The sequence below is a fragment of the Microcaecilia unicolor genome, chromosome 4 (genome assembly GCF_901765095.1).
Source record: "Microcaecilia unicolor chromosome 4, aMicUni1.1, whole genome shotgun sequence".
Lineage (NCBI taxonomy): Eukaryota > Metazoa > Chordata > Amphibia > Gymnophiona > Siphonopidae > Microcaecilia > Microcaecilia unicolor.
The window spans coordinates 323862473-323930314 of record NC_044034.1 but is presented as its reverse complement, the minus strand read 5'-3'; the positions used below and the strand labels follow the sequence as shown (position 1 = coordinate 323930314).

Genomic DNA, 67842 nt, shown 5'->3' with positions numbered 1-67842 from the left:
TGGTTATGTGCAGTCAAACTGAGACAAGAAGGGAAGACAGCAAGGAATGTAAAGGAAATTGCCCCCTCACACCTTTTTTTCTCTGCTTTCCCACTGGTCCTCACCTCTCAGCTCTTCTAATGCTCTCCCCAGAACTGCCCAGTTGCAGTAGCATCAATAATAAATCACATCTTTTCTCTCTGCCCTCTGTTACTTCAATCCTCAGTAACCCCAAACTGGAAAACTAGGTTCCGTTAGCATGTCCCCTCCTGTTTTTTTTAAATATCAGAGTGAGGTTCTAGTAGCCCCTTGTAATTATGGTTCCTGGCCAAGCTAGGCTTTGGCTAGGGTGTAAGCAGAGCACCGTGTGATGCCAGGCTCTCAGATTGCAGGAACCATGTGCTGACTGGCTGGCACAATCTCTGCCTTGGACAGTGATGACCTTTGGATGACAGAAGGGACAGATGGAAAGATTTTACAGGGGGTCTCACACTGAGAGGCAGGCACACAGTGGCCTCTTGGTTTTCCTGTCCTGCTATAATTCAGTGAGGAGACAATAAAGAACTTTCAGATTGAACTCAAGCTTGTTTTCGGGATAATGCGGGATATAAATGCCATAAATAAATAATGAGAGTCTGCATGAAATACGAGAGGCTGTGGTGCATTGAGATTCTGAATTTTACATCTGCAAAAAGTTTCACTAGAATATTGGGCCTGTGTGACATCCTCTTGGCTCCCATAGGAAAGAGGAAGACATTCCAACTTTATGACTCAGTTTTTTTTTTTTTTTAACCTAAGGTGCCAGCACCAGCTTTCTGGTTCAGCTGCATCATCTCTGAGGTTTCTGAAAGAGCAGGACATGCAGATCTTCTTTATTCACATGAGGCAACCCTATAACCTAGGCACTCACATTTATTCACATGTGTGAGGGAGTCTGTAGGACTCTGGCCTAACGAGCCCACAACTTGCGTTTTAAACTGGTTCCAGCCAGTTTAAAACGCAAGTAGTTCACCCCGGGCATGCACTAAGGGCATTTTCCCTGCCACGGTAGCAGGCAACGAAAACGGAATGCAAATGATTGAAAAGCTATTATAATGAGCTGCAGTACCATTGCAGCCCATTATAATCAGATGCACTACCGTTTTTCCGATTCCCTTACCGTAGGAACCCTAACGAGATGTCTGACCTCTTGTTAGGGCTCCTGTGAGGGAATCGGAAAGGAAAAGGGCCCCCAAAAAAGGTAAAAAAGAAAAAAAAAAAGCAGGGAGCGCATGTCAGGGGCGTCCTTTAAGGACGTACTCTCCCTGCGCTTGTGAGAGACTTTTTTTTTCGCAGTTTTTTGCTCTGCCGGCGCTCGTGTTTTTTTTCCTCCCTTCTATTTAGTCTTCGCTGCGCCACTTACCCCTCCACAGCGAAATTTTTCTATTTTCCTGGTTGCCGGAGAATCGGGACGTCCCTTTAGATTAGGCTCCTCTTCCTGGTCTCTTCAGCCAATCAGAGCGTGTTTCGATGACAACAGCCAGCTAAGCCCGCTTTGATTGGCTGAAGAGACCAGGAAGAGGCGCCTACTCTAAAGGGACGTCCCGATTCTCCGACTCAGGTACCGAAGGACTAGAGAATGCAAGTGAGCTACAACGAGTAGTTCATTTGCATTCCCTATCGTTGATGCATTCCCGTTCCCTACCGATTCGCTATGGAATCGGTAGGGAACGGGAATTACCAATGTCTTTAATGCATCTGGGCCTCTGTCCGTCTTCCTTGATAGCACTCCCTCACAGTGTCAAAGCTATCTTAAAACTTACAGTTCCACTGAGGGGTGAAGTGACACAGGAGGGGGAAAGCCAGGAGGGCATGGTCCAGGATGTATAAAAGCTAAGGCTAAAGCTACATTAAAGAGCCCAGAGGGAAGCAGGGATGTCCCAAGGCATGTGCCGCCACCACTTATTTTTATTTATTTATTGCATTTGTATCCCACATTATCCCACCTATTTGCAGGCTCAATGTGGCTTACATAGTTTTGATAACATTGTCATTGCAAGGTGACATATACATTTATTATTGTGCAGAGGTTAGATGAGGATAGAAAGAAGAAGGAGAGGGGTGCTTAAGGTAGCTATAGTCGATGAGTTATCTTAATTGATTGGATTGTCGGGTGAATTATGTGAACTGCAACTACTGCAGTAAGGTAGGCCAAGCGCCACTTGGAACCTTGCAGATTTTGTATTTTTGACCTGAGTTAACTTTGAAGAACCAGGTCAGGTACAAGTAAAGTGTGCTGCTGGATGAGAGGTAGTAAGGTACACAGTGGCCCTGCAGGAGCAGACCACATAAGGACATTGTTCCATTTATGAACTAGTTTTAAGTTGGCTTTTTTCCTCCTGTCGATGAATGGAACAGGATCCTTGACCTAACAGTTTTAATAAATGTTATTTTCCTTTAACTGCAACTGCTGTGTGGCTCTGTCTTACCTGGGCTCGAGGCCCGTCCTCGTTCACGTTACCACAACATGTGTCTGTGTTGAGAATACTAGCATTTATGCTTATGTGTCTGTGCACTTTTGCAAGTAGATGCTATTCTGCAAATACCCACTTATCTTATATAATGTGTATTTGCAAGGAGGGTGTTCACAGGGATGGAGCATGGGCAAGACCTAGAGGGGCTCCCATTTACATGCATTTCTTACAGAATATATATATATATATATATTATGTGTCCCTTCTGCATTTCGACATGTGTGCTTACACCAGCTCTATAGCTGGTATATGTGCCAGTGCCTAAATGTTAGGCACATTAATACTAGGATATGCTAGTATTCTATAAAGAAAAAGTAGGTGTCTGCTTTCCTATATAGAATAGGCTCTGTGCATGTCTTATAATATCTGCTTGTTATACTACTATCATGTTTCTATCATTATAATATTACTCAAGATCCTTCTGTAATACTAAATATCTTTTCTCTTATGTATTTCTACCATTCATCATGTATTGTAAGCCACATTGAGCCTGCAAAGAGGTGGGGAAATGTGGGATACAAATGCAATAAATAAATAAATAGGAGGCACCCAGTTTCAAAATTGCACCCCTAGAGGGTAATTTTATCACAGTGCACCTATATTTAGGCACCTTTTCTATAAAGGAAAGTACAGGCCTATTTTCCCTTATAGAATGCTAGTGTAACTGGGTATATATGGGCCTGTAGGTTAGGCACACGCATTAATGTTAGTCATACAGGTGGTGTAATTGTTCCATGCCCAAATGCAGCAGATACATGTCTGACTCCACCTGAAAAGTGCCTCTGCTGAAGGCAGAAGGTGGGATGATATTCTGGAGATCACTATGGCAACCGGGGGTTGGTAAAGTTGGCCCGGTAGATGGAAATGAGGAGAGCCCAGTCTCTGAAGGTGGGGTAGAGAAATTATAAAAGGGATTGTGAAAAATGGATCTAGGTCATTGGTTGCTGTACTCCCACTGAGACCCTTAGTACCAAGGAGGAGTCCTGGAGCTGAGCAGAGGTCTTTGGAGTGGCTGGTTGCTGGAACCTCTGCTGGGAAGGCAGAGGGAGTTCTGAGTAGGGTCCCTGTGAAGGGGGAACTGAGGAGAGAAGGAAGGAGTGCCTGGTGGAAAAAGACACACCAGGTGGGAGGGACGTGGGTGCGGAGGAGCTCCACTCCTGATAGGATATTGCCAGTCAGCCAGAGAATCCCTAAGATGGGATGGGATAGACTTTTAATGGACATTGATTAGATGTGACTTTGGCCTCTTGTGCACTGAAGAAATGAGGATTGAGCTATGAACTGTTGTAGATTTGATGCTGATCAAGTAAAAGAAAGTTTGAAGTTTTACTTACTGAGATTGCTGGTTGTTATTTGTGAAAAGTGGACATTTGCATCCTCCAGGGTCAGAATACCCTTCAGCCTACTGGAATTTAGCCTGGCTCCAGCCTGCACCAGCTCATTGTGAATTCTGCTCTCAGGCACCTGACCGGGGAGCTTAGCCAGCAGCCCTGACTGAGGGGTAAATAAGGGTTACACATGTATAACTCATAGTATTGTGTAAGATGTATGCATGTGAATCCTATCCATGCTCTGTCCAGATTCCGCTGATGTGTGCACCCGCCTGTAAAATATATGCTATGTAAGATATGTACATATTTACAGAACAGTACTTAGACAAATTTTTAGAATTTACATGAGTATATTCCCATATACACGCACATATATGCCATTATTCTAGTCATGTATGTAGGTATTTGGTATGCAAATTTGCACCAGTTTTACAGAATTGCACCCAGGAAGCCCAACTGCATTAAGAGCAGGGTTCCTTTATGCACACACCCCCACACTGAATTCTATATATAGCGCCCAAGTTTGGGCAAGCTGCTTAGATGTACATGCAAATTAACTGGTTAACTAGCCCTTAACCATCACTAAATGGGTGCTAACAGCACTCATTAAAATTTTGTGCATCATTTTATAAGACAGAGTGCCTAACTCTTGTAGTATGTATTCCAAAAGGGGGTGTGGCCATGAGACGGGCATGAGCGTGTCAGGGGCATTCCGGAAAGTTATACATGTAGTTATAGAATACTGGGTAATTTGGGCACCAACATTTACACCAGGTTTCAGCAGGCTTAAGTATGGCTCTCTCCTATTGATTATGGTGTTCCTTTCTGTATTGATTTTAGACTGTACGGAGCTTTGACCTTATTTTGGAAAGGCGGTATAGCAAGTTTTTAAATAAATGATAAATATTCACTTTATCTGAAATCTTTCTTTTCCACCTGGCCAGTGGGAGCAAATGGGGCAGTCATTCAAGTCCAAAGCCTAGAGATTCACCCAAGATTGGATTAAAGGGAAGGATAAAGCTAAGGGCAGGTCACTGTCAGCTTAGTACATGGTGTATACACCCATCCAGGAGACCAGGAGGGTTTAAATTCTGCTCTGTAGCCTTAGTTTTAGTGCTGTGCGGGATTCAAGGTCATTGTTGTATCTTCCATCCAGTTGAGTCACTACTAAGGGGAACTCTCATTTCCGAGAGAGAAAGGGGAGGCATTCCCTCTCTACAAGGTTCTCTTTCTGCTATTAACCCTAGAACGCATATTGGGGGCCTTTTAGGCCCCCATGCTTACATTTTTGCTATTATCTGCAAAATTACTTTAGTTAGAATTTTGAAACTCAAGGTATTACTCAAGTATGTCATTGTTGATAATATCCAGTTGTTCATATAATTTTTTTTCATAGGCATTATGGTGTAACAATGCTTGTTTGGTGAAAACTACATCTGTACGAATTGGGGGCCTTTTAGGCCCCCGCTGTTTTTATCATGTTCTCAGAAGTGTTTGTGTCTCAAGTTACTTTATTTGTACTCAGTAATGCTGGTGGAGGGGCCAGGGTGTGGATAATAACATGTGAGGATGTCATGTGATTTTTGGAGGGAGTGATAAGGCCATGACATCACCTCAGGTCCTCTGAACACTGAGGACAGTATACACTGTGAGCTAATTGCTGAAGGACCTGTGATAAGATAAGCTGTTGAGAGGAAATCTGTTTCATTTTCTAACATCTAGTCAGCAATGGCACAGTCTTCCTCCAAGTGTCTGACTGACCAAGAGATTGAAGCGATTATGTTTCAAAGCGATGATGAAAGTGAACTATCTTTGTCCGATGAAGAATATCTGCCACCAGCTAATCAAATATCCTCATCCAGTGATTCTTCTGATGATGAAGAAGTGAATCTAGTGGATCCTCAAGAAGTGATAAGTAGAACATCCAAAACGAATGTTTTTTGGGACAGTAATCCTACATTAGTCGGACGTACTCCAATACACAATATTGTGAGACAGGCTCAAGGAGCTGTGGGAAGTCCCAGTTACTTTACCCCTAAAGATATATTCTGTACTTATTTTTCTGACAATATTGCAGAAGAGGTCCTATTATGTTCAAACCTAGAAGGAAGACGTATCGCTTCAGCAAAAAATAAGTCCTGGAAAAATATCTCAAAAGAGGAACTTTATGCATATATTGGACTTTTCCTGCTGGCAGGGAGTCAAAAATCGTATGATGTCCCAATACGAGAATTATTTCTGGACCCACTTTCTGATCCACACTATAAGGCGACAATGTCAGTGGGCAGATATGAGGAAATTAGAAGGATCATTCGCTTTGATGATAAGCGAACTCGTGCAGCGAGGTTTGAAACAGACAAATTAGCCCCTATCAGTTATATCTGGAACATATTTATCAAAAATTGCACAAAACTTTACAATCCTAGTACTAATGTTACTGTAGATGAGCAACTTGTACCGTTCAGAGGATGCTGCAAATTCATACAATACATGCCCAGCAAGCCAGCCAAGTACGGTATAAAAATCTTCTGGATGTGTGATTCTGCAAATTATTATGGCATAAATGGCGTAATCTACTGTGGCAAAGAGGTTGGTGCACCAGTACAGAAGGATCTGGGGTCTGAAATAGTCAAAACTCTTGCTGTTCCAATATTCAATTCAGGTAGAAACATCACCATGGACAATTATTTCACCAATGTTGAACTAGGCAATTTTCTGCTTGCAAAAGCTATTACACTTGTTGGTACTATAAAGCAAAACAGACGAGAAATTCCAGCAGCACTCAAACACAATCGTCAGCGAGCACTTTATGAGAGTGTCTTTGGATTCAATAACAAAGCGACTTTGGTATCTTACAAGGCAAAGAAGGAGAAATCTGTAATTTTACTCAGTACCATGCATCACGATTGCAGTGTTGACAGCAATAACCAAAAATTGAAACCAGAAATCATCCTGCATTACAATGCAACAAAAGGAGGTGTAGATAAAATGGATGAGATGGTGGGAGAATATTCGTGTAAGAGGCAAACAAAACGATGGCCTGTAGTACTATTTTCAAATATGCTTGATGTAGCAGCCCTAAATTCATTCATTATTTATACAGAAACTCATCCTGAATTTCATGCACAGAGGAAGGACATGAGACGCTTATTCTTGAAGGACCTTTGTCATGAACTTGTAATACCTCACATGATAGAGCGAAGCGACTTGAAATGCTTGCCAAAGAAAACTAAAGAAGCAATGAAACAGTGTGGCGTACAGTTTCAGATTACTCCAGAGCCAGGAGAAAGAAAACGAAAGCGTTGTTTCATGTGTCCAAGAAACATAGAGAGGAAAACTGAGCGATATTGTTCCACTTGTAAGGAAACTGTTTGCAAAGAACACTCTTCTGAAAAAATAACATGTCAGAATTGTTTGGAAGACTAATATAATAGAAAAGAAAGTTAGAATAAAAATGTAGCTGCAGCTAGTTTGCTATAGATTTCTATGCATTTTTGTGTGTTTTCATGTCTTTGCGTGAAATTTGGGAAAAAAAAAGATTTTTTGGTGTTTTCTGTGAAAAATTATAATTAAAATGTTGTCCACTATTCATATTTTATTGAGCAATTTTGAAATAAACTTGTGAAAGTTATTTAAGTGTGTTTTTCTACATTATGTGCATGGGGGCCTAAAAGGCCCCCATGACGTTAATATGTATATTTTTAACGTCATGCGTTCTAGGGTTAAAGAGAACGGAGCCACTGAAGGAAAGGTAAGGAGACGAGAAAAGGATGATTCTACATTGTAAGCAGGCAGGTAGAAGAAAAGGACATTGGGACAAAAATGTGACCATCTCTGGGAAAAGGTGACTAAAGCCACCGGAAAGAAAACTGAAGTTTTAATGAATTCTGTTAGGAGCAAACAATTTGTAATACAACTGTCCAAACCTCATGTGAAAAAAATAAAAGTAACAGAAGTTCAAACATGAACTGCCTATGGACCCATGACACACAAAAAATCAGCCTTTATCAATATTTTGGATTCATTATTGTAGTCACCTTTTTCCGGAGATGGTCAAATATATATTCCATAAAAGTATAGCTCAAAATTGGCACAGACAAACAGAGTATTTAATTATTGCTTTAATTGCAGTTGCAGTAAAAACAGAAACCTGAAGGCAATTTCACATTAATAAAAATATCATAGTTATTACAATATATTTACAACCTAACACATTCCATAGAAACTTTCTCATTGATGATATATATATGTGCACCATCATAAATACAAAGAAATACATGGTTCTTTACATACTCAATATTATTTACATTGTGTATACTTCAAATAATGCAGTATACCACACATGCCCTGGTTATCTTCAGTGTCCATTGAGGGCAAAGCTTCCCTTGACTTGTCCTGTCTCTTTAAACCCAGCTATCTCAGCGACTGACTCCTCTCCCTGCCGTTCCCTTTCCACCACCTTTTAGATACAGGACCTTTGCTTATCTTTTTCTACAGTTCTCTAAAGCCCCAATGCTCAAAACTCCAGCGCTGTTCTGAATAGCTCTGCAAAAATACAGATGTAACAATGCCCTAATGCTCAATGCTAATGAAATTTAAATATAGGCGCCCGCATAGCATTGAGCATTAGGGAGTTCGGCGGGGGGATTGTGATTTGGTGCGGGAGGATTGTGCTTGACACATGCGCAAAAGAGTTCTGCAGTAAGCTCAGCTCCTGTGCGCATGTGTCTGGTAAAACCCGAATGCGAAGCACACATTGGTGTCTTAAATGTAAACATTTTTTTAAAAAATTTCAGCTTGGATGCTTATCTTTAGATGCAGGAAACAGATGCCAGTGTGTGCTATGGGCGTTCTTGTTAGCATGGACATTTTAAATTTAGACACAGGAAACAAGACGCCAATGTGTGTTTTCACTTAGGTCTGCTGTTTCTCACAACCAGCGCTTAAGAGCTTGCACTTGCTTCCTTTTGCTTCCAAAAGCAATCAAAACCTGAAGATTTTGCAGAAAGAATCATGAGAGCAGCATGAGAATCATGGGAAATCCTCTCTTCCAGCACCCCAACGCCTGCTCCGACCTGGTGTTATTTTTTACAGCGGTAAGGCACTTTTGTTTCGGGTACTCTTTTCTGAGCATTGGGGAAGAATACAAAATGGCCTCATTAACATGAGCTTCACTACATTTGCATGCTATCTGCACTAAGGCCTGGTGGGCTCGTTGTTTGCCGCGCTAGACCCCTCTGAACATTTGGTGCTGGTAAATGCGGGCACTAGTATAGCGCTGATAGCCTCAAGCGCCCACGTTTACTTTCGAGCATCAGGGCCTGAGAGGTTGAGAATTTAGTTTACTGGAACAAGGGCCCCATTTCCAACCCCCCTCCCCAGCCTCTATGCCCCATCTTCTCTTATCCTTTCACAGGTTTGAAAACAAACCATACACTTAACACCTTGCATGAGTATTTACTTGTTTTGAGACATTCGATTGAAGGAAGGAAACAAGCAATAAGTGTAATAGTTGAGTGTTAATCCAAAATGAAAAGTATTGTCTAATTCAGTGATTCTCAATCCAGTCTTCAAGATACATTCAGCCAGTGAGGTTTTCAGAATATCCACAATGAATAACCATTAGGCTACTCCTCCACAGTGCAAGTGGAGGAGTAGCCTAATGATCAAAACAGTGGGATGAGAGACAGGGAAGCCCAGTTCATATCCCACTGTGATCTTAGGCAAGTCACTCAACCCTGCATCACCTCATGTAACAGATTGTGAGCCCTCCAGGGGCAAAAGAAATACCGCTTCATTAGCTTTTGGGGTTTGGCAGCATATAACAAATTAAATAAATACACATAAATAAATAAATATGCATAAGATACATTAGCATACACTGGAAGTTAGTGCGTGCAAATTTATCTCATGCATATTCATTGTGGATATTCTGAAAATCTGCCTGACTGGAGGTGCCCCCAGGACTGGATTGAGAACCCCTGGTCTAATTAAAGCTTGTTTTCTGACCTCTGTGACCGGAGATTTCTAAGGTAGATCTAGTATTGCTGATGACATCCCAAGGACTTGAGTTATAATGTACCAATTTGGCAACAACTAGCAAATGGTGTAGGATCTTAGGTGCTTTTGGCCATGCCAAATGGTTTCATGTTCAAACTGCTGGCCAGTCTTTTTTCTATGCTGAGCCTGAAGGTGTTCTTAATTTTATGTAACAGATAAAATATGCCGGGAAAAGGGAGCTCCTTTACAATAAACCAAATACTTTCAAAGCAGTGCCAGGGATCTTTTTAGAGTATCCTGGGATTCGAATGATGGTGGAAGCTCACATACAGAAAACAGACTCTCAGAGCTAGAGACTGTCACCAGTGCATTGGGGGGGGGGGGGGGGGGGGGGGGGAGGGTTGGAGGATATATGCTCTGAACTTCCAATTTGTTAAAAGTCACTAAAATGATTGCACAGGAGGAAAGAGTGTTGTCCTTCCACAAAGATTTCTCTCAGAAATGCCCCATGATTAAACACTTCCATTCTGAAAGTGAATTTTCCCTTTAGATGGCTGTCAGGCTTATTTTCGAAAGAGAAGGGCGCCCATCTTCCGACACAAATTGGGAGATGGGTGTCCTTCTCTCAGGGTCGCCAAAATCGGCATAATCGAAAGCCAATTTTGGATATCCTCAACTGCTTCCCGTCGCGGGGACAACCAAAGTTCATGGGGGCGTGTCAGCACCGTAGCGAAGGCAGGACTTGTGCGTGATTAAGAGATGGGCATCCTCGGCCAATAATGGAAAAAAGAAGGGCGTCCCTGACGAGCACTTGGCCGACTTTACTTGGTCCATTTTTTCTTGCGACCAAGCCGTGAAAAGGTGCCAGAACTGACCAGATGACCACCAGAGGGAATCAGGGATGACCTCCCCTTACTCCCCCAGTGGTCACCAACCCCCTCCCATCCTAAAAAAAAAAAAAAACTTTAAAAAACTTTTTTGCCAGCCTCAAATGTCATACCCAGCTCCATGACAGCAATATGCATGTCCCTGGAGCAGTTTTAGTGGGTGCAGTGCACTTCAGGCAGGAGGACCCAGGCCCATCCTCCCCTACCTGTTACACTTGTGGTGGTAAATGTGAGCCCTTCAAAACCCACCCAAAACCCACTGTACCCACATGTAGGTGCCCCCCCCTTCACCCCTTAGGGCTATGGTAGTGGTGTACAGTTGTGGGGAGTGGGTTTGGGGGGCTCAGCACCCAAGGTAAGGGAGCAATGCACCTGGGAGCAATTTGTGAAGTCCACTGCAGTGCCCCCTAGGGTGCCCGGTTGGTGTCCTGGCATGTCAGGGGGACCAGTGCAGTGCACTACGAATTCTGGCTCCTCCCATTACCAAAGGGCTTGGAGTTGGTCATTTTTGAGATGGGCGTCCTTGGTTTCCATTATGGCCGAAAACCGGGGACGACCATCTCTAAGGTCGACCTAAATGTTGAGATTTGGGCGTCCCTGACCATATTATCGAAACGAAAGATGGGCGCCCATCTTGTTTCAATAATACGGGTTTCGCCGCCCCTTCGCGGGGCCGTCTTTCGAGGACGCCCTCATGAAAACTTGGGCATCCCGTTCGATTATGCCCCTCTGTGCCTTCCCTGCTTTACAGAAGGATGATTATACAAAGTGGTTTACAAAACAGCAAGAAGGGGAACTTTGCTGTGTTTCTGCTGGGATCTGTGAGGAAATGACCCAATGAGGAGGCACTCCTCAGGCTGCAAGATTTCCAAAGTACTGAAACTAGTTTTCTGAAATATTCTAAAGATTGAGGTAGAAAGTTCTCTTGTATAGTCCACTGACAGAGGACTAGATGGGACAAACCTAGGGAATTTTCTCACTTAACCACAGCTGAGAAAAGGGAGACAGCACACTATTACAATTTCACATCTTAAAATGTGTCACCGGGCACTTTGATATTCGTTCAGTGCTGAATCCATTCATAGCTAAAATGTTTCCTAACGTGTTCTGTGCAGATCTCCTGCTCTCTGGCCTTATCAAGGGGGTGCATTCAGAGGGTCTGTGATTCAAGAAGTTGGACCCCTTTGAAACAACAAAATGTTCTTCTACCTTGTTAATAAAGACCCAAAGATCAACAAATAAGCTGTGAGATCTACAACATATTAGTTGATCCTTATTTCTACATATATAAGTAGAGTTACGCGGTAAGTAAAGCTGACTAAGAAATGTAGGACCAGCTAAAAGATGCAGGATAATGCTGGGGTAGGAAGAAGTAATGAAAAGCAAAGAGACAGAGTGCTTGCCTGAGTCCATGACAGAGCCATCTGCTGCCCAACGGTTTGGGGACCTTTTCATTAGAGTGCGTTAAGCACTAATGCATAATTAGGGGGTCCTTTTACTAAGCCACACTAAAAGGTGACCTGTGTTATGGCTAGCACAGCTGTAAAATGGATGGTTTTTCATTTCCTCAATTAATGGCTATGTACTAGTTTCCTAATTAGCGCGTGCAATTCATTGCTGAGGAATATATTCCACTCTGCTCAGTTCAGTATTAACTCAAATGAAACAATGTGGGATTTATAAATTTGTCCCTTATAGGATTGGTTTACCCTGCATATAACTCTTAAAAGTTTGTTCGTATTGAGGTGTATTTTCAAAGCATTTAGACTTGCAAAGTTACGTAGAGCGGCATTTTCGATATGTCTCAGTCTGACTTTGGACATTTTGCAAAAAACATCTAAAATCTGAATAGTAAAGAAGGTCATTTTCAAAAAAGAAAAACCATCTATCTTTTGTTTTCAAAAATACAAAGTTTTGTAATTTGGATGTTTTGTTTTTTTTGTCCATTTTCAAACAAAAAAACCGTCCAAGTGCAAAACACACAAAATCAAGCCATTGAGATGTAGGAGGAGCCAGCATTTTTTTGTAGACTGGTCCCCCTGCTATCCAAGGAAAGCAATAGGGCATCCTAGGGGACACTGCAGAGGACTTCATAAAATGCACCCAGGTACACCTCTCACCATTACTTCCTTATCTTGTCTGCTGAACCCCCCCCAAACCCCCCCCAAATCCACTACCCCCAACTGTACACCACTACCATAGCCCTTACGGGTGAAGGAAGCACCTATATGTGGGTACAGTGGGTTTCTGGTGAGTTTTGGAGGGCTCACAGATTCCACCAGAAGTGTAACAGGTAGGGAGAGGTATGGGCCTGGATCCACCTGTTTGCAGTGCACTGCACCACCACTAGACTATTCCAGGGACCTGCATGCTGTTCTAATGGATCTGAGTATAACATCTGAGGCTGGCATAGAGGCTGGCAAGTAATGTTTTTAATCACATTTTTTGGGGGTGGGAGGGAGTTAGTGACCACTGGGGGACCAGCGGTCATCTGGTCATTTAGGGCACTTTTTTGTACCTTGTTTTAAAAACAGATCTAGATCAAAACGCCTTAGTGCTAGTCTTGGATGGTTTTGTTAGACATTTTTCTATGAAGTCCGTCAGAAGTGCGTTCAAATCACAAGGGAGCGTGTCAGGGACGTGTTAGGAATGCCCAAATCCCACCCTTAACACGCTCCTGACACACTCCCTTGTGATTTGAACGCACTTCTGACGGACCTCATAGAAAAATGCCTAACAATTGGTTTTGAAAATACCAATTTGGACGTTTTTGTGAGAAAAACATCCAAATGCAGATTTATGCCACTTTTTGGACATTTTTCTCTTTTGAAAATGAGCCCTATAGTCATATATAAGTTCATTCATAGAACTTTTATTGTATATATAAATTTTGTTGTATATGTTTGGAGGATGGCCATGAAAAGATAAGTGCCTTGTTACCCACAAAGATTTATGATTGAGCTGAAGGAGGGTATATACTCTGCATATTCTACATATGTAATGTAAAATGAAAATAGTCATGGACAGTGAATAGAAGATTGGAAAACAATATTATTGTAGATTTCTATTGGAGGTTGTTTTAAGCCAATGAAAGAGACTGGCTGGACTAGAGAAAACAGAAAAAAAAAAAGGACAGTTTTCTCTTAAGATGCCATTGAGCATTTCCAGCCTTGACTGAGGCTTTTTTTCTCCAAACATATACAACAAAAGTTCTATGAATTAAAAATGATATGACTATATGAACAAACTTTTAAGAGTTATATGCAAGGTAAACCAATCCTATATGAGACAAACTTATTAATTCCACATTGTTTCATCTGAGCTAATTAGCACATGGCCATTAGAACATGAGACCTTACTGACACCTATTTAGTAGGTGGGAAGGGCTCATACGCTAATTGGTAGCCCTAAAAAATAAAAAGCATCTTTTAGCACATGAGAAGCATGCACAGATGCCAACACTACTGCGGGAAGCCTGAGCGCTCCCTGTGGAAGCGCCTTTTCCCACACAATAAGCACACATTAGTGCTTATTCCCACTTAGTAAAAAGAACCCTTACTGTAGGAGAAAAGGCTTACCGCAAAATGCGTTATAGTGTTTTGCGGTAATTTGCCTATCAGCATGTGCTAATCATGTGCTCTTACTATTTAAAAAAAACAATTCAGGAGAGGGTGTGTCATGGGCGAGGAATGGGGGTGGAAGCGTTATCCAGCCAGCACGTTTGCATATGTGCATGCTAACTGGATAACATAGATTTAATGTGAGAGCAATAGGAGGCAGTAACCCCCAAATTCTATGAATGGTGCTTTAAATTGTGTGCATGCCAATCAAAGGGATGGTTCTGAGCACACCAAACGATCAAAGCAGAAAAAAGCACAAGTGAACCTCTGAGAACAGGACAATGGCAGATCTTTATCGAGAAGACCCGACAGGAGCCGTGTTTTGGCGATGAAACGCCTGCATCAGGGGTTGCAATAAACTACAGTTGGTATGGATAACAGAATATGCAAATCCGCTGCAGGATTGTACTCTCTCTTGCCACGGAATAGAATGCGACCCCTGATGCAGATGTTTCATCGCCGAAACGCGGTCCTTGTTTTGTCTTCTCAATAAAGATCTGCCATTGTCCTGTTGCCAGAGGTCCACTTGTGCTTTTTCTGATTTAATTGTGTGCATCCACAACTTAATTGAATAACAAGCCAATTAACACCAATAATTGGGCCCTATCACTTATCAGTGCTAATTGGCATTAATTTACATTAAAAAGCCAGCAGAAGCAGAACTCAAAGGTCCTGCAGGAAGTACACAAACAGGAGAGAGAGGTGGGAGAGAGACCACACACTCCAGAGATGAAAAGGACAATCTTGTACACAGTGTGTTTTTTCTAGCAAAAAAGGTGCCGGTACTCAAATGCTAAGCCACTCTTCAGGGGTGGGGTGATCACAGAGGGACCCACCCCACAATAGCCAGGCCCCCTGCAACCAGTCACAGAATCTATGACAAGGCAGAATTGGTGTGTAGAGCCTGAGCTCTTTCATTAAAACTTGGGGACCATGGGTCAATTTTAGCAGACAATGGAAAAGGTGCCGGTACTCAGTATCCCCAAGTACCCCCTCAAAAAAAGCCCTGCTTGTACTAAAGAAAATGTATTGATCAAGGACTCCACACAACACTCTGTTTCGGTCCAAAAGAGTCTTTTAGATGAAAGGATTTCTAAATTTTCTGAATTGATATATTTCAATCTGATAGTCTTGAGAAAGACCTTTAAAACGGACAATGTAAACCTACGTATCTGCTTAGCAAAACATTTGGATCTGTTGTTTAGCTAACCAGATACGTAGGTTCGCATTATTCTTGATCAATAAACTTTCTTAAGTACAGATTGTCCTTTTCGTCTCTGGAGTTTGTGGTCTTTCTCCCACCTCTCTCTCCTGTTTGGCATTAATTTGAGTTTACTTGCACATACAGTGGGGGAAATAAGTATTTGATCCCTTGCTGATTTTGTAAGTTTGCCCACTGACAAAGACATGAGCAGCCCATAATTGAAGGGTAGGTTATTGGTAACAGTGAGAGATAGCACATCACAAATTAAATCCGGAAAATCACATTGTGGAAAGTATATGAATTTATTTGCATTCTGCAGAGGGAAATAAGTATTTGATCCCTCTGGCAAACAAGACCTAATACTTGGTGGCAAAACCCTTGTTGGCAAGCACAGCGGTCAGACGTCTTCTGTAGTTGATGATGAGGTTTGCACACATGTCAGGAGGAATTTTGGTCCACTCCTCTTTGCAGATCATCTCTAAATCATTAAGAGTTCTGGGCTGTCGCTTGGCAACTCGCAGCTTCAGCTCCCTCCATAAGTTTTCAATGGGATTAAGGTCTGGTGACTGGCTAGGCCACTCCATGACCCTAATGTGCTTCTTCCTGAGCCACTCCTTTGTTGCCTTGGCTGTATGTTTTGGGTCATTGTCGTGCTGGAAGACCCAGCCACGACCCATTTTTAAGGCCCTGGCGGAGGGAAGGAGGTTGTCACTCAGAATTGTACGGTACATGGCCCCATCCATTCTCCCATTGATGCGGTGAAGTAGTCCTGTGCCCTTAGCAGAGAAACACCCCCAAAACATAACATTTCCACCTCCATGCTTGACAGTGGGGACGGTGTTCTTTGGGTCATAGGCAGCATTTCTCTTCCTCCAAACACGGCGAGTTGAGTTCATGCCAAAGAGCTCAATTTTTGTCTCATCTGACCACAGCACCTTCTCCCAATCACTCTCGGCATCATCCAGGTGTTCACTGGCAAACTTCAGACGGGCCGTCACATGTGCCTTCCGGAGCAGGGGGACCTTGCGGGCACTGCAGGATTGCAATCCGTTATGTCGTAATGTGTTACCAATGGTTTTCGTGGTGACAGTGGTCCCAGCTGCCTTGAGATCATTGACAAGTTCCCCCCTTGTAGTTGTAGGCTGATTTCTAACCTTCCTCATGATCAAGGATACCCCACGAGGTGAGATTTTGCGTGGAGCCCCAGATCTTTGTCGATTGACAGTCATTTTGTACTTCTTCCATTTTCTTACTATGGCACCAACAGTTGTCTCCTTCTCGCCCAGCGTCTTACTGATGGTTTTGTAGCCCATTCCAGCCTTGTGCAGGTGTATGATCTTGTCCCTGACATCCTTAGACAGCTCCTTGCTCTTGGCCATTTTGTAGAGGTTAGAGTCTGACTGATTCACTGAGTCTGTGGACAGGTGTCTTTCATACAGGTGACCATTGCCGACAGCTGTCTGTCATGCAGGTAACGAGTTGATTTGGAGCATCTACCTGGTCTGTAGGGGCCAGATCTCTTACTGGTTGGTGGGGGATCAAATACTTATTTCCCTCTGCAGAATGCAAATAAATTCATATACTTTCCACAATGTGATTTTCCGGATTTAATTTGTGATGTGCTATCTCTCACTGTTACCAATAACCTACCCTTCAATTATGGGCTGCTCATGTCTTTGTCAGTGGGCAAACTTACAAAATCAGCAAGGGATCAAATACTTATTTCCCCCACTGTATTTACACACCCAGATCCGTGCGTAAAACGTGGTTTCAAAAAGGGGGCATGACTATGGGAGGGGCACGGGCAGATCAGGGGTGTTCCTGCAATTTATGTATGCTGTTATGGAATAAGAGGAATCCATGCCTAATTTAGGCACAATGATTTACACCAGGGTTCATTTGGTGTAAATTCTCATGCCTAAAAGTAGTCATGGATCCTGGCACTAAGCACTATTATATAAATGTAGTCTAACTTTGAGTGCCATTTATAGACTAGGCCTAAGTGCTATTTTTTTTCAGCGCTGATCTTTCGGTGCCATTTATAGAATTTGGTTCTAAGTGCTCCCATGATAACATTTTTGTAGGTCTCGCACCCTACTGTAAAAATTAGCATGGGACCCGCAAAAAGAAAAAGAAATCCCTATTTTTAGATCACGTTATAAATGGGTTTAGCAAGTGGGACAGTCCCACATTAAAACGTGCAGCCCATTTCTTAATGCTTTTTAGTAAAATGGCCCCTTAATTTCTTGTAACACTGGGAAAGAGAAAAAAAAGTCACAGGGAAAAATATATATATATAAAAAAAGGAGGTGAACATTTGCCTAAAAGTGCTAAATTTTAAGAACTGCACAAAAGTGCCACTGTGCTACACACAGATGTTTCTGCTGGACTAAACTTTTCCTCTCATGTTCCCTCCCTTCCAGAAGTTGCAGGAGGAATTAAATCCGTGCACAATAGATGTGCTATTTTGGCTCAGTATCTATGTTGCTATTATCATTTCTAGATAGACTAGACCAGACCAGACCAGATATGTGAAAAGGAAGGAGATACAAGAATGAAAACACAGAAAGGGTTTCATCTTGACTCAGCCTTGTGTGAATTCTCTCTGTGACTGGGCCAATCACATTACCTCCCTGTACCTCAGTGTACCAGAGTACTACTAACAACATCCTTCTGACCTCTCTGCTGTGCAAGAGTCCATGAGGTGAGCTAGTCTCCACAGGGAACTGTTTCCCTGCATCTCTCTGAAATTTATAATACCTGTGGACAGCTGAAAGGCACCAACCAAATTCTATCCATTGTCCCAAGCCCTTCAATCAGGCGAGCTTCAGAGGTGAAGCTATACAGTGCATCAAGCTGATAAAGTGATTGAGCCCTTTGAAAAAAAAAGGGATTGCTTTTCAAACAGTCTTCACAGGCGTCCCTCATGTGTCCTGTTAAAAATAACACTTGGGATTCCTTCCCAATCTATTTTTGGCTCAGATCCAAGCACAAGTTCTGAGTCATGAGCTGAGGGTGGACCCTTCTTATACCCTGACACCCAACCCTAGTAGGGACACAAAACCATTTGGTCCCTGATCAAAATAGAAAGATTAAACCTCACATTATAAAGACCCAAGCAATTGGGTTTCTGGGTTTTTTTGTTGGGTTTTTTTTTGTTACATATATACTCTAAAAAAAATACAATTTCAAAGAATACTTTTATAATACCCAAGCAAAGGTTAACCCTGTTGAAAAAGCAGATCATCTTCTGGAGATGGTGGTAAGGAGGGTGAACCTCTAGTATCTCCCCAAACAGACTTCTAGAGACTAAAGGCATGATGCAGGCATCTGTTATCTTATGTGGGAGCCAATATCAGATATGACTCTGAGGTCATCTGTAGATGTCTTCTGGAACAGACTAAGGAGGAAGAGAAATACAGTTAAAAAAAAAAAAACAATCTACACTTTAAAATGTTATAAAAATAAGCAAAGAAAATAACTTGGTGACCTTCCATTACCTAAGAGTCCCTACAGAAAAATTATGCATGTCAACACTTCTCCTTTTGCCAGTTAAATTCCAGGGTTTGTTTCTGCTAACTTTCAGTTCCTGCCTGCTGAAACCAGCCTGCCAAGCTCAGAATGTGTTCTGTGTGTGGACATGCAAGGGACTGACATCAGCCAGCAACAAGACCTCTCTTATCTGATCAAGACAGCTCAGGAGACAATACAGCATTAGCTTCTGATTCCATTGCCTCCCTGCAGTAACTGGGTCAAAAGGGGATTTTAACAGTAAAACAGAGCTGAAAAATCACAGATCAGTGTTACACAAAATTGAGATTATGGATGTCTATGTTTTAAAACAACTTTTATTACAGTTTAAACAAGCTTCCCCCTCCCCTTGTTCTGCCTCCATCTCTCCAAGTTATTGCAAATTTTCTAATAATCTTTGTATAGGAAGTAATCATTTTTTTTCTGCAAGCCTTTATTTAAAACAATGCCGTCTGTACCCACCCCCAGCACCCCCCCCCCTCCCCACTATGCTTCGGATGCCTCAGATAGTTCATGGCATTCACAAGTTCTGGCTTGCAGGTAGCCTGAGTAGAAAGAACTATAGGGGTATGTCTGAAAGTTGCACATTCCAGACTTATTCTCTGCAACCTGCAGGTAACATGAATTATTTGACATAGGCTCTGCTGGTACCTATTTATCCCATGGCCACCTCAGGCACAAAAGTGACAGATGCTTCGACATGCTACAATTAGTAGCCTGGTAACTAAGTGGGGCTTTACAGAAACGTCCGGGATGCTTTCTGACTGAGGGGTCGATATAGCAATCTTCCATTACAGCCTTGCACTGGTGGCTTAGTACATGGCTTCCTAACATAAGTAGAATACCAAACTGTTGAGTGCTGATGCAGTAAACAAATTGTTTGCAAATAGGACCTACGCACAACTTGTCTGCTGACTTGGAAGGGCACACTGGACGCATGCATACACGGTTCTACGCTAAAAGCAGTTACAGCTTGTGCACACATCTGTGCATGGGCTGGAATGCTATTTTGTGCATGAATTTTGTGCAACCTCAATATTTTTTTGTGCAAAATAGTACATACATGCACAGATGTGTGTGGAACTTTGGGTGCCAGTACCATTGTTTTTATGTTCAGACATCTGTGCTGTTAGATATTGCAGAAGAATAGACACACATCCCCCTTCACTTTGTTTTTGTTTTTACTGTGCTCTTTGTGGAATCAGAACAACAAACAAAAAAAACCTACACACAGTAGCGGCCCTACCATTAGGCCAACTGATGCGGGGGGCCTCAGGAGTCACTCTTCACAGAGTGGCATCTCGCTCCTTTCCACCCCCACCGGCCGCAGTCTGGCATCTTACCCTGCCCTTCCTTCCTCAACCCCCTTCACCGAATCTACCTTCTTTTCTTGTTTTCCAAAAGCCAGCAGTGGCAGTGATTCCCATAGGCTGCCCTGCCTCCAGCACTGGCCTCTTCTCTCTACTGCAGCCTGCCTCTCTGATGTAACTTCCTGTTTCCTCAGAGTCAGGCCGCAGTAGAGAGAAAAGGCTGGTGCTGGCGACAGGGCAGCCTATGGGAATCGCTGCTGCTACTGACTTTTGGAAAACAAGAAAAGAAGGTAGATTTGGAGAAGGGGGTTAAGAAACGAAGGTTGGAGATGCCAGACCGTGGCTGGAAGGGGAGGGAGGGAGTTGGGAAAGGCAGAGAGTGTGTGAACAGAGAGATGTTGGACTTGGGGGGGGGGGGGGGGGCAGGGATAGCATCTCATCCCTCACCTCAGGCTGCTCCTGCCCACACATATTGCTGGTCTTACATTTTCGCAGTAAAGAAAACAAACAGGCCTGAAAGCCCCACTAACATAATTGCAGAAGAACGAACTAATCCTTTTAAGCCGCTCTACACTTGGGTGGCAATTTTATGAATTGGCACTAAGATTTTGGTGCCCCAATGCTGTGTGCTTAGTGTCAATTCAATAACGGCATCTGGGTGCCAAGATTCTGTTATAGAATATGATTGTATAGGAGTGGCCTAGTGGTTACAGCACCAGTCTTGAAATCCAGAGGTGGCCAGTTCAAATCCCACTGCTGCTCCTTGTGATCTTGGGCAAGTCACTTAACCCTCCATTGCCTCAGGTACAAACTTAGATTGTGAGCTCTCCTGGGACAAAGAAATATCTAATGTACCTGAATGTGATTCACCTTGAGCTACTACTGAAAAAGGTATGAGCAAAATCTAAATAAATTGTAACTTGGCATGGGTGCACACAAAATTACATGCCAACAGTTACACCAAGTCAATGTTGTCTTAACTCTTGACGCCGAAGTGTGTGTGTTATTTATGGGGTATCCTTTCAATAAAGTGCGCCAAAATGTAGACACTGGGATGATGCGTGCTTAGCACAAATTCTATAATGGCAATTCCGTGTGGAACTAGCATTATGGAATACTAGTGTAAATCCATAGTTTGAAACCTGACTGTAGGCACAAGCACTTAGGCATTCAAAGTCGGATGTAAGTGACAGATCAGTGCACCCAACTTCTAGAATAATGACTAAGGGCACTTCAGCCAATTAACAGCCAATTATTAAACTAAGTTGCATGTGCAACCAGCCTTATTTTATAAATTGCACGTGCATTTGCATACAAAGCGTAAAGTTGAACACCCAGCTTCACAGAATCCGGGGTATGTGCATATTTTAGAGACATGCCCTTATCAAACCTACGCACTAAGCCACAGATTCTATAAATGGCGACTATAGTTGTGCTTGCAAATCAGTGCATGCAGATGATTTGAGCATGCAACTTAAATGCTTAACAAGCCAATCAATGCTAATTGGCTCCTAATTAATGGTGTTAATTGGCTTTAATTAAAATTTACTTGCAGATCGAATTCCATAATGATCTGCGTGCAGTGGCGATCCTAGGTCGGCTGCCACTCGGGATGGATCGCCGCTGCACACCCCCTCTCCGGGTGCAGCGGTGTCCATCCCCCCAGGGTGCAGCATGACCCCCCCCCCCCCCAGCGCAATGACACCCCCTCCCTGGTGCATCAAGCCTCCCCTCGGGTGCATTCTTGGCTGCTAGAGGGTGCAGAGAGCAGCCGCGTGCCTGTCGGCTCTACTGGCTCCCTGCTCCCTCTGCCCCGGAACAGGAAGTAACCTGTTCCGGGGCAGAGGGAGCAGGGAACCAGTGGAGCCGACAGGCGCATGGCTGCTCTCTGCACCCTCCAGCAGCGTGCACCCGGGGTGGACCGCCCCCACCGCCCCGCCCTTCCTACGCCACTGTCTGCATGTAAATCCTAATGCGCATAAATTTGGGGGGGCATGGCTAGGGGGCGTTCCAAAATTTTACATACGTAAATATAGAACTCAGCTGCCTGCTTCAGCAGGCATAATTGCCAGTGCCTAATGTTAGGCACAGTTTATGCCCTAACCCCTGGATTCTATATAACATGACTAAAATGTAACAAATCTGGTTGTATTCTGGATTTGTGCATGCAATTTAAATTACTTAACAAGCCAATCAGCACCAATAATTGCCACTTAACAAGCAATTATTAACTCTACTTGGCATTAATTAGAATTTACACACACAATTTGCTAGGCATATTCTGTAAAGTGGTGTGCATGAATTCTAATGCGCACTGCCAAAAAGGGGGCATGGCCATGGGCTTTCTGAAAATCTGCTCCATGTCTAACTTAGCTGCTGGTATTTACACCAAGCTTTACTTGGTGTAAATGGACACCCTTAGAGTTAGGTGCAGGCATGGCCACTAGGTATATTCTATAAACTCGTTAGGCATGGTTTACAGAGTTTTCCCTTATGTGGTGGTGAAGCCCCACCCAGCGAATCCCAGGATGCCCTGGGCAAGGCTGGGCACTGACATTTTCAAGGCGGTGCAGGAAGAGGAAGGAGTGTACTACTCCTTCCTCCGTCACTCACCAGATACGAGGGGAGGCGGAGAAGGGGCTGCTAGGACACCAGGTTGGGTGACTTGCGTTTGCGGCCCACTAGGCCACCAGGGCTTTTTTGGGGGGGTGCGAGGGGGAGTTGGGGGGGGATAGAGATCCACTGATCTCCAGCCTCCTTTGGACTTGTGTCGGGGGGTTGGGGGGGACCTCCAGCCCTCGTGTCGCTGGCTTGGGGGTGGGGGGTATGGGAGTCCTGCCAGCATGCAAATGCATGCTGGACAGGGCTCACCATTCCTCCCCAATGTTCTGCAATCCTTAATGCCAGCTCTGAGCTGGCGTAAGGTTTGCCATGGGCAGCACACCAATGTTTGGACTGCTGCTCGCTGATCATTGGGAGGAATAATAAAATATCTGTTTAGCATGCATTTGCATGCTGCTTGTGTTCAAACCCTGTGAGCATGTTGTTTCACATGCTCGGGGGCTCTGATCATGGGGCGGTAGCAAACGCAGGCGCTAGTATGACACTAGTAGCCTCTAGCGCCTGCGTTTGCTACTGATCATCTGCCCATAAAAGAGACAAAATGTATGCTTTCTACCTATTCTGCTGACTTTGCATCTAATGTACAGTTTTAAAAAGCAACCCATACTTCTATGTCATATATCTATATATCTCCTGTATCTATCTGTTTTTCTATATGGTCGATAGATACATATAGATGCATATATGTATAAATACACAAACAAATGTCACAGTATCTGAGGAATGTGTCAGCCATGATATCTGCAAGAAAAAATATCTAGAAATATCTAACATGTATAAACTATAAGAAATCCATACTACACTGGCTGAAGGTAGCCTCTGAAATGATTAGCTGTCTGGTCTGGCTCACTGAGCTGCAGTAGGGCACAGTGACATTTACAGTATGCTAAACTTTACCTGCTGTACTGCCTTGGGTGAATCTCTTCATAAAGACATATTCTGCATTCACAGAAACCCTCCCACAACAACTAGGACACTTCCCCTTATAACTCAACATACAATCAATGTACCCCCCCCCCCCCCCCAAAAAAAAAAAAAAAGAAATCAGATTCTGATGTCATCCCAGTAACAGCAACATAGCAACATAAACCCTCTCCAGTACCAGGCATATTATAAACTAATACAAAACCCTACAAAAGACATTTAGCTTCTTTAGAGAAAATCTACCATTCCATAACAACACAGTTTTCTAAAACTCACACAAAAAAGCAGCACCATAAATATTTCACTAGCCCTAGAACATCCATACACCTACTTAGAAAACTGAACAAATTGGATTCATACAATACAGATCCCTACATACTGTAGAAACTCCGTGCTAATAGAATACCCAGTCTCAGCTATCCATACAGAACGTAGATAGACCCTTAAGAAATTCAGAATAAGTAAACCTAAACTAAAAATAGAAATATGTAGGAAAACATTAATCTGAAACCTAAAGAAGCCAGATCCAGTATGCAGTAGAACACCAAATAAAGAGAAAGAGAAGCATTTTCCCCTATACAGTGTAAAATATAAAGATAACACATATACCCCCTAATTCTATAAACTTGTGCACCTAAATTTATACTTGGTGCATAACTTTGCACATATAATATATAGAATAAGGTTACTTGTACAGAAAAAACTTAATTTAATATTGGCTGTTGATTGTAGTTATCAGTATTAATTGGCACACTACTTGCTAAGCATATTCTATAAAGTAGCCCATGTAAATTATACTGCACAGATCTCAAAAGGGGGTATGGCCATGGGAGGAGCATGGATGAGTTGTGAGTGTTCCTAAAATGTATGTGCAGTGTTATAGAATAAAGTTAGACATGGGCATTTACACCAGGTTTTCATTGTGTAAATGAATATGCCTAAATTTTAGTCACAAGGACAGCACTACGTGTATTTTGTAAACCACGCCTAACTTTAGGCATGGTTTATAGAATACACATAGAGGGGCATTTTCAAAAGAAACATCTAAATTGGGATTTGGACATCTTTGTAAAATGTCCAAATCCGGAGGCAAGGAAAAGCTCATTTTCAAAAAAAGATGGACGTTTCGAAAATACCAAGGACGTCCTTAGATTTGAACATCTTTGACTTTTGGCGATTTTAGAAACCAAAGACGCTCAATATAGAATCTGCCCCTATATCCCTAGCCCTCCCTTATGTCTATCATCTTTCCTCTACGTGCCTATATCCCTCAATTTAGTATCTCCCCTCTATCTTTCTATATCTCCCCTTCCCCAAAATCTACCATTTCCATCGCCCTAACCCATATCCATGGATCTAGCATCTTCTTTCCTTCTTTTAAGGTTCCCCCTCCCCCTGTCCAGCAGCTCCCCTTTGTCCTTCTATCCCTTCCCATCCTCCATATCTAGCCTCTCCCCTTCATCTCCCCAGTCCTCCCCAATGCTGCATGTCCTGCATTTCCTGTCTCTCTTCCTTCCAGTGCCATGAGGTCTCTGCATGGTTCCTTTACTCTCCTGTCCCCCATTCCCACATTTTCCTTACCAACCTATCCATATACCTCCATACTGCCACCACCACCACTGCTGCAACAGCATCTCCACAAACCTGCAGCCATTGTGGCAATAAAAAATACAACAAACTCAGGGCCTCCGTGACTAGGGCACAACTCAAAGGTCCTGCCCCCTCTAACATGAAAGCAGTGGCATTCCTAGGTCGGCTGCCACCCAGGGCGGATCGCTGCTGCGCACCCCCAGGGTGCAACATGACATCCCCCCCTGGGCTCCACTGGCTCCCTCTGCCCCATAACAGGAAGTAACCTGTTCCGGGGCAGAGGGAACAGGGAACCAGCGGAGCCGACAGGCGCGCGGCTGCTCTCTCCACCCTCCAGCAGCGTGCACCAGGGGCGGACCGCCCCTACCGCCCCACCCTTGCTATGCCACTGCATGAAAGTGTGTGTTAGAAGGGGCAAGACCGGCAGAACCTTCGGCTTTGAGAAGCCACTGAATCACAGAGGTGGCTCATTGTATTTTTCAATACCACTGTGGGCGTGTGCTTGTGGAGTTCTGTGACTTGGGGGGGGGGGGGGTGGAGGAGGGAGGGGACGAGAGGGAAGGCTGTAGGGCAAATGCTGCCATCTGCTGTTTGAGACCAGCTGCTGCCTGAGGCATCAAGCTGCCACTGCAAACTTTGCACAAACAAAACAGACAGTGTCTTGTCAGGGCTGAGGATTCACTGAGAATCCTTTAAAGGCTAACTTCACATCACTACTCAGCTGAACTACAATGTTTCACTTACTGCTCATCAATCTGATATTTTTTTGATGCCTCAGTAATACTGATACAAACTCCCCCCACATTACCAGGCACTTTGTGAAGTAACACAAAACCCTGAGAAAAATTACTTAGAACTTATAGAGCAAACTCCTCACCTGCCATACCATAACAGCACAAACTCCCAGAATTCAAAGAGCAGCAACCTCTACCCATGGAAAAAAAACCACAATGTAAATATTCCACCATGCCCTAGAACAGTATTATTTTACCATCAGGGAAAGGTGTGGCTTAGCGGTTAGAAGAATTAGGCTGAGAAACAGGGAAACCAGAGTTCAAATCCCACTTCTTCCACTGACGCGCCTTGTAACTTTGGCAAGCTGCTCTGTCCACTTTAGCCTCACTTCCCTCCCCTCCTGCTCCCATTACACTGCCTGGCAGTGTTGCCACTCCTATGTTTTTCCACCTAGATCTATTTTTTTGTTCCTTTGTTTCTAGGCAATATTTATATTCATTTGAGTCATATCTCTATGTAATGTGATCAATTTAAATAATAAAGCACTAAGTGAAATGCTTGCTATTTCCACTCATTGATCAAATTTTGTCAGCTACATTATTCTGCCTGTGTTGGTGAAAACAAAGCATACCAATTGGCTATGTTGGGAGTCTGTGGCCAACAGAGAAAAAAACAGAAGAAGCTATCAGATATAAAGATGCTTGTTGCTAGACATGGAAACCTCAGCACCCATTGTAGAAGATGTTAATGAAGGATGGTGCCATAAATGTTATTGTGAGAAACTGGATAAGTACAAGCAAGGAAATAAGGTTGCAGTTGTTGACTTAAATGATGATGAATCCTGGTAATGGTCCCCCCAATATTCAGCCGGTGTGGGGTTGCACGGTGACTACTCGGTGATCAGACCAATATTCAATGCCAGGCTGTATCTAGCGACTGGCATTGAATATCCGATTTTATTTTGCCAGCATCACAAGTCCCAGTGCACTAATGCATGGTGAAAAGAACACAGACTTTGACACACAACAATGATGTTCATAAATACAAGAGCAACACAGGGGTTCACATGTTGCATTGAGGAGAGCGACCATGTTTTTGTCTCTCTCTGGGGCTCCCATGCCTTCCCTGCACCCTGTTTGCTCTTGGAACCCTCCTCTCCAGTTGGAAATTTCCCCGTCCATGGATTCTATATAGCATTCCTAGAGATATGCACCGAAATTGAAGCATATTCAATAACAACACACGTAACTTAATTGGTTTAACAAGCTAATCAGCGTTGATAACAGCTCTTAACAAGCAATAATGAGCACTAATTGGCAATAATTAGAATTTACACGCACAACTCGTTAAGCGTATTCTGCACCAAAACTAGGCACTGCTTAAAGAATACGCTTAGTTGGGCACTGATTTCCATGCTGATTTTTTAGGCGCCATATATAGAATCTCCTCCTTGATGCACAAATTTCTTCTAAAACCCGCAGTATCGATGTCTGTTAAGGGCATGGAGAAACCATGATGAGGGGATGATAGGATGATGGCTGAGGCTCCCGCAGTGTCCCTGTTCTCCAAACACCAATTGCTGCTGATTGCCGAGGTGGTGAGGAAAGCCCTCAAACCACGCTTGAGCCAACTTTCCAGTCAACTTACCCGCCTTGAAACTCTTTTGGCTGAGACTACTCACCGTATAGGCAAACTAGAGAATTAGGTGTCTGCCGTGGAAGATGCGGAACATGCAACTGAGGCTGCGCTGTTGCAGCTGGAGAAGCAGGTGTGTGCTCAAGCTGATAAACTTGATGAGCTTGAAAATTGCTTGCGGCGAGGGAACCTTCGTCTCTTGGGACTGTCAGAGCGGTTGCTGGAGCATACGCTACCTACCCTGTTAGAGTAGTGGCTAAAACGTCACCATGTAGATGTCTCCAAGAGATGCATTTAACAGATGGGCAGCATCAGAAATTGCAGCATCAATGGGTGAGAGATGTCTTCTATTCCTATTTGAGAGGGCATTGGGGTGGTGTGCCTGTTCTGTTTTTAAAAATTCTGACCTACACAGCTTCTTTGGTGTTTCGTGACTTAGGAGGTCGCTGTTTGCTTTTAAAGGTCTGGGTGCAGGGGAAAGAATTTTACTTGCTGGTGATCTATGGCCCTACCCCTTATGATGACCAGTTCTATCCATACCTTTCAACTCAATTAGTGCCCTATCGGGGGGTCCAACCTGGTGGTGGTGGGTGATTTAAATCTGGTTATGGACCCAGATCTAGATCGCTCAGGAGGCCTGAAGGGGGTGGATTGTAGGTCTCCTGGACATCAGGTTCTATGTAATTTCATGTTAGCGTTGGATCACTCTGCAGCTCCTCAGTACCTCTGCACTCTCATCTCTCCCTACATTCCTCCCTGGGAACTCCGTTCACTGGGTAAATCTCTCTTATCTGCACCCTTCTCCTCCACCGCTAACTCCAGACTCCATTCCTTTTATGTTGCTGCATCCTATGCCTGGAATAGACTTCCTGAGCCGGTACGTCAAGCTCCATCTCTGGCCGTCTTCAAATCTAAGTTAAAAGCCCACCTTTTTGATGCTGCTTTTAACTCCTAACCCTTATTCACTTGTTCAGAACCCTTATTTTATCATCCTCACCTTAATATTCCCTTATCTCTTGTTTGTCCTGTTTGTCTGGCCTAATTAGATTGTAAGCTCTGTTAAGCAGGGACTGTCTCTTCATGTTCAAGTGTACAGTGCTGCGTACGTCTAGTAGCGCTAATCTTGTAGACCCCTGGCATCTTTTCCACCTTTCAGATAGGGTTTTTACAAATATGTCTTGGGCCCATGGCAAATTTACTAGATTGAACTATATTCTTGCTCACCAATCCTTATTTTCTCAGGTTCGGTCGGCTGAAGTGGGCACAGAAAGGATCTCTGATCACTCTCTTGTGTGGGTGGATCTTGAAGTTCTGCCTCTGTCTCAGCCTAGAGGTGGGTGGTGGTTCCCTAGCTATCTTGCTCACAATCCTGACTTCCTAGCTTATTTAATGGACTACTTGAAGTATTTTGTGTCCAACAAAGAGCAGCATGAATCTCAACCTAAGTTATTCTGGAGCACGGCCAAAGCAATGCTTCGGGGAGACATCATTGTCTTTGTTAGTCATCAGAACCGGGTGATTCTGTGGAGTTCTATAAGATGCTTCATTTACCTCTCCTGAAACTGCTGTTGGCATATTATGCTGAGGTGGTGATTGCTGGAGCTTTTCCTTGTCATGAAAATACGGCTTTATTTATTTATTTATTACATTTGTACCCCACGCTTTCCCACAACACTCATTCCTAAACCGGGCAAACCGAAGGAACTATCGGGTTCTTATCATCCTATTTCTTTAATCAATATGGATATCAAAATTCTCTCAAAGACCCTTGTAAATCGTCTTGTTGCACATTTACCTCAGTTGGTAGGTGATGAGCAGGTGGGTTTTACCCGGGCTCATCAGTCTGTGGTCAATGTTAGGAAACTCTTGTTAGCCATGTGCCATTGGCAGGCCAGTGATATTCCCGCTTTGGCTCTCAGCTTAGATGCTGAGACAGCATTTGATAAGGTGGTCTGATCACATTTACTTGGAGTGCTTGAGAGGGTGGAGATCCAAGGGTGGTTGCTTCAGGCAGTCCACACCCTAAATCATGGTCCTATGACTCAGCTGTTGGTTAATGGTGAGTGCACCTCTGACTTTCCCATTTCTTGAGGCATGCGACAGAGATGTCCCCGTCACCTTTGTTATTTGTTTTATCTTTGGAACCGTTGCTTTGGGTTCTTGAGAGTGATGGGGCCATCCCTGGCGTTACTGAGTTGGGCCAACAGATTAAAACCCTAGCATTTGCTGATATTGTTGACACAGACTGAGAACACTTTGCCTTCTTTATAATGTGTGATTACTGAATTTGGAGTGATTTCTGGCTGTTCCCCCAATTTACAAAAATCAGTAGCTCTTCCTCTTCTTTCTTCTGTCCATACACAGTGGAGGGGCTCCTTTCTTTTTACCTGGGCAATTGAGGCTGTTAAATATTTGGAGGTCCATTTGCTTTCTAACTTGTCTCCTTTGCATGTTCTGGATGATACTATTGGGAAATTGTGCGTTTGGGCAGCTTTTCCTCTCTTTCTTTGGGGCCGCATATATTTATTTAATATCTTAATAGCACTTAAATGGTTATACATGTTTCAAATGTTGCCAATCTTCCTTTCTCAAAGAGATGAGGTGGTACTGTGGCGGGCTCTGCAGACATATTTTTTTTGGTGAGGTAAGAGACCCCGTTTGCCTTTGAGTATTCTGCAGACCTCACAGGTCCTTGGTGGAATGGGTTTTTTAAATTTGAGGTATCTAAATGTGGCCAGTGTCATGCGCCATATGAACGACTGGTTCTAGAACACCACCAGCTTTTCTATTCCATCTCTGGAAACTAGAGTTTTGCCTCAGCGTGCTACACACCACTAGTGGTTTTCTTCCTGGGGTACTGCGGACCTTTCCTTTTTTGAAAACCTGTCATCGTTTGGCAGTGGCTATGTCAGCACCACCACTTTTCTGCTGCCGCTGCCACTACCCCTTGTCAGTTTGTGATAATCCAACTTTTCCTCCAGGACATGGACATAGTGTTTACACTGATTGGGCAAGGTATGGTGTAGTGTATCTTTGCAAGGTGTCACAGAAGAAGAAAAAAATGAAGTCCTTTGCAGACGTCCAGCAAGAGTTTTCCATTCTGCCTCGAGATCAGTTTGTGTATCTGCAGCTTACACTTGGACAGATCTGACGGAGAATGTACAAGAGACATTGTCAGAGGTTTTCATGTTGGGCTTGCAACAACATGTCCCTTTAACCTTTCACCACTGGTTTTTGCAGATTACAACTGAGGAGATGGATTTTTCTCAGGTGGCTATGCAGTGAACTGCAGACTTGCGTGTGATGATTACACCTCAGCTGATCAGAGATTTTCTGCTTGGCATCTGTAAATATCTACAAATTTGCAATGCGTTTAAACATTTCACATCAGGCTCGCCATATGGGTTTGTTTCCCGCTGGATCTTGTCCCTAAGTGTCAGGCACTGGGGGCCACTCCTGGCCACATGTTTTGGCACTGTTCTGTGGTAGCAGGCTTTTGGTCCAGCTTGCTGTTTATCATCCACAAACTCTGGTCTTGTGTGCTCCCTATGAACCCTTTGATGTTATTTGGAGAACATTTTCAAGCCTCAGCTCTTCCAAAGAGATTCCAAGCTTTCTTGCATAAGGTGGCGTTGCAGGCTGGCTGGATACAACGGGCCCCTCTCTCAGCACTGGAGACTCTTAATGATTACCCAGCTTCATATGGATCATCTGCAGATCATGGACTTTGCGCATGCCACTGGTCAACAGTTTCAAGCTACCTGGGAACCCTTTTGGGAGACCCTTGATCAATATATGAATTCATGTCATGTTCTGTTGTCCCACAAGCCACCAAGGATGGGGGTCGGGGTTGGGGGTGCATTGGGTTGGGGAGAAAAGTTTAAACTGTTGATATCCCTATGTATGCTGAGTTTTTATGATTGGTTGTTTTTGTCTTCTGTACTGATGTCAATAAACATGATTTTAAAAATACAAAAGCAGTGCTCAGCTTGTGTCCAGAAAACACAGCCTGCATCTTTAAATTTCAACCCCGTGGTAGCAGGATGTATTTTCCGGACACAAGCTGAGCATTGCTGATGTATTTATGAACACCATTGTTGTGTGCTGAAGTCTATGTTCTTTTCACCGTCGCACTAGAGCACTGGGACTTATTGCCAAAACATGGCCTGTGTCGAGCCATGTATGCATATTGAGGAAGTGATGATTATTGATTGGATGTCCTTTTGCAATAATATAGGCTTTAATGAATTTCTTAGACTCCACTTCTTTGGACCTCACTTTTTTGTTTGCTGTTTGATACCCATGAACATCTTTTCTTGGACTCACAATCCAATTAGGCACAAAATTTTTGTGTCTAATTACTGACTTATCCCTATCAGAAGAATTATACATAACAGTAGATTTTAACACCATAATGGTCATTTAGATACACCACTTGTTATATGCTGCAGAGCAGTTAGTGCTTACTAACCATTAGTACTGGGCTTCTCAACCCAGTCCTCAGGGAACACTGACTTTCAAGTCTCATCGGGTTATTAGGATAGCCACAATGAATAAGTATGAGATAGATAGATTTGCATACAAAGGAGGAAGTGCATGCCAATCCCATGCATATTCACTGTGGATATCTGGAAAACCTGATGGAATATGATGTGCCTTAATGAAGCCAGCATTATTAAATGATCCCCAATAATGAATCAGACCAAATCCCAGTTGAAGGTGTAACCAATAAACAGAGTTTGGCTATTGCCCCATTTATTAAGGCACAGTGTACTTACACTTTCTGATGCTCTTTCAGCTTCACTCATGATGTTTCAGAGGGACTTCTGTTTCTTTCCAGCTGAGAAAACTTCTCATCGCATGTAAGAAGGGGAGAAAATGAACAATAACCACATTTTTCATGGCCATTTATACTGTATACATCCACATCTACACCATATATAGAAATAAACTCACGTCAACCATTGACACTCCTTGTGATCTTGGGCAAGTCACATCTACCTCCATTGACTGAGGTACAACTTAGATGTACTCCCATTTGGACAGGGAAATAATTTATGCACATGATTGTAATTCATAGCTTGTGATCTTGGGCAAGTCACCTAACCCTCCATTGCCTCTGGTACAAACTTAGATTGTGAGTCCTCCTGGGACAGAAAATATCCAGAGTACCTGAACGTAACTCACCTTGAGCTACTACTGAAAAAGGTGTGAGCAAAATCTAAATAAATAAATAAATAGCGAGCTTAGATCTGGATAAGGCAAATAATCCATTGACAGTACAGTGTCTCTTTTTCATGCTTTTCTTACTTTAAGAAAGGCATTAGTTTTCTGGATGTCTCACTTCAATGGAAGCAGAAGTGTTAGCTCAGTTCTTCAGATAGGTCAAATTCCTTGTGTCTTCATTCTAGTGTACACGCTTTTGATCTTATTCCTAGGTTCCCCAGATTTTATGCCCTAATCCATTTTGCTGTGTATATTTACACTTCTTTTATTGTGCCCAGTGCCCACACATTCCCCATACCACTCTGCAGCTGTTATGACTGTATTCATGCATTATGGATCAGCACTATTTGGGCATGGGATATCTGATGAACAGCAGCCCAGTAGCACCCCTTTATTCTTTAGATCCATAATAGCATCAATGGCTTTGTTAGAAGGCAGCATTCAAAACTCTGAGTCAGAGGAGAGAGAGAGAGAAAAGAGGGATGTGGCTGCTAATATGTGAAAATTGTAAAGGGAATATAGGTGAATATTTTATCTTATTTCTGGGTTTATGGACTAAGCCTTAAAAGTCCTTAAAGACTGATCTATTCGGAAGGGCATATCCGAATGACCCAACTTAAATGACTCAACCCTGCACACCTCACTATTAAAGATCGTATTGGACATTAATGAACTCTTTTACCTCAACCCAACTTGATTGAATCTTATCTTCCCTATCCCAATACAACATTTTGTACCTATCCCATACCGGATTTGACGAATGCCTTCACGGTATTATGTAAGCCACATTGAGCCTGCAAATATGTGGGAAAATGTGGGATACAAATGTAACAAATAAATAAATAAACATTTTCCCATTGACACAAAATGGGAAAATCTGTTTCCATCAGGCTCTACATAGAAATTCTTAGCCACATGATTTAACCAAGAAGCCACTGTATTGATATGTCACAAAATATTACACCAGTGATTCCCAAACTTGGTCTTGGAGGCACCCCAAACAATCAGGTTTTCAGGATTTCCACAATGAATATTCATTAAGGAGATTTGCATGCACTGTCTCCACTGCATGCACATCTCTCTCATGAATGTTCATTGTGGCTATCCTGAAAACTTTAGGGGCTGGGGTGCCTCCACGACCAGATTTGGGAACCACTGGATTACACCATTAGCTTCTCAACCCTCTCCAGGCGGCAAACCTGACAGACAAATTTCTAGGATTACCACAATGCATATACATGAGATAAATATTCATGAATCACAAACCCAATAGATGCAAATATATTTCATGCATATTCATAGTGGTAATCCTAAAAACCTGACTGGCTGGGTACAGGCCTTCAGGAGAAGGTTAAGAAGTATTGTATTAGATAGTGTAGTTGCACTCTGTGACAAAATAACCCATAGCAGCTTTTAAAGGACATCTGTTCCTAGAGCAGATAGGTTACAACTTCAAAATCTAAATTGCACTCTGCCATGGAGATAATTAGCAGTCAAAAGAAGGCCAACTTGAGGATTTGGAGGTACCTATAGCATAATAAAAATGCTTGTCGATACAGATCTTTAGAAAAGTCATATCACTGCAGAGTGCTGTAGGGTATCTGCAGGAACTAGTGTGCAAATGCAGCTATCTCCAGGTTGCATGCTAGGCTTCCCCTATAAACCTTGTAAAATGCTTTGGGATGTAATTTTATAAATGCTTTCCATGCATAACAGGACTCATAAAATACAGACCAATGTAAATGTATGTGCCAAGACATAAAGATATATACTATGCTGGTAGGCATGTACAGGGGAAGAATTTGGGCAGAGTGTGGGCAGAGTTCACGAGCACACACATGCCCTTAATTCTATAAACTCAAGCACTCAAATTTCTGACTAGTATGCAACTTTATGTGCACAAGTTTTAAAATAAGGTCAGTTGCACATGTAACTTAATTCAATAATTGGTACTAATTAACTGCCCTTAGTCAGTATTCTATAACTTGTGTGCTCAAATTCCAGAGTGTGTAACTTCAGGGGAGGGGCATGAGCGAGTCAGGGGTGTGTCAGACAGTTAGGTGTGGAGGTTATAGAATTCTATCATTTATGTGCCTAAGGGTGTAAATGCACTAGTATTCTATAAGGGCAGTTATGTGCACAACTGCAGTTATAGGATTCACGCTTAGCACACATCAGCCAGGCACCTAAATTTCAGCGACCTTTTGAGAATTTACCACATGGATTCTAAACTATGCTAATCTACGCACTTTCTTACACAATCCAGGCAAGGACATTACTCCTACATACAAGGTGTCCTGCAATAAAATTACCCTGTTGGAGATGTCCTGATTTTGAGTGAGTGGGGGTGGGGGATGGGTTCACTAAACTTTGTTAAAGTTTTGCAGTTACTGTGTGATAGCCCTCTGTGCTAACTGTTGGGGATTTTCCCAGCATCTGCCCATCCAGTTAATACAGAGGAAATACACTTATGGGATAAACTTCTAAAGGTTGCCTAAAATTAGGTGCCAGGATGTTGCACGCTAAGGACTAGATTCTATATATCATGCCTAAAAAAATTAGCGCTGAAAAAAACTACTCCTAGGCATATTCTATAAATTATGCCTAAATTTCTGTGCAGTTTATAGACTACTACTACTTATTTCTAGAGCGCTACTAGACGTATGCAGCACTGTACACTTGAACATGAAGAGACAGTCCCTGCTCGACAGAGCTTACAATCTAATTAGGACAAACAGGACAAACAAGAGATAAGGGAATATTAAAGTGAGGATGATAAAATAAGGGTTCTGAACAAGTGAATAAGGCTAAGGAGTTAAAAGCAGCATCAAAAAGGTTGGCTTTTAGCTTAGATTTGAAGACGGCCAGAGATGGAGCTTGACGTACTGGCTCAGGAAGTCTATTCCAGGCATATGGTGCAGCAAGATAAGTCTAGCGCCCGTCTGTGTGACTAAATTTAGTTGTGGGCAGTTACGCCAAGTAAAACTTGATGTAAATGCCAACGAGTAAATTAGGTGCAGACTGGGTGTATTCTATAATAACGTGCATTCCACGCCTATGGTCACGCCCCCTTTTCAAATATGCAACTTAGAATTTAAGCACATCGCATTACAGAATATGCTTAGACAGTTGTGCGTGTAAATTCTAATTAATGCCAGTGTCAATAATTGCATGTCAATTGGCAATTATCAGCGCTGATCGACTTATTAACTAATTAAGCTGCATGTGCAAATCCAGAATACGATTGGATTTGCATATGCACCTTAAGTCACGCTATATAGAATCCGGGGGTAAGCGCAGATTTGTATAATGGCAGTTGCATGCTTACCTGTCCTTATAAATGATAAAAGGGATGGGACGACTTCCCTATGAGGAAAGGCTAAAGCCTGAAAGGCTCTTCAGCTTGGAGAAGAGATGGCCGATTGGAGATATGATAGAGGTCTTTAAAATACTGAGTGGAGTGGAACGGGTAGAGGTAAATCACTTGTTTACTCTTTCCAAACATACTAGGACTAGGGGACAGTGGAGGAGTGGCCTAGTGGTTAGGGTGGTGGACTTTGGTTCTGAGGAACTGAGTTTGATTCCCGGCACAGGCAGCTCCTTGTGACTCTGGGCAAGTCACTTAACCCTCCATTGCCCCATGTAAGCTGCATTGAGCCTGCCATGAGTGGGAAAGCACGGGGTACAAATGTAACAAAAATAAAATAAACAATGAAGCTGCTAAGTAGTAAATTTAAAACAAATTGGAGCAAATATTTCTTCACTCAACATGTAATTAAACTCTGAAAGTCATTGCCAGAGAATGTGGTAAAACCAGTCAGCTTAGTAGTTTCACCTCACAGTACAGTTATATCTTTAGTTTCCTCATTGAAAATATTAGGAGTTATACTGGGCAATAAACTTTCAAGTTTAAGTTTCAGCAGTGATACAACATTGTTTTTACAGATTATGGCAAATACATTATTTGAGACACATTTTGCATCAGGCTGCTCTCGAAACGCTTGTCCATGCATTGGTTCTCAGCAATGTTGATTACTGTAATGCTCTTTATCAGGGTCTTAGAGTCTTTCATATTCAACATCTTCAAATGATTCAAAATGTGGTTATCAAACTGGTAAGAGGTGCTAAGAAATATGTCCACGTGATGCCGCTCCTACGCAAGGCCCATTTGGTTACCAATTGCATCCTGTATATTGTTCTTGGGGTTATTTTATTTATTGCATTTGTATCCCACATTTTCCCACTTCTTTGCAGGCTCAATGTGGCTTACAATACATCATGAATAATGGAAATGCATGATAAGATAGATATTTAGTACGACAGACAGATCTTGGGTGACATGATTATGATAAGACAAGATAGTAGTCTAACAAGCAGATATACTAAGTCTTTTCTGGATACTTGTGGAGAGATTTACATTTGTTGGTCTTTGTGGTTCGCCTTCCACACTTCTTGCCAGCTTTATTATTTCCTTACATTTCTCAATGTATTTTTAGACTGAGTCAATAAAACTTACTTATTATAACCACATTCAAACAAATAGAACAAAAGAATTAGGAAAACAATTTTTAGTGTAGTTGGCCCTCACTTGCGGAATACTCTTCCTGTTTATATGAGGCTACAAGATTCCTTACATAAATTTTTAAAACAGAGTCTATTATTTGGTGATGCATTTTCCTGAGCACTCTTTCTTTCATTGGTATGGGTGGAGCTCCAGGTTCTGTGTGTGTGTGTGTGGGGGGGGGGGGGGGGGGGGGGGTCCTGGATGACACTTTTTCACAGCTTTTTTTTCTAGCATAGTCTCTACTACCTTTCCTATTTTAATGAAATTCTTTTTGATACTGTTTTTTTTTAAATTGTTTATATGTGTAAACCGCTCAGACAGCTTCTGATGGGCAGTATAGCAAATAATAAAGAAACCTGAAAAACGATTTGGATACTTTCCTAAAAAAAGAGTCCATAAGCCGTTATTAAGATGGACTTGGGAAAATCCACTGCTTATTTCTAGGAAAAGCAACATAAAATCTGATTTACTGTTCTGGGACCTTGCCAGGTACTTGTGACCTGGATTAACCACTGTTGGAAACAGGATACAGGGCTTGATGGACCTTCGGTCTGTCCCAATATGGCAACACTTATGTTCTTATAGAATACTAGCATAAGGCCACATTTACATGCCTAAGTTTAGGCGTGAGCACCTTCACTAGCTCCAAGGCTGGGACTGGGGTAAATACTTGCATCTAACTGTAGGCAGTTAGATGCATAAATGCAAATAGAGCGGAGGAGTAGCCTAGTGGTTAGTGCAGTGGACTTTGATCCTGGGGAACTGAGTTCAATTCCCACTGCAGCTCCTTGTGACTCTGGGCAAGTCACGTAACTCTCCATTGCCCCTGGACAAAATAAGTACCTGACTATTTAGATTGTAAGCTCTTTGAGCAGGGACTGTCTTTATCTGTATGGTGTACAGCGCTGCGTATGCCTTGTAGCGCTATAGAAGTGATAAGGAGTAGTAATATATGTAAACCATTCTGAATGTAGTTGCAAAAACCTCCAAAAGGCAGTATATCAAGTCCCATTTCCCTTTCCCTAGTATTCTATAATCTGTGCACCTGTGTGACATGCCCATGTCCCCCTTGGAGTTGTGCTTTCTGGAATTTGAGTGCACAACTTATAAAATACCGACTAAGGACAATTACACATGTAACTGCCAATTAGCTCCAATTATCATCAATAATTGATTGTTAATGCAAATTAGCATCTAATTAATCTATTATGTTACATGGGAGTGAAGGAGTAGCCTAATGGTTAGTGCAGCAGCTTGAGAACCGGGTTCAAGTCCCACTGCAGCTCCTTGTGACTCTGGGCAAGTCACTTGACCCTCTATTGCCCCACATACAAAATAAGTACCTGTATATAATATGTAAACCACTTTTATTGGCAGTTTAGCAAAATCCTATCCCCTTTCCCATTGAGCTTATCCTATAGTTTACACACTAGACAGAAACTTGGACACACAACCCTCTAGACTTAGGGGTAAGTGCACATGAACTGCACTGGATATGACCCAGATACACATAACACCATTTACTGAGGTGGTATTAACACACTAGCAGACTGATTCTCAAAATGTAATGCCAATGCTAGAGGCAATTAGTACCAAACTAGCTCCAGCATTAGTGAGCACAGAATGCTCAATTCTATATATGATGCCTTAAGTTGTGTGTGCTAATTTGGCCACATAGTCAAATTGCGTGCACAACTTAATTAATTAACAAGCCAATCAGTGACAATAGTTGGCAAATTCTAATTAAAGCCAATTAGTGCATTTAGTTGGTTAATTGGCACTTAACCAATTAAATGCACTAATTGGCTTTAATTAGAATTTACACACACAACTTTCTAGGTGTATTCTATAATGTGGTGCGTGCAAACTCTAATGTGCACAGTCAAAAAGGGGGCATGGCCATGGGTGTGGAATGGGTGGGTTTTGGGTATTAAAAAAAACTGCACAGTATTATAGAATACCCCTAAACTGGGCCTAGCTTAGGTGCAGATATTTAGGCCTGGTTTCAGGTGGCCTAAATAGTTGGGCCTAAATTTTAGTCACAAGAATGGCATGTGAGCGTAACCTATAAACTACAGTAATACCTCGGTTTTTGTTGAATTCGGTTATCGTCGATTTTTTCCGTGAAAATTTTGTCTCGGATTTCGTCGGCGTGCTCCTGCTCATTGTGGCGTTGTTTCTCATTGTGTGAGCATCACCCCGCGTGTCTAATGCAATGCATGTAAGATAAAATCACATGTGCTCAAATCTCATTGTCCCTGTTAAGTGTTTTCCTTGCTAATAAGTTACATTGATTCATATAGAAATAATTGCCTCGGTTTTCATCGGTTTCGGATTTCGCCGATTGTTTTCAGACAGTTTATTGACGAAAACTGAGGTATCACTGTACATGCAACATAGATATAGTTTATAGAATCACACTAACCACATGGTTTTATTGCGCTGATTTTTAAGGCACCATCTATAGAATTCCCCCCAATGTGTGCACCAAAGGTTAGAGCAAATATCCTGCTAATATAGTCAAATGGATGTTAATGAGGTCATTTCCTATTCTTTCCCAATGCTCAGAGAACAGTGCACAAAACAAGAGCGCCCTCGCTGCTGAAAAAATAATGCCACTTTGGAGCAGACATTAGGGTGTTTTGGATTTCTCACGATCCTTTCTGTAAAATCTGCTGGTTTTGATTTCTTTTGGAAGTGGCAGAAAGCCCGTGCAAGCCTGTAAGCGCCTGTAATGTGCACAAGTCCACGCAAACCTGAAAGTGAAGGCACACATTAGTGCCCGTTTCCTGCGCTTAAATATAAGCCTTCCGAGTAAAAATAAACTGAAAAGCTTATATTTAAAGGTGCTTCACGTTTGGGTCTGCCTGGCACATGCGCAGAAGAGCTGAGCTTAATGCGAAACGCTTCTGTGCATGTGCCAGGCACGTTCCCCCCTTGCTTTCACTTTTACAGTGCACACATAATTTCATTTTCCTTTGAACACTGGCAAGCTAGGTTTCTGCGCTCTTTCGGCGTTATGGGGGGGTGTTCTGCGCTGTTGGCTTTGCGGCAGGCATGCTGAGCATCAGCCTGCAGATAACACAGCACATTTAACAGTAGCACCTGCCCATTCCCCACCCCATTCTGTGTCAGTAAGCAGAGACTGGCCCACACCCTAAATTAACTAGTAGAGCTGGAGTTCATTAGCAGCACATACTAATGTTAACGGTTTAGCCCACTTTAGTAAAAGGACCCCTTATCGAGGTTCTTTAATTTTGAAAGCACAAATCCTCCTTGTCCTCAGGAGGGAAGCTTGTCTTCTCCCCCTGCTACGCTGTAACCCTTCACCATCCAGGGTCCGTCCTGATATTAAACAGTTAATCCGACTAGAAGCTGCAAATCAGTCTATGGATTATCTTTGTTTTCTTTCTTTCTTTTTACTAGATTTTAGGGCTACTATTGCAGGTGTTGGCCTTCCCAGAAGTAAAACATTTTCATTTTTCAGCCTGAAGATCTGACAGGGCACCAGGAACTGAACCACACCGCAATTCTTAGCCCAACTTTTTTCTGTTTTTCCTTTCTCATTACTTCATTGCTGGTTAAAAAAACAAAATAAAACAAAAACCATTGCCAGTCTCTGCAGAACCTGACTAAAGAAACAACAGCATAACTGTTCAAGCCATGTAATGATGATGCCCCGTTTCCCTAGTGTTTCTGTTAAACAGAAGTAAACTCCGGTTTTCAAAGAAAAAGAATGTCGGTAAAAGTATAATCTATAAAAAAGCTGTTGATGGAAAAAGAAAGAACATTATAATATGGTGACGGATGCTAAAAGTAGTTGATAGAGACCAACTCCTGTCACCGCTGAGGCGCTTTTGGATCAACCCAGAAGGGTGACAGGTTCTGGCTCCGTTTAACCGAAGGTGGGGGAGAGGTATTTCTGCAAAAGTGTCTTTAGTTTGTTTGAAGAGACTTTGGACTGTGTACTGAATAGATACACCACAGACTTCTCTTTGCAAGTAAAGTGATCTCTAGCTTCAGCTCTGAGCGTAAACAAAATTGAGACGCAATCTGGTTTAAATTAGTTGCTAAACTGACGGATATGTTTACTGCCACTGCTACACTTTCACTTCACAGATTAGATGTAGTGTCCAGACTCAGCTGCCGTGATCATGCCCTTGGAACTATGCTGTGTATTTTGGCTGTCTCATAATGAGGGTTTGTTGGATGCTTAAGCCGTGGTTACAACTTTTGGTAAACAAGCGGAATAAAAAAGGTGTCAATATGAGGTGTGTGAACACCTGTTTAGAATTAACTGGGCGACAGACTATGAAAGAGGTCAACCTTGCAAACTATTGAATTAGGCTTTATAGCTTTTAATCACCGAAGCCTGCCTGTTGTAATAACACATATTATTTTCTTCCCTGATACTGTCACCTGCCCTGAATTCCACCAACATATTTACAGCCCTTTGACAGTTCAAGGGCAGCAGATTGTTGTGCTCTAAAGAAACTCCTTTCTCCTCCTCCCTGTGCCTTTTGGAGGTCTTATATCCGCTGAACATACTGTGCTGGTCTCTGCTATTTCTGACTCTTACGTGGGGCACTGGAGTTCCACCGTCTTTAAATAAACAAAGTTGGCCGTCTGCGCTTATTGACGTGTTAGGTACATGGTAGGCAACAGGGCAGACGGTTATGTGTGTGTTTTTTTTAATTAATGGGACATTCCCATTGACTTTAAGTAACCCCTTAAGACCCTATTCTCGCAGGTATGTGAAAGAAAAGCCCAGCAGTGAATTAAACCATGCCTGGAACATGGAATATATGTTAAAGCCTGGCTTACTTTTCTGCTTCCTTTTCGTGGTGGGCGTGGCCGTTGCTGTGCCTTAGGCTGGTCTCCTCGGTCCCAACGCTGGAGTGGTTGCTGCTGCTGAGGCTGCCATTGGGTTCCTGCCCCCCGGTGGCTTGCTTGGTCGCCTGGAAGTTTTTCTGGGTGTCAAAGGCACCGCAGGGGCCCTGCTCCAGGTCCTTGTTATTAGAGACGGCCTGCAGTCTGCGGTCCGCGTTCCGGGGGCAGCATAAGAGCTTCTTGAACGCCTTCCTGAAATCAGGACTCCTGCAGTAAATGATGGGGTTGAAGGCCGAGTTCACATAACCCAACCAGTTGAGGAAGAGGAAGACCTGGCCCGGAATTAGTGTCCTGTCGAATACTTTGATGATATTGGCTACAAAGAAGGGTAGCCAGCAGAGGGTAAACGTGCCCATGATAATTCCCAGGGTCTTCAGGGCTTTGTGTTCCTTAATGGCTAAAAGTCTTGAAGGCCTCCTCTTAAAGCTTCGTCTGCCCTTAGAAGACGACACTTGAGGAACCTCGTTGAATCTCACTTTATCCTTCTCTATTAAGTTGATCTGCCTGGTGGCCACAATAAATACCTTGGCATAAACAAAGATCATAATGACCAGAGGGACATAGAAAGAGATAGTGGATGAAATGATGGCATAAGACATATTTGTATCAAAGTCACAGCATTTAGGGTTCTCATAGCACTCCATGGCCTCATCGTTAGCGGTGTCCCTCCACCAGTGGTTCATAATTGGCAAAAAGGATATTAGAGCCGAGATGGCCCACACAAAACAGACCACCAGCCTGGCTCTAGTCTTAGTGACCAGCATTTCATACTTCAGGGATGAAGTTATGGCTATGTACCTGTCCACTGCAATCACACACAAGGTCTCGATGCTTGCTGTCACGCACAAGACATCCACCGAGGTCCACAGCTCGCAGACGGTGGTCTCGTAAAGCCAGTCGCCACTTACCAAGATGGTGGCACCCGGAGGCACCACTAAGAGCCCCATGATTAAATCAGCACAGGCCAGAGAGGTGATAAATATATTGGTCATAGTCTGTAAACGTGGAGTCTTGGCTATAGCAACGATGACTAGTAGATTTCCAATAACTATAACTAAGATAATGAGAGTCAAAATCACCCCAAGCCCCCATTTTTGGGAGAGGGTAGCATCTTCTTGGCAGCCACTGGCATTAGCCGTTAAATTCCCCGAACTAGCGTTGTCAGAGAGGCAAGGAGCCATCCTGGAGCAGGTATGCTGGCCTGGGTTCAGGTGTGAAGCTGGGCTGGTGCGGGTTGTAGTCCCCAGGCTTGTGTGGGAGCAGCTGCCTGAGTCCGTGCCATCTCTCTGTCTCAGGGAGCGAGAAGTAAAGAAGCCAGAGCAGCAGCAGCAAAGCCTGCACTGACTTCACTGGGGCTCCGATGGCAGGGAGGAGTTTGGCCACGTCCTGTGGGCTGCTCTTAAAGTCACAGTGCAGGCAGAGAAGACACGTTGCCAACAACTTTGGTTTTTAAATACATCTATGAACTTTTTTCTCTTTGCATTTGTCATTCCTTTGTCGTGGAGGAGTAGCCTAGTGGTTAGTGCAGCAGACTTTGATCCTGGGGAACTGGATTCGATTCCCCCTGCAGCTCCATGTGACTGGGGGCAAACCACTTAACCCTTCATTGCCCCAGGTACAAAATGTAGTTACAAAAAAAGTACCTAGAAAGGTGGTATATCAAGTCCTCCTTCTTCCGCTTTTCCCTACTGCAATGCATTATACTTGCCTTGCGCGTCTTGTCAAAAAATCACCGTCTTTTTGCCTGAACTTCTTTGACTCTGGACTTTTACCTGTAACCTTGTGTCCCTTTTATACCCTCCAGAGAAAGCAGAACTGGGTAGTTTTAAAGTTTATTTAAGTTGTCACACTGTCCAGTTTTAAGTTGCTTTCTTCTATATTAGTCGAGAACATAACTCACGAGATTACTTCTTGGTGGGGGGGGAACAAAACAAAACTGAACATCTTCTTTTTATGATAAAATTACCAGAAAGACGACAGATCGGAGCTGCATCTGATGATATTACTTTTCTTTCTGGATAAACTGACGTTGCAATCGAAGTGCATTAATAGGTAATCACAAGGGTTGTCTGTGCCTTGCCTGATCCTGTGCAGAGGCAGTTAGCAATTCCTTTAGACAGGTGTATCTGTACCTATGAAGTATAAGCACACAACATCGCACATTTTCTGCACGCTGAGCTGAAAAACCTGTGACTAAAATGTTATGGTTGCAAGAAAGTTGCTTATTATCCGATTCTTAAAACACCTTCAAAGTCTTTTCTTCCAGGCTGAATAATACGCTTTCCTTGGTCCCCTCAAAAACTACCCACGTTCTGCAGTTTAGGTTTCTGGATGAAATGTATATTAGAATTTCCAGAAAAAGACAAATAATTTTAAGAGTAAAGGGCAATAATTATAGCGATAATCTTAAAAATGAATTGTGTTTTGTACGTTACAGTGTTTTTCTTGTATCTGCCTAGTGTTGTTACGTGTTAAAGCAATTAATCAGGTTTTTACACAATAAATAAAGCAGATTAGTGATGGAGAAAAAGAAGTTTGACATAAAATGGATGTTAGATTCTTTCTAGTTTCGTTTCACAGAAATAAAGGTTAATAAATCAATCAATAAATATTAACAACACCAATTTAAAAAAAAAATCCCAAAATATAAGGTTATAACTTTTTTGTTGTATTAACTTACAAACATTTTTTTGACCATCATTGGGAAGCTAACAACCTGAGGAATGGGATATCGGCTCCAGAAAGCAAGTTAAGAAATGCATTTCATCTAATACTAACATACATAACCTTATATTTATTAACCTTTCTTTGCATTCAAAAGTAGCCTACCAGGGCAACCACACCTAGTTTCATTGTGTGAGTCCTTTCACCTAATTATTAATTCACACTGAAAAGACGTTTTTCTTTCCTCCAGGTCCTTTTAAATCATGGTACTGAAGGCAGTGAGAAGCTTCTGAATGCTTTTTTTTTTCGGAGCAAACTTCCTTCTGCCCAAACTAAATATTATCATTAGTAGAAGTGCCTGCAGGAGCCTTTGGTGCTGTACCCGGGATACCTGCTAATCCGCCAATTGATCCCCGTCCGCATTCAGGTGCCAGAAAACGGATGGATGCCTTTAATGGTCTTGCTGACCTCGCCAACACGTGTACGGGGAAATGCTAGGATTTTTCTTTTACGAGATAGGTATTTTACACCATGATAAGCGTGCAAATCTCACATCACTCATACTAAACGTCCCTGAAAATCAATGCTAATTTTTTTTGCCTTAGTTTTTATTTTTCATTCAGTCATGCTAATGTTTAACACGGGTAGGCTGCAAAACTAAAATAAGTACGATTCATAACTAGTGTTGCATAGGGGACTTACCATAACGATTCATACATACAGGCGAGTGGTTTCTAGCACACAAAACTTCATTGGAGTCCTTTCTCGTATCTGGCTGAAACACTTCCGGTTACTTGTAGTGAATTTCTTGTTACTGTTGATTTTTATTGTAGCTACACTGTCACCCCTGCTAACGGTAGAAGATGGACAAGTTGAGGATTTTGTGAAACCCTGTCTCTTACTGTGAATGACTATCGCCTCCGATTCAATAAATTCTGGATTTTATATAATTAAGATTTTAAAAAAGCTCGAATCTGTATTTTACCCAAAACCATGGTTGCCGATGTTAACCAATAATACTGACAGCATCAACAATTAGGGGTTTTTAAAACATTTTTTTCATTGGTTACCACTTATTTCTTTTATCCTAAAATGGATCGCATTGCAATTGTATCTTAATTATTAGAATGATCATATATTTACCTTTTTTCACCTACCATAATTCCGGCAAGCTCACTGGAACAGTAACCCAGATATTATGTCAGCAGCAAATGTTTCATAACCTCACTCCAGTTTATGAGCGGCAGGAGGCAGGTGAAGGGCAATTAGCATTGCAGCTGTGATGAAAGTGACAAGGGCACCTATTGGTTTCCTTTCTGTGACATTAGTTTGCAGCGTTCAAAATAAGTCAAAACTCGAAACCACCCGAGATATAGTTTACAGAGGACATTTCCCCCCTTAAGATATCAAATAAAGTGAAATTCTCCTTACTGTTAACTTGAGATGCCATCCGACTGATTCAGCAACCTTTATTGTAATCATTGCAAGAGCCTAGAAGCAAAGACTTCAGAGGTGTCCTAGGGAAGGTGGAATGAGTACATTCCAAAGTCGAACCTACAGAGAGACTCATTTCCTCATTAATGTGTACTCCTCTTGATATGGAGGTAGCAGCAGAGCAACCTTTGCAGCAGGAAAATAGAGAGCCAAAGCAAAAATTATTCAAGTTTGCAGGTTATGTACACTATGGTTCGAACTCATCAGCTTATTTATATCCTTTCAAAGTGATGGTGTTATGTGCAAGTGAAGAATGTATGTGATATTGTGGCATATGATCTGAAACCTTCAATTGAAGTATATAGCCAGTGGTGTGCTAGAGCAGGCTCTCACAGGCTCGCAAGAGCTGGTTGTTAAGTTTTTAAGAAATTTGGGAGCCGGTTGTTAAAGTAGGACCCTCCATGGCTACTTTAACATCTGGCTCCCAAAATGTGGGCTTGGGCCCCCTGCTGAATTCTCTTTTACTTTGCTGGTGGGGATGCTGAGCCCTGCCAGCCAAGTAAATAGACTGCTGCTGCTCCCTGCTCCTTGTTTCCAGCTCTGAGCAGCAGGCTGGGATTTCTCTAGCATGTGTGAGAAGTTCCAGCATGCTGCTCAGAGGAAGACCTTAGGAGTGGTGGCAGTCCATTTATTGGCTGCCAGCAAAGGTATGCCTAGTGTGCCTGCACGAAGGGAGGGAGGAGAGAGGGACAAGTGTTGCTCCCCCCTCCCCCCAGCCACCCCTGGCCCTTCCAATTGCAGAGCTGGATATGTCCGGAAAAAGAGCCTGTTGTTAAAAATTTACCAGCACACCCCTGTATATAGCTGCAATGGATGCTTTGGAATTTTTGTCCCCAGCAAATGCAGGGATTGTGCATTGTCTGAAGTGGGACATCCTGCAGTTTGACATGGACACATGCATGGCACAGCTAGCCCTTGCAGCCTAATCTCTATGACATTCACCCCTATAATACATTGTATCTCAAACTGGCTTTGCCAATTTTTTCTGAAAATGTGAGATAGAGTTATTTACATTCAGAAGTTTAGTTTGCACTTTTAAGGGGACAGGATGAATTGGGGGGGGGCACTCTTTCATAGAAAGGAGTGCCCCCAAATTCACGGGGTACTCTTTCTTTAAACCATGGACAAGTCTGGTTTAAATAAAAGATGCCAAACTGAAAGCATTGGAAACTTCAGTCTTCTGTTTTGCCACAAAGCAGGTACCGCAAGGGCACCACACTTACTCTGAAAGGATCTCTGTTAACTGCAAAAGGCTAATTCACTCTCCATGCTGGGCAATGTTTGGCCTCTCTGCTAAAACTGCCAGTTAGTGCCAAACTGAGATGGTGATTGACTAAGTTGGTCTCAGTCTATCGGGAACTGAACTGAGCTCAACTCAATTCCCCAAGAGCTTACAGAGGGGATTAACATTTGATAGCTCTTAACCTAAGAGAAATTTCAGCCAATGACATAAAGCCATAATAGTCTTTTTAGTCTTCTAGTCCCCCTTTCATACCCTGTTAATTTAGATGGGGGTGAAGAAAAGTACAGTTCAAATGTAATCTTCCTCTTCACATTTTCATTATTTCAAGCCAATAGCATCTAAGTGCATTCTTCTCTATAGGATTACAGCTCCTTTCCTTAGGAAGGTTTTCGGCCTCAGAGTATAGCATCCCAGATGCTGGCCATCTGCATAGCTCATTCTGGCAAAGCGCACTCACAGACCAGAATTAATGACTTTGACATTCACATTATGTGACTGAACTTGGGAAATAGTTTTCTGTCTCCTGTGGTGTGAGTGGACTACTGAAGCATCCATGTCTACATTCCCATGATAAAATCACTCAAAAGACTCTCCCCAGAGTTCATAAATACCATCTTAACTAGAACTTGAGGGTATACTTAGCTTAACAGCAAACTGGTGCCCAGTGTAATTTACAGAGCGTTTACATTCTGGCTTTATTAAACTCTCTCCATACAGCTGTTGTGAGCTTTGTATGGTACCATACAATCTTAACTCCTTTAGACCAGATCTTTGTGTGTTCTTGTGTTTCTTCCTCTGATTCTGAAAGGTAAAATTATTAAAAAAATAAAAGACAGCTTATTTCACTCATTTCAAAATATATTAACCATACATATACTAACCAGATGAGAATGTAGAATGATTTTTATTTATTTGTGGCTTGATGTACCGCTTTAAATGATATGCAGATCAAAGTGGTTTACAATCAAAAATAAAAGCAAAGAAAAGAACTACAGTATTCAATAGGCAAGTAAACCATGCATTCAGGAACATAGTACAATATAATCTAACATCTAATAAGAACTAACAGTAGTGCATACTCTCTCCCAAGGTGCCAGTGTCCGAGAGAGTTGCCTCAGGCATTAGAATATGCCTGTTGGAACAACCATGCCTTCAGAAACACCTTAAATATGCTAAGATTAAGTTCACCACTCAAAGACAAAGGCATAATGGAGCCATAAAAAAGAAGGCACTGTGACGTGTGATTTCCACTTGAGCTACACGAGGCCCTGGAAGGACCATACGATGGTTGTATACACTAATGGTTCTCAACCCTGTCCTCAGGGCACACCTAGCCAGTCAGGTTTTCAAGATACAATGAAAATGCATGAGATAAAGTTGCATGCACTTCCTTCATTGTATGAAAATCTATCTCACATATATTCATTGTGGGTATCTTGAAAATATAACTGGCTAGGTGTGCCCCAAGGATTGGATTGAGAACCACTGGTATACACCACAAGATGTGGCTGTGACAGTGGTTCCCAAACCGGGTCCTGGAGGCACCCCCAGCCAGTCGGGTTTTTATGATATCCACAAAGAATATTCATGAGAGAGATTTGCATGCTAAGCTATTTTTCTGCAAAGGGTGCTCTGCATAGAAGAACCTTTACAGAATATAGTTTGGCAACATTTCATGCCTAACTTTGGGCATGAGCACTTAGGCCTGCCAACAACTGGTGTGAATGCTGGCACCCAACTAATGGCAATTGGGCATGTAAATGACATGCTCCGAGGAGAAGCAAGCCATATTCTCATATGTGGGTAAACATCATACGCATCGCCCGGTGTGGAGATTAAACAAGCTACTAGAGATTTAAGAGCACGTACAGTGTCCCCACTGCACATGCATGAGTGTCTTCCCGCCCATCACAAGAGCAAGGGACCATCAGTCTCTTCTCATTCACAATGAGGACAGAATGCAATTGTCCCACGTTCCTCATAGCGTCTGGTGTGTGAGCATATTTTTTTGATTTTTGTGCCTTCCCTTCGGGGTTTTTGGCCCTGACTTTTTGTTCTTTTTTCTTCAGAAAGGTCCCTCTCCCTTCCCATATAGTTTTAGTTTATTTTTCCCCACTTTTAGGTTTCCGTTATTTTTGGTGTAATCTGTAGGCCTTCTTAGGCCTGAGCTCCGTTTGGGTATTTCTTCCTTGATTCTATGCTGCATGCCCATTTTTTGCCACCATCGAGCCATTTGATTTGGTCATGGCTGTTTTGGTCATTCCATGCTATTGAAGGTTCCCAGTGGCTATAAGTACTGTAGCCGGTGCAATAGGACCATGTCTGGCAGAGACACTCATTCTTGGTGTTTGGGGCCTGAACATACCCCTTCCAGCTGTATGCCTTCGTATGAAGAAAATAACCAAGTTGGCCAGAGAGGCTCAAAGAGAAAAGATTTTTGGATCCCGGCCCAAAACCTTGGTGTCAATATCAGCATCAACATTGAGTTGGCATTGATGTTTGGAGTCGCATAGGCATTGGTCTGAATGGCTGAGAGGCCTGTCTCAGACAATGGGAGTGGACGCACATTGAGTGGGTCTTCACCTGCCTTGATGCCGGCTGTTGTGCAGGGCCCCCAGGACTGGTCAGCATCGGATCTGATACCGAGGTGATGTGGAGCTTTGACGTCCTCATCAACACTGAGGAGCATTGATGTCTGGCATTGAGTGAAAGCCAAGAAGCATCAGCACTGATTCCCCTCGATGCATGGTGCTGGGAACTCAGGGGCACTGAGGGATTTGGTCCCTGAGAAGCTTCGGCTCCAGGAGGACTGCTTCCCTTCCATACAAGAGTTGCCGATGCATGGGTCTCCACACAGCCAGGACCAGGCACCTATCTCGACCCCAGCAGTTCAGCAGTCTGTCTCTGAACTGGCACCCCAGCCTTTCCCAATGGCCTCTTTTGAAGAGCACATCTGGGTCATGCTCTCTGAGCTCTTGGTGGGGTTTGTATAGCAGTGTGCATTGGTATCTTGGAAGCTTGCACCAGCTGTGCCACTTCCTGATGCCCCACAAGACTCTGTGGTGAGGTCTCCGACACTGGAGTCAAGGCAGGAACCCACTCTTTGACTCCCTTCTTGAGAACATGGCTCCTCTGTTTTGAGGCAAGCTCAGTCTCAGCCCTCCCATGAGGAGTTTTTCACTGACACCATTGAGGAGCGCTCATGGGAGTCTGATGAGGATCCACAGTATTTCTCAGAGGAGGAGGAGTCCTATGGCATCCCATCTGATCCCTCCCCTCCAGACACCTGTGATGGTCCTTCTTCACTGGATCCTGAAAGATATTCAGGTGAAGAACTGGAAGTCCTCTCTGTTGGTCCCTGTCCTGTCCAAGAAGATTGATCCAATGTATCAGATCCAAGTAAACGACGGCACATAAAGACCTGTACGGTCCATCCAGTCTGCCCAACAAGATAAACTCATTTTACATGGTATGTGATACTTTATATGTATACCCGAGTTTGATTTCTCCTTCCCTTTCTCAGGGCAAGTGACAGGGCTTTGAGTGTCAGCCTATACAGACTCAGAGGGATATTGTGAACTATTTCTAAAGAGTGCACATTATTTATCAGAAACTGAAAAAATGGCCAGAAAAACCTGAATAATTGACACAAAACCAACTGGCCTCCCATCCATAAATAGGTTTCAATGAGGGACCCAAAGGCAGCATTCTTCACAAACTGAAATGTATAAAGGCAAGGGGTTCATCAAATGAAGCCGAAGGAAGGAAGCTCAAAAGGAAATATGAGAAAATACGAGAGGGTGGTGGAGACCTGGAACCAATTTCCAGGGAAGCTACTAAGAGCCAAAACAGTGGCAGAATTCCAGCATGCATGGGATGGACACAAAGAATGCAGAACTGGAGAAGCTCACAGATCAAGTACAGTGGTGGAAATAAGTATTTGATCCCTTGCTGATTTTGTAAGTTTGCCCACTGACAAAGACATGAGCAGCCCATAATTGAAGGGTAGGTTATTGGTAACAGTGAGAGATAGCACATCACAAATTAAATCCGGAAAATCACATTGTGGAAAGTATATGAATTTATTTGCATTCTGCAGAGGGAAATAAGTATTTGATCCCCCACCAACCAGTAAGAGATCTGGCCCCTACAGACCAGGTAGATGCTCCAAATCAACTCGTTACCTGCATGACAGACAGCTGTCGGCAATGGTCACCTGTATGAAAGACACCTGTCCACAGACTCAGTGAATCAGTCAGACTCTAACCTCTACAAAATGGCCAAGAGCAAGGAGCTGTCTAAGGATGTCAGGGACAAGATCATACACCTGCACAAGGCTGGAATGGGCTACAAAACCATCAGTAAGACGCTGGGCGAGAAGAAGACAACTGTTGGTGCCATAGTAAGAAAATGGAAGAAGTACAAAATGACTGTCAATCGACAAAGATCTGGGGCTCCACGCAAAATCTCACCTCGTGGGGTATCCTTGATCATGAGGAAGGTTAGAAATCAGCCTACAACTACAAGGGGGGAACTTGTCAATGATCTCAAGGCAGCTGGGACCACTGTCACCATGAAAACCATTGGTAACACATTACGACATAACGGATTGCAATCCTGCAGTGCCCGCAAGGTCCCCCTGCTCCGGAAGGCACATGTGACGGCCTGTCTGAAGTTTGCCAGTGAACACCTGGATGATGCCGAGAGTGATTGGGAGAAGGTGCTGTGGTCAGATGAGACAAAAATTGAGCTCTTTGGCATGAACTCAACTCGCCGTGTTTGGAGGAAGAGAAATGCTGCCTATGACCCAAAGAACACCGTCCCCACTGTCAAGCATGGAGGTGGAAATGTTATGTTTTGGGGGTGTTTCTCTGCTAAGAGCACAGGACTACTTCACCGCATCAATGGGAGAATGGATGGGGCCATGTACCGTACAATTCTGAGTGACAACCTCCTTCCCTCCGCCAGGGCCTTAAAAATGGGTCGTGGCTGGGTCTTCCAGCACGACAATGACCCAAAACATACAGCCAAGGCAACAAAGGAGTGGCTCAGGAAGAAGCACATTAGGGTCATGGAGTGGCCTAGCCAGTCACCAGACCTTAATCCCATTGAAAACTTATGGAGGGAGCTGAAGCTGCGAGTTGCCAAGCGACAGCCCAGAACTCTTAATGATTTAGAGATGATCTGCAAAGAGGAGTGGACCAAAATTCCTCCTGACATGTGTGCAAACCTCATCATCAACTACAGAAGACGTCTGACCGCTGTGCTTGCCAACAAGGGTTTTGCCACCAAGTATTAGGTCTTGTTTGCCAGAGGAATTAAATACTTATTTCCCTCTGCAGAATGCAAATAAATTCATATACTTTCCACAATGTGATTTTCCGGATTTAATTTGTGATGTGCTATCTCTCACTGTTACCAATAACCTACCCTTCAATTATGGGCTGCTCATGTCTTTGTCAGTGGGCAAACTTACAAAATCAGCAAGGGATCAAATACTTATTTCCACCACTGTAAAACCAGTGACAGACAGAAGACAGATTAGACAGCAAGCAGGTAGACTGTGGGCCAATAGGTCCTTTGCTGCCAGTATTTTCTGTTTTTATATGCATGAATAAATATTTTAACATGGGATGTAGTGGACATTGCATAACATTACACAACATAAACTGTTCCAGAGTGATGCTGGGCCAATCATGTTATTGCTTGCAAGAAAATTTGATTTTGTTATTCAAATATATGAGGCAAACACTTGAAAGTGCATGATTAAATTCACATTTTAAAAAGTCTCACTTTAAATAAACATACTGGAAGAATATTTGCTTGTTTTGTATAATCCCAGTCACTGAGAGATTAGCAAAGTTTTTGAGAAGCATTTCCATTTATTTAAGGGTTTTCAAGACTGCTTACATATGTGAGAGGATCACCACAGTATAATTCTAAGAGTTGTTTTATAAATACTTAATAAAAGGGTTACTATCACGTCTGAGGAGGATAATGATTTATACACTTCCATAAAGTGTATTTAATGGGCTGATTCTTAAGTACAAGAGCTTAAGTGAAAAATATTGCAACATAAAAGTGTATGTGAAAGACAAAGACTGATGGATGGGGAAAAATAAAATGAAGTGCCAAAAAATGATGAGAAGTAGCAAAAACTCGGGGGTGGGGGGTCTTTTTACTAAGCTGCAGTAAAAAGTGGCTTGCGGTAGTGTAGGCACGGGTTTTGGGCGCGCGCTGAAATATTTTTCAGCGCACGTACCAAAAATGCCTTTTCCCCCCCCAAATGGATGTGCAGCAAAATCAAAATTGCCGCGTCTCCATTTTGGATGTCTGACCTTACCGCCAGCCATAGACCTAGCAGTAAAGAATCTGTGTGGTAATGACCTACGCGCGTTAGATGCCACTTGGCGCATACCTGCTACACGCGGCAGAAAATAAAAAATATTTTTCAGACACGAGTAGCGGACATGCACCAAAAATGAAATTACCACAAGAGCCGCACAGTAGTTGGGCGGTAAGTTCATTTTGGCACGTGTTGGGTGCATGTAGACGCTTACGTGACTTCGTAAAAGGGGCTCTTGGAGACCCAGCATCCTTTCCCTTTTCTACCATTTAGGGGACAAGTTATCAATGTGGGCTACTGTTGAGTTAACTTATTTTGCTGTTAACTCTGGTTATTAGTATCTAGTGATACTAACGCTCCCCCCGTTTTCTATTTCTGTTGATAGCTTTCTCATTCTCCCTGTCTCCTCAGCTCGAAACCTTGGGTCATCTTTGACTCTTCTCTCTCCTTCTCTGCTCATATCCAGCAGATTGCCAAGACCTGTCGTTTCTTTCTTTACAACATCTGTAAAATCCGCCCCTTTCTTTCCGAGCACTCTACCAAAACCCTCATCCACACCCTTGTCACCTCTCGTTTAGACTACTACAATCTGCTTCTTGCTGGCCTCCCACTTAGTCACCTCTCCCCCCTCCAGTCGGTTCAAAACTCTGCTGCCCATCTCGTCTTCCGCCAGGGTCGCTTTACTCATACTACCCCTCTCCTCAAGACCCTTCACTGGCTTCCTATCCGTTTTTGCATCCTGTTCAAACTTCTTCTACTAACCTATAAATGTACTCACTCTGCTGCTCCCCACTATCTCTCCACACTTGTCCTTCCCTACACCCCTTCCCATGCACTCCGCTCCATGGATAAATCCTTCTTATCTGTTCCCTTCTCTACTACTGCCAACTCCAGACTTCGCGCTTTCTGTCTCGCTGCACCCTAAGCCTGGAATAAACTTCCTGAGCCCCTACGTCTTGCCCCATCATTGGCCACCTTTAAATCTAGACTGAAAGCTCACCTCTTTAACATTGCTTTTGACTCGTAACCACTTGTAACCACTCGCCTCCACCTACCCTCCTCTCTTCCTTCCCGTTCACATTAATTGATTTGATTTGCTTACTTTATTTATTTATTTATTTATTTATTTATTTATTTATTTATTTTTGTCTATTAGATTGTAAGCTCTTTGAGCAGGGACTGTCTTTCTTCTATGTTTGTGCAGCGCTGCGTACGCCTTGTAGCGCTATAGAAATGCTAAATAGTAGTAGTAGTAGCTCTCATTGCATAAAATGGGACTAGTACTAAAATAGCATGAAATATGGTAAAATAACCCTTTTTAACAGTAGCCCACATTGATAACTTCTCCCCATATTCTGTGACCTTGAGAAAGTCCCTTAACCTCCCCACAGCACAGTTCCCTCTAAGATGAGCAGGAGTTCTCCAAATGCATTGCTGCCAGTGGGGGGGTGGGGGGGGGGGTGGGGGGGAGAGAGAGATGCTTCCATATTCTATTTTCAATCACTAGGAACAGGTAGGTTCCCTGAAGTTTTGCAGAGCTTGCCTGTCTCTCACTATTGAAAATGTGATTGTGAGACAGCACCCCCCACTGGTAAGACTGTAGGTGGAGGACTCCCAATCACCTTAGACAAAACAATGCTCCCCAGGTTTAAGTTTCCTCTGCCAGCACATGGTGTAGTGAGAAGTAGTATGGAGATCTTTCTTGTACCTGAGAATCAAAGGAAACTAGAAAGAACAAGATGTTCCTTCTAGATTGAAGTTGGAATACAGAGCACTTCTAGGTCTTCTGGAATTACTATAAATCTAATGAAAAGCTGGAATAAGACTCCCAGATTTAAACTGCATCCTGGCTGCCCAAGAAATTCACCAAACTCCAAAAAGATTTTTTTCTTATTGCATTCATTTGCAGAGTTTATAATAGTGGAAAGGACACCTTTTGTTTAATAATGGCTGAATGACTTCAGAGCACTCTCCTCCTCCACCCACTGCTCACACAGAAGGTAATTTTATAAAAGCATGTTTTATGCATGGAAAAGGGCTCTTAAAATTTTTGCATATAAGTACTGTACATGTGACAAAATAGCATGTTGTACGGACAAAGCACATAGCACTACAGTCAAGCACTATTCTACATTATGAACCTGACTTTTCACAGACTTAGGCCATATCAGTTTCCATGCAGAGGCTTGTTGCTATAATAGGCCTCAATCACATTGCTGACACATCAAGGCAAACAGAGGCAAAACAACTATTCATAACAACTTTTGTTTACTGTGCTGGGGATCTTTTTGGACAAGAAGAAAACATCTGTTTATTTAGATTTTGCTCACACCTTTTTCAATAGTAGCTCAAGGTGAGTTATATTCAGGTATACTGGGTATTTCTCTGTCCCAGGAGGGCTCATAATCTAAGTTTGTACCTGAGGTAATGGAGAGTTAAGTAACTTGCCCAAGATCACAAGAAGCAGCAGTGGGATTTGAACTGGCCAACCTCTGGATAGCAAAACCAGTGCTCTAACCACTAGGCCACTCCTCCATGGCATCAATAGGTAGGTTCTTAGTCCCCCAAAGACACAACATTGGCAAAATGCAGACGCAGTCTTTGGTCAGCATGACTCTTCAATTTCTGAGGAAAAGGTATAAAAAGGATGCAAAGTAAACAATGGGGGTTCTGGCTGTTATCTGGGGCAGTTCACCAGACAGCTGCTATCAACCGGCCCAAGCCAACCACAGGACAATGGCTCATTAAAGATGTATCTTCTGTCCCTGACTTCCTACGGATCCTGTGTTCATGTTATCTTCTCTCAGGTTGAACTGTGTTCTCCTTAGTGCTTGGGTGTCAGGTGTCCTATAAACTTTAGGACTAGGCTAGTGCATGTTATCTTCGCCTTGACAGCTACATGAAGTCATTGTTCTACCCTCATTGTGGGTAATTCAGCGTAAGTATTGTCTCTGGTTATATTTGCTGCCATTATCTTTAATAAAACAGCTTTTCTATTTTTCTAATGCCTAAGTCTTATGTCCTTTCCTCTCAGTGTTTATAATTTGAACTCTTCTGAGTTTGGATTGCATAAGTGGGAGGTTTCTGACCTAATCCCAGAGAGCGAAATTAACATTATTTGTCATGTTTGTATTTCCCTCTCTTTGCCAGCCCTCTAACAAGGCACGGTAATTGTGATTAGTCCCCACAAATTTCTACATGCACCATGCATTGGTGTTTCCAGTGTGTAGTTTGAGTGGAGCTGTGGCAAAGCTGTAATATGTTTTATAAAGTAAATTTATACACATGAATAGACTACAAGGACCTAAGAAAATAAGGGCCCCTTTTACTAAGCTGCATAGGTGCCCAACGCATGCCAAAATTGGCTTACCACCCGACTACCGCTTGGCTGTTGTGGTAGTTTTATTTTTGGGATGCGTCCAATATGCGCATCTGAAAAACAATTTTTATTTTCTGGCACACGTAGCGGATGCGCGCCAAGTGGCATCTGAAGCATGTAGGTCATTACCGCCCAAATTCTTTACTGCTAGGTCAATGGCTGGTGGTAAGGTCAGAGACCCAAAATAGATGTGCAGCAAAATCAAAATTGCCACACGTCCATTTTCGGGGGGAAAAAAAGAGGCCTTTTTTACAGGCGCGCTGAAAAATGATTCTGCGTACACCCAAAACCCACACCTACACTACCGCAAACCACTTTGTAAAAGGACCCATAAGATAAGCCATACTGGGAGGAGTGGGGGATGGAATTGTGAAAGGTGAGCTCCTCCAGGCACAATGCAAGATATCAAATACAATACCAGGTGAAATTCATTTGAAAGCTGAAATCAAGTCCACATATATGTGAAGATGTCCTCCTCTAGACAAATGAAGTTGGAAGCCAATTTCATATCAAATCCAGACATCATAAATCAGACTTGGCCTCCCCGACGAAAGGCCCGTATGCACATTGATATTACAGACCACTTAAATCACATAGCAGCCATTTTAACTGAGAATAACTCTGAGATTAAAGAAGTAAAACCTGATATTTCACAATTCAAGGATTGTTTTGATCACTTTGAGTCTCACCTATCTGACACAGAATTGAGGATCCGTGTCTTAGAAGGCGGTGCAACTCTCAGTTGCTCTAATTTTAAGCAAATACTGCTAATGGAAAATATTTTGGAGGACATAAGTAACCAGAAGAAATAATATCAGAATCATTGGTATACTTCAGGCATCTGAAGGTAGTGATATTATTGCATTTCTTGACCAATTTATATCGAAGAATTTGAATCTTAAAATTTGATAAACCACTTGAATGTGAACAGGCTCACAGAGTACCTGCACGTGCTTCTAAACAGAAATTGCTGCACCCAAAAGTTGTGAAATTATTGCGTTTTCCTCAATTACAACATATTTTGCATGCTGCAAATGCCCGACATCCAATATTATGTGTGCCTGTTTATGCTGAAACACAGCTGTGTCAGGTCACTGTGTACATGCTATTGACAGTGGTAATAAAGATCCCTTTGGTTCCACAAGTGGCTCTCATTCTCCACTATTGTTGTTACCTGTCCAGTTAATATAAAAGAAATCAATCATCCCATCAAGCATAAAAAAGTTCTGGTTTATTTCAAAAAATGCAAACCTTCAATAGTTTTGCTACAGGAAACACACTTATCATTTAGTGAATCAAAAAAGCTTCAACAAGATTGGGTCAAAAGACTGCTTTTTCTCGCCTTCAAAGGACAAAAAGAATGGACTGGCTATCCTTCTGGTAAAGAATTTACAATATTCTGTTCATTCCCATATTATTAATGATGAAAGATGGATAATTCTACTTCTTCAGATGGATATGAAAAAAGTTAGCTTTTATTAATATCTATGCTCCAAATCTGGATGATCCACAATTTTTTAATACAGTTTCACAACAAACAGCATTAACTGGTACTAACTATATTTTTATGGGTGGTGACATGAATTTTCCCAGACATTCATTTAGATAGAAAATCCTCTGCAAAGGAGAGACCATTGAAAGCCACTATAGCTTTGCAACACCTTTTACAAGAGTGGAATCTTCTGGACTTTTGACGTATTGTATTGTATTGTGTTAATGGATTTCTATTCCGCTTTTAACCTGAAAGCTACAGAGTGGATTATAAGTAGTAAAAACTTCTCATAAAAGAAGGAATTAACAATTAAAAACAAAATCAATACTTTATTCTTTGGATATAGAATTCAGGTTTCACTCTACCTCATAATTCTTTCTCAAGATTGGATTATATATATTTTTTCTAAATCTTTGGTGGCAAATATTACTAAAGCAACTTGCTTGTATTTCAGCATATTTTGATATTCATTCAATATCGCCTGTGGAATCTAAATCCTGGAGATTTAACTCCTCTCTTTTACAGGATGAATCCTTTTTGTAACAATCTGAAAGTATGGACTGAGGAATACTTCAATATAAATGAGATGGATTGTATAGATTATGTGATATACATTTTTTGCTGTCCTTGTGATTTGTTGTACGTGGGACACACTACACATCAATTCAAGACTAGAGTTATAGACGATCGGTACTGTGTAACACATTTGAAATTAGAAGCACCGATGACACGCCACTGTGTTCAGGCTCAACACCAATTTGACCAACTACAATGTATGGTCATTGACCAAGTTACATTGGGTTAGAGAGGGGGAGACATTAAAAACATTTTATGGCGAAAGGAACAACATTGGATATACCTGTTGAATACAATCGAACTGAAAGGTTTTAATAAAAACATTGAATGGAACGCTTATTATTGATCTGACAAAGACCACCTTTAGAGGAGTGGCCTTCCTAATAGCGGGAAACCACCCTATTTAGTGATTGGCTAGTCCAAGACGTCCAATTATTTAAATGTGTGAGCTCTTTCCCTCCCCCCTCCCCCTTGCTGCACACCACAGCCCCCCCCGAGCCTTAGTGAATCCTCCCCGGTCCCATCTTGAAGGACCCTGGTGGTCTAGTGGCCTCTGTGGGGACAGGAAAGAATAACACTCTTTTAGGCCCACTGCTGCTATTCTACTGTTTTAAAAATGGCTGCCAAGACTCCCTGCAGAAAAAATATTACAGAAACATTATGGTGACACTAATGCTTCTTTGGTCAAAAGTCTCTTACTTCAAATTCTAATACTAATATTGATGTTTATATTTCAAATTGTAATGATTCCTCCTCATTGTCATGTATAAAATGGGAGAACTTATGATGTCTGACTAACAGACCTTTGAAATCAGCAGGAATTTTACTCACAAGGAGTGTTATTCCTTTACCATGGTAGTCAGCAACCTGCAAAATTATTATACTGCAGGTTGGTGACTCCTGTGTAAATGAAGGTGCAGTAAGAGCTTGCTTTTTACCACACCTTGTTAACTTCCTCCCTTAGTTGCTATTTATAGAAGATGTACATTTGGGCAAATCTATTACAGTTCATCCACATATGACATTTAGGGAACATATCCTGCACACTTGGTTGCTGGTCCTACCCAGCGCATGCCCACTTTCTGCCCCAAACACATCACCTTTCAGGGAGTGTGTATGTACACAACATGGAGGGGCATTTTCGATCAGGGACGCACATCTCTAAGGGCACCCATCTTCGAGGATGGCACCGCAAAGGAGCGAGGCCAACTGTATTTTCAAAACGAGATGGGCATCCATCTTTCATTTCGATAATATGGTTGGGGGCGCCCAAATCTCGACCTAAATGCTGATCGCTGGATTTAGAGATGGGCGCCCTCAGTTTTCCCCCATAATGGAAACTGATGGCGCCCATCTCAGAAATGAATAAATCCAAGGCATTTGGTCATGGGAGGGGCCAGGATTCGTAGTGCACTGGTCCCCCTCACATGCCAGGACACCAACCGAGCACCCTAGGGGGCACTACAGTGGACTTCACAAATTGCTCCCAGGTACATAGTTCCCTTACCTTGGGTGCTGAGCCCCCCAAAACCCACTCCCCACAACAATACACCACTACCATAGACCTAAGGGGTGAAGGGGGGCACCTACATGTGGGTTTCGGGTGGGTTTTGGAGGGCTCCCATTTTCCACCACAAGTAGAACGGGGGGGGGGGGGTGGATGGGCCTGGGTCCGCCTGCCTGAAGTGCACTGCACCCACTAAATCTGCTCCAGGGACCTGCATACTGCTGTCATGGAGCTGGGTATGACATTTGAGGCTGGCAAAAAAGTTTTGAAAGTTGTTTTTTTTGAGGGTGGGAGGGGGTTAGCGACCACTGGGTGAGTAAGGGAAGGTGATCCCCGATTCCCTCCGGTGGTCATCTTGTCAGTTTGGGCACTTTTTTGGGACTTGGACCTGAAAAAAAGGGACCAAGTAAAGGGGACCAAATTCTCACCACGGACGCCCTTCCTTTTTCCATTATCGGCCGAGGGCGCCCATCTCTTAACCACGCCCCAGCATGCCCCTGTCCCGCCTTCGCTACTGTTCCAACATGCCCCCAGGAACTTTTGATTATGCCGATTATGGCACCCCTGAGAGAAGGGCGCCCATCTCCTGAAAGATGGGCGCCCTTCTCTTTTGAAAATGAGCTGGATAGTATCCATGCATGTGCCTGTTTTCCCATTATAGAATACTGCTGAGTGCATTCTGAGCTTTTGGGCAACTTGACATTGATTTTGCACATGTGAACGGTGCCACCTTTCATAGAACTGCCACTTAAAAGTATGAGTAGTAACTCTGGTATAGCAAGATACACCATCTCCTACACATCTACATTTATAATAGGTATAAAATATTCTTTCTGTTGTACAGGCTTAGGCAGGTTGTGCACAGGAATAATGCACACCTGTCCTGACATAAGAACATAAGTATTGGCATACTGGGAAAGACCGAAAGTCCATCAAGCCCTGCATCATGTTTCTAACAGTGACCAATCCAGGTTACAAGTACCTGGCAAGATCCCAAAACAGTACAATACATTTTATTCTCCTTATCCTAGAAATAAGCAGCGGATTTTCCCCAAGTCCATTTTAATAATGGCTTATTCACTTTTCTTTTAGGAACCTATCCAAAACTTTTTTAAACCCCGCTAACTGCTTTTACTACATTCTCTGGCAAAGAATTCCAGAGTTTACTTACACATTGAGTGAAAAAATATTTCCTCTGATTCATTTTAAATTTACTACTTTGTAGCTTCATTGCATTCCCCCTAGTCCTAGTATTTTTGGAAAGAGTAAACAAGCAATTCACATCTACCCGTTCAACTCCACTCATTATTTTATAGACCTCTGTCATATTTCCCCTCAGCTATCTTTTCTCCAAGCTTTAAGAACCCTAGCCACTTTAGCCTTTCCTCATAGGGAAGTCGTCCCTTTCCCTTTATCATTTTCGTGGTCATTCTTTGTACCTTTTCTATTCCACTATATCCTTTTTGAGATGTAGTGACCAGAATTACACACAATATTCAAGGTGTGGTCACACCATGGAACAATACAAAGGCATTATAACATCCTCATTTTTGTTTTCCATTCCTTTCCTAATAATACCTAACATTCTATTTGCTTTCTTAGCCACCGTTGCACACTGAGCAGAGGGTTTCAATGTATCATCAACGATGACACCTAGATCCCTTTCCTAGACGATGATTCTTAATGTGGAAACTTGCATCAAGTAGCTAAAGTTCGGGTTCCTCTTTTCCACATACATCACTGTGCACTTGCTCACACTAAACGCCATCTGCCATTTGGATGTCCAGTCTACCAGTCTCGTAAGGTCCTCTTGGTAATTTTTCACAATCCTCTTGTGATTTAACAACAATTTTGAATAACTTTATGTTGTCAGCAAATTTAATTACCTCACTAGTAACTTTCATCTCTAGATCATTTATAAATATGTTAAAAAGCAGCGGTACCGGCCGGCGGAGAGAGTCAAGATGGCAGCACGCTTTCTTCGCGGCTGAAACATCTCAAGTTGAGCTGCGTGTAATCCTTTTCCTCCATTATGTCTCACACTAAGCAGAAGGGTCTGGTTAAAGCTGGAGCCTCAGCGAACAGAACCTCTTCTCCTTCCCAGCCCAGCATTGAGAAGTTCGCCGTGAGGAAGCCTGATCGAGAATCCGGAGGGATTCCCGCTGCTACAGGAGAAGGAGAACCCTGTGACTTGGGATTGGATACCACCTTATCTCCCCCGGTGTGCAATCCACCACCTCCGCCCGAAAGCTTTTTTTCTTCGCCAGGAATGATTGCACCGCAAGTCGGTGATAAATGTTCCTGGATGAGAGGCTCGGAGGAAAATCAAGCTGACGGAGGTCCGAGGCCTTTGGGCCTAAGGGCTGAAAGAAAATCCTCAATAATAAGATCAGAGTCGGTTAGTTTGGAGAGCATATGGGAAGCTCTCCAAAAGTTAGATGCCAAGCTAACCAACTCTATGGCGGAAATAACGACTTTTGTGAGTACTATTGAAACTCTTTCTAAATCCTTTGAGACTTTTAAAATAGACTCTACTAATCAAATGAAAGCTATAAATATAGAGGTGAAAGAACTTCAAGATGTTTCTACTATGACTATTAAGGATAAAAGTTCGATTGATAGAAGAATTGAGCAAATAGAAAACTTCAATCGCAGATTAAATTTACGTTTCTTGAACTTTCCCTATACGTTTGGAATTACACCATTAGATGTTTTTAAAAAATATCTTATAGAAATACTGGGATATTCCCCTGATCATATACTGCCAATTAATCGCATTTTTTATGCGCCTACAAAAAAGATCCCAGAAGCAGACTTGGATAAAGAGCTTCAACAACTTCAACAAGTTGATGAAAGAGATCTAAATTTAAATCTGTCAGAGATTCTCGACTCATCCATGTCTGAAAACTCTGAAAGAAAGACTCTAATAGTCTCACTTGTCTTTGAACAAGATGTAGAAGCTATAAAAAGGCTTTTCTTTCGAAAATCAAAGACTCCATTCTATGGGAAACAGGTATGGATGTATCCAGATGTGACCAGGCAAACTCAAGAAAGAAGAAAAGCGTTCTTGACCCTGAGGAAAGAAACACTTGCAATAGGAGCTCTCTTTTACTTAAACTATCCTTGCAAATGTGTGATTAAGTACTTAGGGCTTAAATACATTTTCTTTCAACCAGAACATTTAAAAGCTTTTGTTGATCTTAAAAAGTTGGGAAAGGCTTGATATCTTTCTAAGTTTGATTGCTAATATAATGTGTGTTCAGGCTTATAGTGTGCTAAGCTATATTCATTATTAGTTATTATTCTTCTATATATCTCCTGATAGCGTGACTCTCTCCCCACTATTAGTGGTCTAAAGAAGGCTAATATTTTTTCTTCCAATGTTTCATATTATTATGTGAACTAATGTAATAATTAGTTGGATAGCCTGTATTGCCTATTCAAGTATTTGTGCTTGTAAATATAGATTGTTAATAAAGTAAAAATTAAAAAAAAAAGATGTTGAAAAAAAAAGCAGCGGTACCAGCACAGACCCTTGAGGAACTGCACTAAGAATACTGACCATTTAACCCTACTTTCTGTTTTCTTTTAACCAGTTTTTAATCCACAATAGAACACTACCTCCTATCCCATGACTCTCCAATTTCCTCTGGAGTCTTTCATGAGGTACTTTGTCAAATGACTTTTGAAAACCCAGATACATAGTATCAACTGGCACACCTTTATCCACATGTTCATTCACCCCTTCAAAAAAATGTAATAGATTGGTGAGGCAAGATTTCCCTTCAATAAATTCATGTTGGCTTTCTACTACTACTACTACTACTATTTAACATTTCTATAGCGCTACAAGGCATACGCAGCGCTGCACAAACATAGAAGAAAGACAGTCCCTGCTCAAAGAGCTTACAATCTAATAGACAAAAAATAAATAAAGTAAGCAAATCAAATCAATTAATGCGAACGGGAAGGAAGAGAGGAGGGTAGGTGGAGGCGAGTGGTTACAAGTGGTTACGAGTCAAAAGCAATTCATGAGGCTTTGTCTCATGAATCCATGCTTTTGAATATGCTCTATAATTTTGTTCTTTATAATAGTCTCTACCATTTTGCCTGGCACCAACGTCAGGCTCACCAGTCCATAATTTCCTGGATCACCTCTGGAACCTTTTTTAAAAATCGGCGTTACATTGGCCACCCTCCAATCTTCCAGTACCATGCTTGATTTTAAAGATAAATTACATATTACTAAGAATAGTTCTGCAAGTTCATTTTTCAATTCTATCATTACTCTGGAATGAATGTTTTCAATAAAGACACTTAAATATATATCTTTGTTATTTTAATTTTAAAATTCAGAGCCTGAGAAAGGACACCCCTGCTGCAATGTGTGATCTCAGCCCAGTACTTGGGACTCACCCAATCTGGTACTTAGTAAATGTACATGAATAAATTTGCATGCACTATCTCCATTGTCTGCCACTCTATCTCCAACACATTTACTGAAGATATCCAGAAAATCTGATTGGCTGGATGTGTCCAGTGGTTGACAGCCACTGAATCAGAGGCAGGAGCTCTTATTGAGAAATTTGATTGGCAGAATTTATCCTAAGCTATGAAACAAAAAAGGTGCTAAACAAATTCAAACTGAATTCTTGCATTTATGACTGTAATACTTCATGTGTGCAGTCATCCTTTGATTAGATAAGTCTAGCACTCAGTGTACAGAATATTGCATCTTCATAGAGGGAGAGGAGAGGAAAAATAAGACAGTTATTGTTATTACATATGGGTAAACTGATGCAGGGTGATACAGTGACCTACACTGGAACAGTAGAACAATTAAGATTTGAACTCCCGATTTCAGATATTGTTTCCTGTGACTCAGTGTTCTCATCATTCAACCAGCTCCCTTTCAACTCTCAGTGCTACTTCTTGTCTTGAATATTAGCTTCCATTCCACTGGAAGAAAAGTACTTACTCACTCAGGACATCCTTCAGGGGTTGTGAAGGCCACACCCAGCAGTACAGCCTAAGGGCACAAGAGCCAGTACAAGGAAGGACAGAAGCTCACTTACCAGCTCAGAGCTCTAGCAGTAGTTTACTGGGTTGGTCTTTCCCAGTTTCAGCATTCCATGGTTTCAACAGCATAGTAGTAGATGACGGCAGAAAAAAGTATCATATGAATCTCTCTCTCTCTCTCTCTCTCTCTCTCTCTCTCTCTCTCTCGATTCCATGACCCTTCATTCATTCTTAGTTATTTCAGCTGCAGTGTTTATGTGGTCTATTGTGGAGTTTCATCTATAGACAGGACGTCAGTTGGTTAATCCAATGGCGGCAGAGGGTTCAGCTAAAGAGGTTTGGCTACTGATAGCCTGAAAGCTCCTCTTACAATTTAATGATTGCATGTTTCCAGATAAGATCTAAATGGTGCAATGAGACGGTCAAGCGGAATTCAACTCTTCCCAACTTGGTATGAATCAATGAGATATAAAATAATAAATCTGATATTAGTCAGACTGCTCATTCCATTTCAGGGAAGCAGTATGGAACAGGACATAGAGAGGAAGAGAAGGTACTGGACAAAGATATATATTGTTCAGTGTCCAAGACCAGCTGCTGAACTGAAGGGTATTACACTGTATTAATGATACTGAAAACTGAAACTCCAATTCTTTCCTTCTAAATGTTCATTGAAAATCTATACCACCCTATCACCAATTATTCTCTTTCTCATTCAGACAGAATAAAGATAATTTTAGCAATCCACATCTCATAGCTTCATTTCTAGCCTCAACTCTCACACAGTCATCCTGGGAATATGTTGCCTGAATGTCTTATGCAGAATCAGTGCAAAGTTCTTCCTTTCTTAGTCTTTAGAAATTAGCCAGTTGCAAACTTCCCCATCATGAGGCTTGATTAACCATGCTTGGTTTGCTTCCAGTTGGGAAGTTTATTGATTGTATTGGTTCTTTGCAGGCTGTGATTCCTTTTATTAAACTTGCATAAGAAATATTCAAAGAGGAATCAAGCTTTCAAGACCACACACAAGGCTGACTTCCATTTGGATTTATCAGTAATATCTTTGTTCTTTCGCCTTTGCTTTTCAAGATGTTGACATTCTTTTTTTTTAGGATGGATAGTTTCTTTGTAAACCATGGTGAATTTCTGGATGTCTTGACCTTTTTAGTGGTAAATGGAGCAATTTTGTCTAGTATGGCTTTCACCTTGGTGTCACAGTGTGCCCCATAGTCCTAGTATTTTTGGAAAGAGTAAATAAGCGATTCAAATCTACCCATTCCACTCCACTCAGTATTTTATAGACCTCTTTCATATCTCCCTCAGCCATCTCTTCTGCAAGCTGAAGAGCCCTAGCCACTTTAGCCTTTCCTCAAAGTTGTTCCATTCCCTTTAACATTTCTGTCACTCCTCTCTGTACCTTTTCTAATTCCCTATATCTTTTTTGAGATGCGGTGATCAGAATTGCACACAGTATTCGAGGTGTGGTCACACCATGGAGCGATATTTCTCTTTCTCCATGGACAAGCAGGATGAGTCTGCCATGTGTAGGTGACTTCATCCT

The 67842-nt window shown here is 42.4% G+C and overlaps 1 protein-coding gene across 1 annotated transcript; it reads right to left on the bottom strand.

The window, feature by feature from the left end:
• Positions 1–17537: 17537 nt before the first annotated feature.
• Positions 17538–43840, bottom strand: ADRB3 (adrenoceptor beta 3). Its single transcript, XM_030199630.1, has 3 exons — positions 42496–43840; positions 32660–32730; positions 17538–18934 (listed from the first exon to the last, which is right to left on the bottom strand). Exons 1-2 carry the CDS (start codon positions 43740–43742, stop codon positions 32682–32684), a joined length of 1296 nt encoding a protein of 431 aa, XP_030055490.1. The 5' UTR covers positions 43743–43840; the 3' UTR covers positions 17538–18934; positions 32660–32681.
• Positions 43841–67842: the final 24002 nt, after the last annotated feature.

What these genes read in the sequence shown, in the direction of transcription:
- ADRB3 (XM_030199630.1), bottom strand. Translation starts at nt 43,742, where the DNA reads ATGGCTCCTTGCCTCTCTGACAACGCTAGTTCGGGGAATTTAACGGCT. An exon ending in CACGAAAAGGAAGCAGAAAA is followed by an intron (nt 32,731 to 42,495) that starts GTAAGCCAGGCT and finishes TGCGATGAGAAG; the next exon opens with TTTTCTCAGCTGGAAAGAAA.